At 36.7% G+C, this 72,089-nt stretch overlaps 2 pseudogenes; both read right to left on the reverse strand.

Annotated features, from left to right (window-relative positions):
* Nucleotides 1-242: 242 nt before the first annotated feature.
* Nucleotides 243-677, reverse strand: LOC101672460 (annotated as a pseudogene).
* A 21,964-nt stretch (nucleotides 678-22,641) lies between these two features.
* On the reverse strand, nucleotides 22,642-23,073 carry LOC123390910 (annotated as a pseudogene).
* Nucleotides 23,074-72,089: the final 49,016 nt, after the last annotated feature.

The raw sequence follows: 72,089 nt of genomic DNA on the forward strand, positions 1-72,089 counted from the left end.
TATCTATCTATCTTTCTATCTACCTACCTATCTATCATCTATATTTGGAAATTACCCTGCACAGCACTTAGGGCAGAGCAATTTTTTCCCCTTGGAATAAAAATTATCACTATAAATTACCCTCATGTGCAAAAAATCAGTTCAAGGTTGATTGTTAAGATAAATGTGAAAGGGAAAACAATAAAGTTTCTAGAAGATTAAAAGAAAGAAAAGATCATGATATTATGGAAGACAAGGATTTATTAGACAAGGAAGAAATAAATGACCTTCTTTGACCTTGAGGGCAGCTTCACTTGAGTCTGTTGGTCTCTGGGTGTGGGACATGACAGTGACATAGTTTCCCAAGCCTTGGGGCAATTTGCCCCAGTCAACAAGCTTCTCCTCCAGACAGCACACGATAGTGCCCCAGGGCATAATGCCCACCAGGAGCACATTGCCTATGTTGAGCTGGGCCTTCTTGTTGCAGTACATGAAGTGGTCAGTGTGGATTCCCTCCATGATGATGAACACCACCATCTGCTTCTTAAACTGGTACGGATCCTGGAAGACAACCTTGGCGAGGGGTGCACCTGGGCTGGGTCACAGAGGACGTCCTTCACGGTGCCCTTGATTAGTCCTGCCACTTGGCAAAGTGTTGGGGCAGACATGAGCCATCCACAACACCGAGCAAACGTCATTTCTCTTCCTACGGATGACATGACCCATGGCGGTCTACTGCGGAGTGCGGCTAGAGAAGGATTTTTTTTTTAATTATTTTTTTTAATAGGAAAACAAATATACAATTTAATTGGCTAAAAAGAAAATAACAATAAAAGAAAATGTTTCTGGTACAGGACGGCAGTACAAAAAAATAGTGTACGAGTACCCGAATAATACAATATTAACAATAGTGCAATAGTGCAACAACAGTTGCAACAGTTGCCATAGTGCAACTTTGAAGTATGTATTGTTGACCGTCCACAGTCCACATGGAGGACTTGATGAGGGAGGTGTTTCCAAATAAATTTTACAGTGTGTTGTGGAGGAAATCTTCAATCCAGATATGGGTACGTTCACATATGATGAATCTACAAAATTGTTTTGGTTTTAATCCATCCTCTTTTGAAACTGAAGGTCAGTTCACTCTGATTGGCATACTGCTGGGTCTGGCTATTTATAATAACCATACTAGATATACATTTTCCCTTGGTTGTGTGTAGGAAGCTAATGGGGAAAAAAGGAATTTTTCTCACCCTGTCCTATATCAGAGTTTAAACGATTTATTGGAATATGAAGGGAAAGTGGAAGATGACACGATGATCATTTTCCAGACATCTCAAAGAGAGACTTTGGCAATCCCATGATGTAGGATCTAAAGGAAAATGGTGATAAAATTCCAATTATGAATAAAAACAGGAAGGAATTTGTCAATCTCTATTCTGACTACATTCTCAATGAATCAGTAGAAAAACAGTTCAAAGCCAAAGGTTTTCATATGGTGACCAATGAGTCTCCCTTAAAGTATTTATTCAGAGCAGAGGAAGTTTAATTGCCTATATGTGTATTTATTTAGGGCCTAGGATGTATGGAATTCAGCTGTGTGTTAGATATTGAAAATTCATAAAATAGAGACAAAACTTTTATTTTTAATTGGTTAAGATTTTATTTTATTTTATTTTTAAGGATTTTATTTTTGTGCACAAGTAAGAGAGAGAGCAAGCATGGGGGGGGTGTCAGGGAAAGAGGGAGAAGCAGACTCCCTGCTGAGCACGATCCCAGGATTCTGGAATCATGACCTGAGTCAAAGGCAGATGCATAACCAACTGAGCCACCCAGGCGCCCTACAGTTTTATTTTTAAGTAATATCAACACCTAACATGGGGCTCAAACTTCCTCATATCAAGAGTTGCATGACCAAACAGAAAAAAGAAAAAAGAGAGAGAAAGAGAGATTTGCATGCTCTACTGACTGAGCCAGCCAGGCATTCCACAGAAAGACAAAATTTTTAGAAGTAAGCTTAATATTTGCCTCGTATTTATAGCAATTGACGTGGAAGGGATTATAAAGGCCAAAACTATCTATGACACTAATGAGAAAAGCAGTGTGCCATCATGAAAACAGTAGGAATGAAAACCAATTTTACTTTGTTCCAATTCTTGTCCTCTCCACTGTCCTCTCCACTCTTCTTTTATATTTCAGTTTAAAATAACAATATTTTTAAAAAGGATTTATAAAAAGGAAAACATCTTAACTGATTTAAATCCCCAGGTAAAACATGAAAAAAAAAAATGTTTCTTGACTAGGCATTGAAGTATATGTATGTAAAATAGTGTTAACTGAAAAGAACAGGGAAAGACAACCCAGGAGAATGAACAGCAGCATCAGCTTATTCCTTTCTTGGTTGCCTCTTAAGTTCCAGCTTGCAAACTTCAGTAACATAAACTCACCTTGAAAAGCACTTGAAATCTAGTGTATTTTATGGAAATTTTTAATCAGAAGAATTAAAAAGGACTGTCATATAAATAAGAGATAACAATCGTTGATATTCATGACTAATTATATAAAGATACTGAGATAGGTAAAAAGAGTGATGAAATAAAAAGAAAACCTACATGTGTCAAAAATTATAGTTTGAAAATTAATAATCATAATTTTGAGAATTAAGCCTTATATTTTTGATAAATGCCATACCGTGGGTTAAACATCCATCCTATTTAATGTAAATAGGAGTCAATTCCAGTTGCTAATGTTATCTTCACTGAAATAACAATGTACTTAGTACCATGTTAGGATAATTTGGGACTGTTATTTAGAAATAAATGTAATTAGATGTTGCCCAGTGCCTTTTGACATGAAACGTGCATTAAAAACAATATATGCTTGAAGATTATGCTGCACGCTGCCACGAGCTTTGAAATTTTTTTATGGAAAATTTATAAAAGGCACTAAGTGAAGATGTTAGAAACATAAGCTCCATATTTTATTTAGTTCGGCAAATGGTTTAAATTTATAACTAAGTGGTTTATTAGCACTTTTAAATTGTAGAAACAAATCTCATGTTTGCTCTAGTTTATGCTTGCCTTCAACAAGTTTGTATTGTGTACGTACTATGCTCCAGGCCCTGTTCTAGGTGTCATGGTTACAGTCAAATCTTCTTTTTAAAAGATAAAAAAATAATGATAGATAGTCATTTGTATGGCTATGCTCCAAAGTTGTAAAGGTCGGTGTTGTGATTTACCCCTAAAGTCTATAAAAGATTCCTTGCGGGGTCAGGTCTGCCCATAGATGCTTCAAACACACCAGGTTACAAAGCAGCATGAACAGCCGTCAGGACGTTTACAGAGTCTTTTTTCCCGAGCCACATGCAAACCTACAGCCTTCTGGATTAAATTGATTGGAATAATATTCTCAAATGAGATACAAGTTGATTCTAAAATCCAAAGAGGCCCACTAAGGCTTGCAACTTTTTTTAATGAGAAGAGGGAGCAGATGCACCAACCAGACCCTATTCTTGCAAAATATATCTTGATATATCTTGGAACACTGTGCTTTAACATTTTGCAGAGATAGAATGTCCTTGAATTTTAGTGGGATTTTTCTCCTAGCCACTAGACATATATCTCACCAAAATGTATAAGATAGTTGTTATTTTTATCACCATGATAGCACCTGTGTAACAGGATAGATGTCAGTGGAACAGAGTGGAAATCATAGTTCCAGAAGACTAGATGATGACAGAGGGCTGGAAAGGCAGTGATACCTGAGACAGCAGGTGATACCAAGACAACAATGATGTGCTACTTTCTCTGCTGCATGGGCCAAACTTGGTGCAGTGTTCAGTACTAAGAGATATGGGGCAAATTCATCAGTTCAATAGGGCATGCAGGTGCCATTGCCTATGTTGGTTTGCTTGAGCTGCAAAACCATGTCTTGAAATAGCAGTTATATGTATAAACCACTTGTTTAAGTTTATTTGAATCCATTTTCACTATCTGAGACCAATTATGTAAGTTGAATAGTGATGTGACATAAATCACCACACTTGTATCTTTCTGGGTATTAGTGGATAACACTTCTTTGAAATTGAATTGAATTATCCGTATTACTTCTGGTTTACGTTTTAGTCTGAAACCGTTCAGGGACTTGCGCTTAGCACAAGTGTAGCTTTTGCTCCACTTCTCAGGGAACCAGGGTGAGGTTATGCTAATTACTAAATGTGACTATTTCATCTTTGCATTTCAGAATTAGGGACAACACTATTGTTTGGCTCCAAAGATATATATCTATTCTAAGATTGAACAGCTACAAAATTTCATTAATCATCTGTCCTCTAAAAGTCACTAACTATTGGATGACAACATTGCTTTGGATCTCAAGGAATTTGTGACAGTTCAATGTCAGTAATTATTGAAAGTGACAGGAATTAGTGACAGTTCAATGTCCTGTAATAATTGAAAGTGCAGTTATTTCCTTTTCCTCAGTGCAGAGTCACCATGGTAAATAACTTCAGGTCCTTTGGATGAAGGTGAGTAGCATGCTTTACAGAAAGATTGGCAAACAATGGCTCACAAGCCAAATCTGGCCCAGTGAGGTTTTTTGGCAAATAAAGTTTTGTTTCAACACAGCCATGTTCCTTCACATACATAGTCTATAGCTGCTTACATGCTCCACAATTGCTGTCTTGAGTATTTGCTATAAACCTCAAATACTCACCACCTTGGCCTGAAGAGAACAAGATCCCTGACATATGATTTACAGTATACAATTTTGGCAATGTGCAGGGTTCTTGCTCCAAGTTCTGACCTCTCTTTCTTGAGGAAGTCTCAGTTTGTGAAGAGGCTTGAGCCTGAGAATTGCTTGAGTGATCACGAATCACTTACGATGATTCAAATGAGACTTCCACTCTCCAGACCACAGTTCTGCTTCTCAAATCAACCTAGGCTTTCATAGACTGCCCATTTATTTCAGTTCTGGAAACGCCATGATAAATTAACAAATGCCAAAGAATTTCGTGGTGTAGTCTGTTTTATCACCACTTCAAAAAAGTGGGCACATCTCTTTTGTCTCTGATAGTTAACAGCTGACACATGACAATTGCCATCTTATCTAATGAATTCAAAGGGCCCTACAAAATAGCAAAATGTCCCACTCTCATTCCTGACCTGTGGCCATCACAGATCTCTTTAAAAATTCAGGTAGGGGAGTCAAGATGGCGAGAGAAGTAGCAGGCTGAGACTATGTCAGCTGGCCGGAGATCAGCTAGATAGCTTATCTAAAGATTGCAAACACCTGAAAATCCATCGGCAGATCGAAGAGAAGAAGAACAGCAATTCTGGAAACAGAAAAACAACCACTTTCAGAAAGGTAGGACCAGCAGAGAAGTGAATCCAAAGCGACGGGAAGATAGACCCGGGGGAGGGGCTAGCTCCCGGCAAGTGGCGGAGCAACGGCGCACAAAATCAGGACTTTTAAAAGTCTGTTCCGCTGAGGGACATCGCTCCAGAGGCTAAACAGGGGCGAAGCCCACGCGGGGTCAGCGTGGCCTCAGGTCCCACAGGGTCACAGAAGGATCGGGGGTGTCTGAGTGTCGCAGAGCTTGCAGGTATTGAAACGGGAAAGCCGGCTACAGAGACAGAGCTGACAGTAAGCTCACAGCTCGGTGTTACCTTGAACCGGTCACAGGCTCGGTGAGCTCAGAGCGGGGCCGGAGGTCAGGCAGACTGGAGTAACTGGGCGCTGTTCTCTGAGGGCGCACTGAGGAGTGGGGCCCTGGGCTCTCAGCTCCTCCGGGCCGGAGACCAGGAGGCCGCCATTTGTATTCCCGTCCTCCAGAACTCTACAGAAAGCGCTCAGAGAACAAAAGCTCCTGAAAGCAAACCGGATTGGATTACTCACCGGGCCCCTGCTAAGGGCGGTACAATTCCGCCTGGGGCAAAGACACTTGAGAATCACTACAACAGGCCCCTCCCCCAGAAGATCAACAAGAAATCCAGCCAAGACCAAGTTCACCTACCAAGGAGTGCGGTTTCAATACCAAGGAGAGCAGCAGAATTCCAGAGGAGGAGAAAGCAAAGCATGGAACTCATGGCTTTTTCCCTGTGATTTTTTTTAGTCTTGCACCTAATTTGATTTTTTTCTTTTTCATTTTTTTTCATTTTTTGTTTTTTTCCTCGCATTCTGGTAAATATTTTCATTTAACTTTTACCTTTTACTTTTTTTAACATTTTTTAACTAGTTTATCCAATATATATATTTTTCCTTTTTTATATTTTTCTTATTTGTTTTCTTTTTTTAATTCTTTTATTTTTTTTCTTTTATCTTTTTTTTTCTTTCTTCCTTTTTGAACCTATTTTTATCCCCTTTATACCCCCTCATGATTTGGGATCCCTTATAATTTGGTTAAAGCATATTATCCTGGGCCTGTTGCCACCCTTTTAGTATTTTCCTTGCTCCTTCATATAGGCTTATCTGGACAAAATGACAAGATGGAAAAATTCAACACAAAAAAAAGAACAAGAGGCAGTACTGAAGGCTAGGGACCTAATCAATACAGACATTGGTAATATGTCAGATCTAGAGTTCAGAATGACAATTCTGAAGGTTCTAGCCGGGCTCGAAAAAGGCATGGAAGATATGAGAGAAACCCTCTCGAGAGATATAAAAGCCCTTTCTGGAGAAATAAAAGAACTAAAATCCAACCAAGTAGAAATAAAAAAAGCTATTAATGAGGTACAATAAAAAATGGAGGCTCTCACTGTTAGGATAAATGAGGCAGAAGAAAGAATTAGTGATATAGAAGACCAAATGACAGAGAATAAAGAAGCTGATCAAAAGAGGGACAAACAGCTACTGGACCACGAGGGGAGAATTCGAGAGATAAGTGACAGCATAAGACGAAACAACATTAGAATAATTGGGATTCCAGAAGAAGAAGAAAGAGAGAGGGAGGGGAGCAGAAGGTATACTGGAGAGAATTATTGGGGAGAATTTCCCAAATATGGCAAAGGGAACGAGCATCAAAATTCAGGAGGTTCAGAGAACACCCTCAAAATCAATAAGAATAGGCCCACGCCTCGTCACCTAATAGTAAAATTTACAAGTCTCAGTGACAAAGAGAAAATCCTGAAAGCAGCCCGGGAAAAAGAAGTCTGTAACATACAATGGTAAAACTATTAGATTGGCAGCTGACTTATCCACAGAGATCTGGCAGGCCAGAAAGAGCTGGCATGATATTTTCAGAGCACTAAATGAGAAAAAATGCAGCCAAGAATACTATATACTGCTAGGCTATCATTGAAAATAGAAGGAGACATTAAAAGCTTCTAGGACAAACAAAAACTGAAAGAATTTGCAAACACCAAACCAGCTCTACAGGAAATATTGAAAGGGGTCCTCTAAGCAAAGAGAGAGCCTACAAGTGGTAGATCAGAAAGGAAAAGAGACCATATACAGTAACAGTCACCTTACAGGCAATACAATGGCACTAAATTCATATCTCTCAATAGTTACCCTGAATGTGAATGGGGTAAATGCCCCTGTCAAAAGACACAGGGTATCAGAATGGATAAAAAAAACAAAACCCATCTATATGTTGCCTCCAAAACCTCATTTTAAGCCCGAAGACACCTCCAAATTTAAAGTGAGGGGGTGGAAAAGAATTTACCATGCCTTGGACATCAGAAGAAAGCAGGAGTGGCAATCCTTATATCAGATCAATTGGATTTTAAGCCAAAGACTATAATAAGAGATGAGGAAGGACACTATATCATACTCAAAGGGTCTGTCCAACAAGAAGATTTAACAATTTTAAATATCTATGCCCCCAACGTGGGAGCAGCCAACTATATAAACCAATTAATAATAACAAAATCAAAGAAACACATCAACAATAATACAATAATAGTAGGGGACTTTAACACTCCCCTCACTGAAATGGACAGATCATCCAAGCAAAAGATCAGCAAGGAAATAAAGGCCTTAAATGACACACTGGACCAGATGGACATCACAGATATATTCAGAACATTTCATCCCACAGCAACAGAATACACATTCTTCTCTAGTGCACATGGAACATTCTCCATAATAGATCACATCCTCGGTCCTAAATCAGGACTCAATTGATATCAAAAGATATGGATCATTCCCTGCATATTTTCAGACCACAATGCTCTAAAGCTAGAACTCAACTACAAAAGGAATTTTGGAAAGAACCCAAATACATGGAGACTAAAGAGCATCCTTCTAAAGAACGAATGGGTCAACCTTGAAATTAAAGAAGAATTGAAAAAAATCATGGAAACAAATGAAAATGAAAATACAACGGTTCAAAATCTGTGGGACACAAAAAGGCAGTCCTGAGAGGAAAATATATAGTGGTACAAGCCTTTCTCAAGAAACAAGAAAGGTCTCAGGTACACAACCTAGCCCTACACCTAAAGGAGCTGGAGAAAGAACAAGAAAGAAACCCTAAGCCAAGCAGGAGAAGAGAAATCATAAAGATCAGAGCAGAAATCAATGAAATAGAAACCAAAAAGACAATAGAGCAAATCAACAAAACTAGGAGCTGGTTCTTTGAAAGAATTAATAAAATTGATAAACCCCTGGCCAGACTTATCAAAAAGAAAAGAGAAAGGACCCAAATAAATAAAATCATGAATGAAAGAGGAGAGATCACAACTAAAACCAAGAAATACAAACTATTATAAGAACATACTATGAGCAACTATACGCCAACAAATTTGTCATGCTGGAAGAAATGGATGCATTCCTAGAGACATATAAACTACCACAACTGAACCAGGAAGAAGTAGAAAGCCTGAACAGACCCATAACCAGTAAGGAGATTGAAACAGTCATTAAAAATCTCCAAACAAACAAAAGCCCAGGGCCAGATGGCTTCCCGGGGGGGGAATTCTACCAAACATTTAAAGAAGAACTAATTCCTATTCTCCTGAAACTGTTCCAAAAAATAGAAATGGAAGGAAAACTTCCAAACTCATTTTATGAGGCCAGCATCACCTTGATCCCAAAACCAGACAAGGATCCCATCAAAAAAGAGAGCTATAGACCAATATCCTTGATGAACACAGATGCGAAAAGACTCAACAAAATACTAGCCAATAGGATTCAACAGTACATTAAAAGGATTATTCACCACGACCAAGTGGGATTTATTCCAGGGCTGCAAGGTTGGTTCAACATCCGCATATTAGTCAATGTGATACAACACATCAATGAAAGAAAGAACAAGAACCATATGATACTCTCAATAGATGCTGAAAAAGCATTTGACAAAGTACAGCATCCCTTCCTGATCAAAACTCTTCAAAGTGTAGGGATAGAGGGCACATACCTCAATATCATCAAAGCCATCTATGAAAAACCCACCGCAAATATCATTCTCAATGGAGAAAAACTGAAAGCTTTTCCGCTCAGGTCAGGAACACGGCAGGGATGTCCATTATCACCACTGCTATTGAACATAGTACTAGAGTTCCTAGCCTCAGCAATCAGACAACAAAAGGAAATTAAAGGCATCCAAATCAGCAAAGAAGAAGTCAATTATCACTCTTCGCAGATGATATGATACTATATGTGGAAAACCCAAAAGACTCCACTCCCAAACTGCTAGAACTTATACAGCAATTCAGTAATGTGTCAGGATATAAAATCAATGCACAGAAATCAGTTGCATTTCTCTACACCAACAGCAAGACAGAAGAAAGAGAAATTAAGGAGTCAATCCCATTTACAATTACACCCAAAACCATAAGATACCTAGGAATAAACCTAACCAAAGAGGCACAGAATCTATACTCAGAAAACTATAAAGTACTCATGAAAAAAATTGAGGAAGACACACAAAGAAATGGAAAAATGTTCCATGCTCCTGGATTGGAAGAATAAATATTGTGAAAATGTCCATGCTACCTAAAGCAAGCTACACATTTAATGCAATTCCTATCAAAGTACCATCCATCTTTTTCAAAAATGGAAAAAACAATTCTAAAATGTATATGGAACCAGAAAAGACATCGAATAGCCAAAGGGATATTGAAAAAGAAAGCCAACGTTGGTGGCATCACAATTCCGGACTTCAAGCTCTATTACAAAGCTGTCATCATCAAGACAGCGTGGTACTGGCACAAAAACAGACACATAGATCAATGGAACAGAATAGAGACCCCAGATATAGACCCTCAACTCTATGGTCAACTAATCTTTGACAAAGCAGGAAAGAATGTCCAATGGAAAAAAAAAGACAGCCTCTTCAATAAATGGTGCTGGGAAAATTGGACAGCCACATGCAGAAAAATGAAATTGGACCATTTCCTTACACCACACACAAAAATAGACTCAAAATGGATTAAGGACCTCTATGTGCGAAAGGAATCCATCAAAATCCTTGAGGAGAACACAGGCAGCAACCTCTTCGACCTCAGCCACAGCAACATCTTCCTAGGAACAACGCCAAAGGCAAGGGAAGCAAGGACAAAAATGAACTATTGGGATTTCATCAAGATCAAAAGCTTTTGCACAGCAAAGGAAACAGTTAACAAAATCAAAAGACAACTGACAGAATGGGAGAAGATATTTGCAAACGACATATCAGATAAAGGTCTACTGTCCAGAATCTATAAAGATCTTAGCAAACTCGATACCCAAAGAACCAATAATCCAATCAAGAAATGGGCAGAGGACATGAACAGACCTTTCTGCAAAGAAGACATCCAGATGGCCAACAGACACATGAAAAATTGCTCCGTATCACTTGGCATCAGGGAAATACAAATCAAAACCACAATGAGATCTCACCTCACACCAGTCAGAATGGCTAAAATCAACAAGGCAGGAAATGAGCTGCTGGTGAGCATGCGGAGAAAGGGGAACCCTCCTACACTTTTGGTGGGAATGCAAGCTGTTGCAGCCACTCTGGAAAACAGCATGAAGGTTCCTCAAAATGTTGAAAATAGAACTGCCCTATGACCCAGCAATTGCACTATTGGGTATTTACCCTAAAGATACAAACGTAGTGATCCAAAGGGGCACGTGCACCCGAATGTTTATAGCAGCAATGTCCACAATAGCCAAACTATCAAAGAACCTAGATGTCCATCAACAGATGAATGGATCAAGAAGATGTGTGGTATATATACACAGTGGAATACTATGCAGCCATCAAAAGAAATGAAATCTTGCCATTTGCGACAGCATGGATGGAACTAGAGCATATCATGCTTAGTGAAATAAGTCAAGGAGAGAAAGACAACTATCATGTGATCTCCCTGATATGAGGAAGTGGTGATGCAACATGGGGGCTTAAGTGGGTAGGAGAAGAATAAATGAAACAAGATGTGATTGGGAGGGAGACAAACCATAAGTGACTCTTGATCTCACAAAACAAACTGAGGGTTGCTGTGGGGAGGGGGTTTGGGAGAAGGGGGTGGGATTATGGACATTGGGGAGGGTATGTGCTTTGGTGAGTGCTGTGAAGTGTGTAAACCTGGTGATTCATAGACCTGTACCCCTGGGGATAAAAATATATGTTTATAAAAAAAAAATCCAGGTAAAGCTCTACCAGTTTCATCAAGATGGATTTGCTGTATTCAAGACCTCCCACTTAAAATTAAAATGCTTTAGATATAATACCAAAAAAAAAAGAAAAACTGAAAACTGGAATAAAGAAAGCTGGCTGACTTATGACCTTGGGACTTAAGGACACAGAAATCAGTTCCTTAGATTTCCTTATTGCATCCCATAAATCTTAGAAAAAGAGCTCCAGAAACCTTCAACCCCCAACTCTAAAAGAAACAAAAAAGCTGCAAGTAAATCCCAATACCCTGGCTAAAGATAACTGGATGTATTTTTTTATAATATTCATACTACTTCAATTAAACACACACACACACACACACACACACACACACACACACACAGAGAAAAACTGCACCCCCGCAAGAGTTTCAGCATAGTAGAATGGGAAGTTGATTTTCTACCAGCACCTCAGTGCACTATAGAAGAAGGGAAGGCACCCAACTATACTGCAGGGCCAGGCAGGAGCTATCCTGAGAGAAGCAAAGCCTTCTAATTTCTGCACAAGTTTGTGCTGGGGAGCCAAGTAGGGAGCTGACTCTACAAGCCCTTGCCCAGAGAAGCAGGTAGGGGTTTATTTCAAGGGAGACTCCATCCCCACAAAACAGTGATTAGATGTAAAGGGCTATACCAGACAGGCCCTAGGATACTACCCTTAGCCCCACCTACTGCTTCCCACCTTCCTTGCTCACATCAGCAGGGCCCCTTGGAGAAGTGAGCCTCTGACCTCACCCAACATCAATGAGATGGAATAAAGCAGTGGTTCCATTTACCCCAACTCTGCCCTCTTTTAAATTAATTGGGAATCTTTTATGATTTATGTGTTAACTGTATCATTTTCTTAATATCTTCAGATCATTAAGGTTTATGGTACACATTGTTAACTTATCACAATCTACCTACAGGTAAAGGAGCACTTCACTTTATATACCATTTCCCATTGTAATAGTTTACTTCCATTTCTCCTTTCTTGGCTTTGATGCCAGGGGTGTCATATATTTCACATATGTGATAAAATTCCACATAAGCAATAAACCCCTAGATATAGGGTTACTATTTTTGCTATGGATAGACAACTACCTTTTAAGGGAATTTACTAATAATAAAAGAAAAAAACTTTATTTTCCCCTCTAGTGACCATTTCTGACGTTCTTCATTCCTTTGTCTAGATCATTTCCATCTGGAGTTGTTTTCATTCTACCTGAAGGATGTCCTTTCTTATTTCTTATAATGCAATTCTGCTGCTGATAAATTCTGTTAGCTTTTATGTGTCAGAATGTCTTTCTTCTTTGTCTTGGAAAGATAGTTATCTCTGGGAATAGAATTCCAGGTTGTCAGTTTTAGTCTTTCAGTACATTAAAGATGTTGCTAAACTGTTTTCTGGATTCTACTGTTTCAGAGAAGAAATGGTCTCTTATATCATTGTTCTTTGTACATAATGTTTATTTTTCAGTCTGGATGCTTTTAAGATAATATTTTTGCTGCAGAATCAAAGCACATTGACTATGATGTGACTTTCTATAATTTTCTGAATGTATCTGTTGTATGTGAGCTTCTTGGATCTACATTTATATTTTCATCAAATTTGGAAATTTTTCAACCATTATTATTTCAAATTATCCTTCCACCCTTTATTTCCTCTTCTTTGAATACTCCAATTACACATACATGAGGCTGCTTGAAGTTGTCTCACTTCTCAACAATATCCTGTTCAGATTTTAAAAATTATTTTCTGCCTTTAGGCTTCACTTTAGATAGTTCTGTTGTGATGTCTTTAAGCTAAGTAATCTTTTCTTACAAAATATTTAATTTTCCATTAATTTTGTCCAGTGTAATTTCTAGATAAGAAATTATAGCTTTCATTAATATGTTTAATTTTTAAAAAAATATTTTAGTTTTTTAAATATTTAACTTTACATGTTCAATTATTTCTCTTAGCATGTAGACTACATTAATAATAATTATTTTAATATTCTTATATATTAATCATGACACTCTTCTCATTTCTAGTACAGTTTTTTTAGACTGATTTTTTTCTTTCATTTATATTTTTCTCCTCGTTTCTTTCCTGGAAAATTTTTTTTCTTTTACTAAAATTGTGATTCAGGTTTTTTGGATGCTAAATGGTTTTGTATTTCTGTAAATATTCTTGAGCTTTGTTTATGTCACTTGGAGTAATTCCGATCATTTTGGGGCTTGCTTTGCACTTTTGTTAGACTACTCCAAAGCATCATGTGGTTTAGGGTTACTTTGGCCTTGCTGGTGGTGGATTTTACCCTTCTGAGTATTCTATTTGATGCTCTATGTATTCTAAGATTTTCTTCTCTGGCATGTGGGAACAGGATTTTTTTTTTTAATTCAGTTAATTAACATGTAGTGTATTATTAGTTTCAGAGTTAGAGGTCAGTGATTCATCAATCTTATAACCAGTGCTCATTATATCACATGCTCTCCTTAATGTCCATCATACAGTTACCCCATCCCCACCACCATCCCCTCTAGCAACTCCCAGTTTGTTTCCTATGTTTAAGAGTCACTTATAGTTTGTCTCCTTCTCTGGTTTCATCTTGTTTTTATTTTTCCCTCCTTTCCCCTATGTTTCCTCTGTTTCTTAATTCCATATGATAATTGTCTTTCTCTGATTAACTTATTTTGCTTAGCATAATACCCTCTAGTTCCATCCACATTGTGGCAAAAAAGCAAGATTTCATTTTTTTGATGGCTGAGTTGTATTGCTTTGTGTGTGTGTGTGTGTGTGTAGCACATCTTCTTTATCCATTTATCTGTCAATAGACATCTGGCCTATTTCCATAGTTTGACAGTTGTGGACATTGGACATTGCTGCTATAAACACTGGGATGCCAGTACCCTTTCGAATCACTACATTTGTATCTCTGGGGTGAGTACCCACCCTACTAGTGCAATTGCTAAGTCATTGGGTAACTATTTTTAGCATTTTGAAGAAACTCCATCTCTTTTCCAGAGTGGCTGCACCCTGTATTCCCACAAACAGTGTAAGAGGGTTCCCCTTTCTCCCATTGTTTCCTGATTTGTTAATTTTAGCCATCTGACTGGTATGAGGTGGTATCTCATTATGGATTTTATTTGTATTTTCCTGATGTTGAGGAGTTTTTTTTTTTTTTTCCATAAGTCTGTTGGCCATTTCGATGTCTTCTTTGGGAAGTGTCTGTTCATTTCTTCTACCTGTATTTTCTGGATTCATACAAATTTTAGGATTATTTGTTCCAGCTCTGTGAATAAGTTGACAGAATGTTGATCAAGATTGCATTGAATGTATAGATTGCTCTAAGTAGCCTAGACATTTTAACAATATTCATTCTTCCAATCCATGAACATAGACTTTTTTCATTTCTTTGTGTCTTCCTCAATTTCTTTCATGAGTGTTCTCTAGTTTTCTGAGTATAGAGACTTTGCCTCTTTGATTAGGTTTATTCCTAGGTAACTTATTGTTTTTGAAGCAGTTGTAAATGGGATTGACTCCTTAATTTCTCTTCCTTTTGTCTTATTGTTAGTATATACAAATGCAATGGACTTCTGTGCATTGATTTTATTTATTTTTTTATTTTTTCAAAAGATTTTACTTATTTATTTGTCAGAAAGAGAGAGAGAGAGAGAGAGAGAACGAACCAGGCTCTCCACTGAGCAGGAACCCCGACACAGGACTCAAACCCAGGTCCTGGGATTATGACTTGAGCTAAAGGCAGATGCCCAACAGAATGAGCCATGCAAGTGTCCAGTGTGCATTGATTTTATATCCTGCCACTTTGCTGAATTCCTATATGAGTTCTATCAATTTGAGGGTGGAGTCTTTGGGTTTTCTATCATGTCATCTGTGAAGAGTGAGTTTGACTTCTTTTTTGCTGATCTGAATGTCTTCTATTTCTTTTTTTTGTCTGATATTACCGTGTTGAACAATAATGGTGAGAGTGGACTATCCTGTTGTGTTCCTGACCTTAGGAGAAAAGCTCTCAGTAGAATTAAAGCTCTCATAGAATTAAATTCTATGTGGGCTTTTCATACATGGCTTTTATGATATGTTCCCTCTATCCCTACACAGTGAAGAGTATTAATCAAGAGAGGATGTTGTACTTTGTCAAATGCTTTTTTCTGTATTTATTGAGAAGGTCATATAGTTCTTGTCATTTTTAAAAAAATTAATGCAGAGTATCACATTGATCAATTGTGTATGTTGAACTACCCTTTCAAGCCCAGGAATAAATCCCACTTGGTTGTACTGAATAATCCTTTCAGTGTACTGTTGGATCCATAGGCTAATATCTTTATTTTTTAAATATTTTATTTATTTGAGAGAGACACAGAAAGAGCACAGCTGGGGTGAGGGAGAGGCAGTGGGAAAAGCAGACTCCCCACTGGGCAGGGAGTTCCAAATGGGGCTCCATTCCAGGACCCTGGGATCATGACTTGAGCTGAAGTCAGACATTTACCTGACAAAACCACCAGCAGTCCCTACATGTTAATATCTTGGTGAGAATTTTTGTATCCATGTTCATCAGAGATATTGCTCTATAATTCTCCTTTTTGGTGGAGTCTTTTTTTGATTTTGGGATCAAGGTAATGCTGACCTCACAGAATGAGTTTGGAAGTTTTCCTTCCATTTCTATTTTTTGAAACAGCTTCAGAAAAACAGGTATTACTTTTTCTTTAAATTTTTAGTAGAATTCCCCTGGGAAGCCATCAAGCCCTGGCCTCTTATTTGTTGGGAGATGTTTGATTACTGCTTCAATTTCCTTGCTAGTTATGGGTCTGTTCAGGTTTTCTATTTCCTCCTGTTTCAATTTGGTAGTTTGCACATCTCTAGGAATGCATCCATTTCCTCCAGAATGTCTAATTTGTTGGCCTATAGTTGATCCTAATAAGTTTTTATAATTTTATTTTTTCGGTGTTGGTTGTGGTCTCTCCTTTTCCATTCATGATTTTTATTTGGGTCCCCTCTTTTCTTGTTGATAAGTCTGGCCAGGTGGTTATCAATTTTATTAATTCTTTCAAAGAACCAGCTCCTAGTTTCATTGATTTGTTCTACTGTTCTTCTGGATTGCATTTCATTGATTTCTGCTCTAGTCTTTATTAATTCTCTTGTCCAGCTAGGTTTAGGCTGTCCTGCTATTCTTTCTCCAGCTCTGTTAAGTGGAATGTTAGGTTGTGTATTTGAGATCTTTCTAGTTTCTTGAGAAAGGCTTTTATTGCTATAAACATCCCTCTTAGGACCACCTTTGTTGTATCCCAAAGATTTTACAACAATTTTACAATCATGGAAACAAATTCTTTAATTTCCTGGTTGATCCATTCATTCTTGAATAGGATGGTCTTTAACCTCCCTGTATTTGAGTTCCTTCCCACTTTTGTGTTGTGACTAAGTTCAAGTTTCAAAGCAATGTGGTCTGATAATATTCAGGGAATGATCCTAATCTTTTTGTACTGGTTGAAACCTGATTTGTGATACAGTATGTGATCTATTCTGGAGAATGTTCCATGTTAAGTCAAGAAGAATGTGTATTCTGTTGCTTTAGGATGGAATGGTCTGAATATATCTGTGAAGTCTATTGGTTCCAATGTGTCATTCAAAGCCCTTGTTTCCTTGTTGATCTTCTGCTTAGATGATCTGCCCCTTACAGTGAATGGAGTGTTAAAGTTCCTGTTGTATTATTATCAATGTATTTCTTTAATTTTGCTATTAATTGGCTTATATAATTGCTCCCATGTTAGGTACATAAATATTTGTAATTGTTAGATCTCCTTGTTGGTTGAACAGATGGAACTGGAATTATTCAAGTTTAATCTTGTCTCTGGATTTTTGAGGCTTATTTGGGGGGATTCATTTAGTAGCCTTATGTAGTTTTGTCATGTGTACTCAGCTGTACATGAACTGTACTCAGCTAAATACTCAAAGGTGTACTGAGTGGCAACTGTAAAACTCTGGTGCTCTGCCTTTGGAGCTCTCTTGTCTCCATTAATTTTCCTAGCATATTTGAACTGTGTTGACCTGTCCAGCTCTCTCTATTAAATTCTGGCACCCTGAGGCTCCACCTGGATCTTCTTTTTATATCACAACCTACAAGATCCCTCCAGGTAGTAGACCAAAATAACCAAAGGACTGTCTTTGTCTGATATTGATGTTTTGCACACCATTCTTTCATATATTTTGTCTAGTTCTTAGTTCAAGTGAGAAGGTAAATTCAGTCACTGTTACTCTCAACACTGAAGTAAGCAGAAATATTCTGACATACTACATTTTTTGCTTATATATTTCACTATTTCTACCTTTTGTTCACTTTTAATTATTACTCTCTAAAACTGTTCATAACAATAAATATTTGTTGAATAAGAAATGAATGACCCAACAGCAAGACAGAAGAAAGAGATATTAAGGAGTCAATCCCATTTACAATTGCATCCAAAACCATAAGATACCTAGGAATAAACCTAACCAAAGAGACACAGAATCTATACTCAGAAAACTATAAAGTACTCATGAAAGAAATTGAGGAAGACACAAAGAAATGGAAAAATGTTCCATGCTCCTGGATTGGAAGAATAAATATTGTGAAAATGTCTATGCTACCTAAAGCAATCTACACATTTAATGCAATTCCTATCAAAGTACCATCCATCTTTTTCAAAGAAATGGAACAAATAATTCTAAAATGTATATGGAACCAGAAAAGACCTCGAATAGCCAAAGGGATATTGAAAAAGAAAGCCAACGTTGGTGGCATCACAGTTCCGGACTTCAAGCTCTATTACAAAGCTGTCATCATCAAGACAGCATGGTACTGGCACAAAAACAGACACATAGATCAATGGAACAGAATAGAGAGCCCAGAAATAGACCCTCAACTCTATGGTCAACTAATCTTTGACAAAGCAGGAAAGAATGTCCAATGGAAAAAAGACAGCCTTTTCAATAAATGGTGCTGGGAAAATTGGACAGCCACATGCAGAAAAATGAAATTGGACCATTTCCTTACACCACACACACAAAAATAGACTCAAAATGGATGAAGGACCTCAATGTACGAAAGGAATCCATCAAAATCCTTGAGGAGAACACGGGCAGCAACCTCTTCGACCTCTGCCGCAGCAACATCTTCCTAGGAACAACGCAAAAGGCAAGGGAAGCAAGGGAAAAAATGAACTACTGGGATTTCATCAAGATCAAAAGCTTTTGCACAGCAAAGGAAACAGTTAACAAAATCAAAAGACAACTGACAGAATTGGAGAAGATATTTGCAAACGACATATCAGATAAAGGACTAGTGTCCAGAATCTATAAAGAACTTAGCAAACTCAACACCCAAAGAACAAATAATCTAATCAAGAAATGGGCAGAAGACATGAACAGACATTTCTGCAAAGAAGACATCCAGATGGCGAACAGACACATGAAAAAGTGCTCCATGTCACTCGGCATCAGGGAAATACAAATCAAAACCACAATGAGATATCACCTCACACCAGTCAGAATGGCTAAAATCAACAAGTCAGGAAATGACAGATGCTGGCGAGGATGCGGAGAAAGGGGAACCCTCCTACACTGTTGGTGGGAATGCAAGCTGGTGCAGCCACTCTGGAAAACAGCATGGAGGTTCCTCAAAATGTTGAAAATAGAACTGCCCTATGACCCAGCAATTGCACTATTGGGTATTTACCCTAAAGATACAAATGTAGTGATCCAAAGGGACACATGCACCCGAATGTTTATAGCAGCAATGTCCACAATAGCCAAACTATGGAAAGAACCTAGATGTCCATCAACAGATGAATGGATCAAGAAGATGTGGTATATATACACAATGGAATACTATGCAGCCATCAAAAGAAATGAAATCTTGCCATTTGCAACAACATGGATGGAACTAGAGCGTATCATGCTTAGCGAAATAAGTCAAGCAGAGAAAGAGAACTATCATATGATCTCCCTGATATGAGGAAGAGGTGATGCAACATGGAGGCTTAAGTGGGTAGAAGAAGAATAAATGAAACAAGATGGGATTGGGAGGGAGACAAACCATAAGTGACTCTTAATCTCACAAAACAAACTGAGGGTTGCTGGGGGGGGGAGGGGGTTTGGGAGAAGGGGGTGGGATTATGGACATTGGGGAGGGTATGTGATTTGGTGAGTGCTGTGAAGTGTGTAAACCTGGTGATTCACAGACCTGTACCCCTGGGGATAAAAATATATGTTTATAAAAAATAAAAAATTTAAAAAAAAAAAAAAAACAGGTAGCTGGGGGAAGGTGAGAATTGCTGATGCCCCGCCTATCTTAGGAGGTTTGTCCTCTGACTGGGAGCAGGGAGGAGAGAGAGCCCTGTGTTCTTGGCTATACCAACTGGAGTTTCTGTTTTGTTGAGCTGGGAGGCTGGAGAGTGTAGGATTTGTTCGAAACAATGCAGACTTTTGTAGTTCTCATAAAGGCTTAGAAAGAAGATTTTCTTAAATAAATATTTTTCATTTGTTATATTCCACTAGGGCTTACTTTAAAATATTTTAAAAAACACATTGGAAATGCATCTTAAGAAAATATAGAAATATTATGTAGTTTAATATATCAGAACCAAATTAGCAATAAAAAACTATGTTAAGATTACTAAAAAAAAAAAAAAAAAAAAAAAGAAATGAATGAATTATAGTCTTACAGCAGCATTCTTTTGAAAACAAAGATAATTTCTAACAAAATTTTCATTCTTTTGAAGTCTTCTTTCACCTATCCCTGCTGATTTTATTACTTAAAAAATAATTACCATTTTACTAAAATTTCTTATTTGTATATTTTATTGAGCATTTCAAGTCTATATAGTAATACTTATCATCAGTTTGGAAAAGTTTTTCCATTATTTCTTCAAAGTATCCCTAGTGTCAATCTCTTCCCATTTTCTCCTGGAACTTCAACTAAATATTCACCAGACATTTTCATGCTTTCTTCCAAGTCTCTTATCCTCTATCATACTGTCTCAGTTTTTCTATTTATAAGATGATTTATGAACTATTCTCTATGATTCTTTCTAGAAAATCTTCTAATTTTTTAAAATTTAGTTGTTATTCATAGCTAATCTTGCAATAAATGGTTCATTAAATTCACAGCAGAGTAGAGACTTGGACCCCGAACCAGATTACAGTCAGTTTTTAAAGGCAGAGTTGGGGTGGACTTGTCAGTAGATGATTGGGCCACGATTACTGGGTCAGCAGTAGGTGAGGACAAAGGGGATGTTCAGAAGGGCTATCAGGGTAAAAAAGACTGTCAGGATACTGGAGGCCTGGTTATTATCAAGTCAAGGCTGTTTCTCCCTCTGCTGAGGGACTAACATGATGACAATTGGGAGTTTCCTGGTGGAATGTTACATTTCTTCTATCAAGCTTTCTTATTAGTGAGATTTAGGTTTAACTTTGTTTCCATTTTCTTCCGCCTCAGCCTCAGCCTCCTTCAGTTTTATGGAGGGGAGGGCATGAGTACAGCCTTGCTTTTCTTGGCCTCCACATTGACTGTTACCTTTGTCTATAATCCTGTTCACATGGATCATATCATCAGTTTTCTCACTTCTCTGTGACCTTATCACAACCATAATTACCCTTCTGCTTTGTAATTAGCAATGCTCCACTTACCCAGTGGACACTCTATTTGCTTAACCTATTTATTTTTCTCCAAATGCATATCACCCTATGCTGACATCTTAATTTGTGTACTCTTTTTTAGAGGAACTAAAATATAAATTTCTTAAGGATGAGGCTTTTTTTCCCCCTCTTTTAATCATGACTACAAGTAAAACTTTTGGAAGACTATCTGGAATGAAGAACTCATTATAATAAACATTTGTTTAACTCATATATGAATAAACAGTTGTATAAAGAACATTCTTTGTACAGGGATCCTAATATCAAAGATACTAAGTCAGAAATAAGCTTGACAAAGACTTTAAGTCAGAAATAAGTTCCTTAAAAGTTGAATTACTCTTCTTTAAAATAATTTAAATTTTATTTATATGAGAGAGAGAGAGAGAGAGAGAGAGAGAGCATGCAAGTGGGGGCAAGGGCAGAAGGAGTGGGGCAGAGGGGGAAGGGGAGGGACAAGCAGATTCCACACTGAGTGCTGCCAGATATGGGACTCAACCCCATGACCCTAAGATCATGATCTGAGCCAAAACCAAGAGTCAGACACTCAACTGACTGAGCCACCCAGGTGAATCATATTACTCAACAGTGTATTAGCAAAGGGTAGAGAAGCATGAAATATACTCATAAGTAGATAATTAAGGAACTTGGAGACCAGGATAAGAAGCCTGGATTACAGAAAATGTTGTAGACAGGAGATGAATATATATGTCACTGGTTTAGTGACTTAAACCCTGTCTCCAATATGTTCATATGGATATGAATTTTGGGAGGACATAATTCAGTTCATACAGGTGTACAAAATCTCTACATATCAAATTGCAAAATGTTACTGACATAAAGAAATCTATGTAAATAAAGTGATTTTCCATGTTCATGGATTGGAAGTTTCAGTATTCCAAACTTTTAATATTCCACAAATTTGTTCTAAGATAACTTCAATCCCCATCAAATCATAGGACATTCTTTTGGAGAAAATATGATTTTAAAATTTATAAAGAAAAAAAATAGTTCAGACAGTTTTGAAGAAAAAACATAAAATTGAAGAACTCTACTGCATACAAAAATCTTATTATGTAGTTATACTTTAAGTATCCTATAGCAAGAATAGTTTTGACTAAGGAAAACATAGTAATAAGATAGATATATCATATCCAATATCATATGAATATCACATCCAGTATCTATCTATCTTTCTATCTACCTACCTATCTATCATCTATATTTGGAAATTACCCTGCACAGCACTTAGGGCAGAGCAATTTTTTCCCCTTGGAATAAAAATTATCACTATAAATTACCCTCATGTGCAAAAATCAGTTCAAGGTTGATTGTTAAGATAAATGTGAAAGGGAAAACAATAAAGTTTCTAGAAGATTAAAAGAAGAAAAGATCATGATATTATGGAAGACAAGGATTTATTAGACAAGGAAGAAATAAATGACCTTCTTTGACCTTGAGGGCAGCTTCACTTGAGTCTGTTGGTCTCTGGGTGTGGGACATGACAGTGACATAGTTTCCCAAGCCTTGGGGCAATTTGCCCCAGTCAACAAGCTTCTCCTCCAGACAGCACACGATAGTGCCCCAGGGCATAATGCCCACCAGGAGCACATTGCCTATGTTGAGCTGGGCCTTCTTGTTGCAGTACATGAAGTGGTCAGTGTGGATTCCCTCCATGATGATGAACACCACCATCTGCTTCTTAAACTGGTACGGATCCTGGAAGACAACCTTGGCGAGGGGTGCACCTGGGCTGGGTCACAGAGGACGTCCTTCACGGTGCCCTTGATTAGTCCTGCCACTTGGCAAAGTGTTGCAGACATGAGCCATCCACAACACCGAGCAAACGTCATTTCTCTTCCTACGGATGACATGACCCATGGCGGTCTACTGCGGAGTGCGGCTAGAGAAGGATTTTTTTTTTAATTATTTTTTTTAATAGGAAAACAAATATACAATTTAATTGGCTAAAAAGAAAATAACAATAAAAGAAAATGTTTCTGGTACAGGACGGCAGTACAAAAAAATAGTGTACGAGTACCCGAATAATACAATATTAACAATAGTGCAATAGTGCAACAACAGTTGCAACAGTTGCCATAGTGCAACTTTGAAGTATGTATTGTTGACCGTCCACAGTCCACATGGAGGACTTGATGAGGGAGGTGTTTCCAAATAAATTTTACAGTGTGTTGTGGAGGAAATCTTCAATCCAGATATGGGTACGTTCACATATGATGAATCTACAAAATTGTTTTGGTTTTAATCCATCCTCTTTTGAAACTGAAGGTCAGTTCACTCTGATTGGCATACTGCTGGGTCTGGCTATTTATAATAACCATACTAGATATACATTTTCCCTTGGTTGTGTGTAGGAAGCTAATGGGGAAAAAAGGAATTTTTCTCACCCTGTCCTATATCAGAGTTTAAACGATTTATTGGAATATGAAGGGAAAGTGGAAGATGACACGATGATCATTTTCCAGACATCTCAAAGAGAGACTTTGGCAATCCCATGATGTAGGATCTAAAGGAAAATGGTGATAAAATTCCAATTATGAATAAAAACAGGAAGGAATTTGTCAATCTCTATTCTGACTACATTCTCAATGAATCAGTAGAAAAACAGTTCAAAGCCAAAGGTTTTCATATGGTGACCAATGAGTCTCCCTTAAAGTATTTATTCAGAGCAGAGGAAGTTTAATTGCCTATATGTGTATTTATTTAGGGCCTAGGATGTATGGAATTCAGCTGTGTGTTAGATATTGAAAATTCATAAAATAGAGACAAAACTTTTATTTTTAATTGGTTAAGATTTTATTTTATTTTATTTTTAAGGATTTTATTTTGTGCACAAGTAAGAGAGAGAGCAAGCATGGGGGGGGTGTCAGGGAAAGAGGGAGAAGCAGACTCCCTGCTGAGCACGATCCCAGGATTCTGGAATCATGACCTGAGTCAAAGGCAGATGCATAACCAACTGAGCCACCCAGGCGCCCTACAGTTTTATTTTTAAGTAATATCAACACCTAACATGGGGCTCAAACTTCCTCATATCAAGAGTTGCATGACCAAACAGAAAAAAGAAAAAAAAGAGAGAGAAAGAGAGATTTGCATGCTCTACTGACTGAGCCAGCCAGGCATTCCACAGAAAGACAAAATTTTTAGAAGTAAGCTTAATATTTGCCTCGTATTTATAGCAATTGACGTGGAAGGGATTATAAAGGCCAAAACTATCTATGACACTAATGAGAAAAGCAGTGTGCCATCATGAAAACAGTAGGAATGAAAACCAATTTTACTTTGTTCCAATTCTTGTCCTCTCCACTGTCCTCTCCACTCTTCTTTTATATTTCAGTTTAAAATAACAATATTTTTAAAAAGGATTTATAAAAAGGAAAACATCTTAACTGATTTAAATCCCCAGGTAAAACATGAAAAAAAAAAATGTTTCTTGACTAGGCATTGAAGTATATGTATGTAAAATAGTGTTAACTGAAAAGAACAGGGAAAGACAACCCAGGAGAATGAACAGCAGCATCAGCTTATTCCTTTTTCTTGGTTGCCTCTTAAGTTCCAGCTTGCAAACTTCAGTAACATAAACTCACCTTGAAAAGCACTTGAAATCTAGTGTATTTTATGGAAATTTTTAATCAGAAGAATTAAAAAGGACTGTCATATAAATAAGAGATAACAATCGTTGATATTCATGACTAATTATATAAAGATACTGAGATAGGTAAAAAGAGTGATGAAATAAAAAGAAAACCTACATGTGTCAAAAATTATAGTTTGAAAATTAATAATCATAATTTTGAGAATTAAGCCTTATATTTTTGATAAATGCCATACCGTGGGTTAAACATCCATCCTATTTAATGTAAATAGGAGTCAATTCCAGTTGCTAATGTTATCTTCACTGAAATAACAATGTACTTAGTACCATGTTAGGATAATTTGGGACTGTTATTTAGAAATAAATGTAATTAGATGTTGCCCAGTGCCTTTTGACATGAAACGTGCATTAAAAACAATATATGCTTGAAGATTATGCTGCACGCTGCCACGAGCTTTGAAATTTTTTTATGGAAAATTTATAAAAGGCACTAAGTGAAGATGTTAGAAACATAAGCTCCATATTTTATTTAGTTCGGCAAATGGTTTAAATTTATAACTAAGTGGTTTATTAGCACTTTTAAATTGTAGAAACAAATCTCATGTTTGCTCTAGTTTATGCTTGCCTTCAACAAGTTTGTATTGTGTACGTACTATGCTCCAGGCCCTGTTCTAGGTGTCATGGTTACAGTCAAATCTTCTTTTTAAAAGATAAAAAAATAATGATAGATAGTCATTTGTATGGCTATGCTCCAAAGTTGTAAAGGTCGGTGTTGTGATTTACCCCTAAAGTCTATAAAAGATTCCTTGCGGGGTCAGGTCTGCCCATAGATGCTTCAAACACACCAGGTTACAAAGCAGCATGAACAGCCGTCAGGACGTTTACAGAGTCTTTTCCCGAGCCACATGCAAACCTACAGCCTTCTGGATTAAATTGATTGGAATAATATTCTCAAATGAGATACAAGTTGATTCTAAAATCCAAAGAGGCCCACTAAGGCTTGCAACTTTTTTTAATGAGAAGAGGGAGCAGATGCACCAACCAGACCCTATTCTTGCAAAATATATCTTGATATATCTTGGAACACTGTGCTTTAACATTTTGCAGAGATAGAATGTCCTTGAATTTTAGTGGGATTTTTCTCCTAGCCACTAGACATATATCTCACCAAAATGTATAAGATAGTTGTTATTTTTATCACCATGATAGCACCTGTGTAACAGGATAGATGTCAGTGGAACAGAGTGGAAATCATAGTTCCAGAAGACTAGATGATGACAGAGGGCTGGAAAGGCAGTGATACCTGAGACAGCAGGTGATACCAAGACAACAATGATGTGCTACTTTCTCTGCTGCATGGGCCAAACTTGGTGCAGTGTTCAGTACTAAGAGATATGGGGCAAATTCATCAGTTCAATAGGGCATGCAGGTGCCATTGCCTATGTTGGTTTGCTTGAGCTGCAAAACCATGTCTTGAAATAGCAGTTATATGTATAAACCACTTGTTTAAGTTTATTTGAATCCATTTTCACTATCTGAGACCAATTATGTAAGTTGAATAGTGATGTGACATAAATCACCACACTTGTATCTTTCTGGGTATTAGTGGATAACACTTCTTTGAAATTGAATTGAATTATCCGTATTACTTCTGGTTTACGTTTTAGTCTGAAACCGTTCAGGGACTTGCGCTTAGCACAAGTGTAGCTTTTGCTCCACTTCTCAGGGAACCAGGGTGAGGTTATGCTAATTACTAAATGTGACTATTTCATCTTTGCATTTCAGAATTAGGGACAACACTATTGTTTGGCTCCAAAGATATATATCTATTCTAAGATTGAACAGCTACAAAATTTCATTAATCATCTGTCCTCTAAAAGTCACTAACTATTGGATGACAACATTGCTTTGGATCTCAAGGAATTTGTGACAGTTCAATGTCAGTAATTATTGAAAGTGACAGGAATTAGTGACAGTTCAATGTCCTGTAATAATTGAAAGTGCAGTTATTTCCTTTTCCTCAGTGCAGAGTCACCATGGTAAATAACTTCAGGTCCTTTGGATGAAGGTGAGTAGCATGCTTTACAGAAAGATTGGCAAACAATGGCTCACAAGCCAAATCTGGCCCAGTGAGGTTTTTTTTGGCAAATAAAGTTTTGTTTTCAACACAGCCATGTTCCTTCACATACATAGTCTATAGCTGCTTACATGCTCCACAATTGCTGTCTTGAGTATTTGCTATAAACCTCAAATACTCACCACCTTGGCCTGAAGAGAACAAGATCCCTGACATATGATTTACAGTATACAATTTTGGCAATGTGCAGGGTTCTTGCTCCAAGTTCTGACCTCTCTTTCTTGAGGAAGTCTCAGTTTGTGAAGAGGCTTGAGCCTGAGAATTGCTTGAGTGATCACGAATCACTTACGATGATTCAAATGAGACTTCCACTCTCCAGACCACAGTTCTGCTTCTCAAATCAACCTAGGCTTTCATAGACTGCCCATTTATTTCAGTTCTGGAAACGCCATGATAAATTAACAAATGCCAAAGAATTTCGTGGTGTAGTCTGTTTTATCACCACTTCAAAAAAGTGGGCACATCTCTTTTGTCTCTGATAGTTAACAGCTGACACATGACAATTGCCATCTTATCTAATGAATTCAAAGGGCCCTACAAAATAGCAAAATGTCCCACTCTCATTCCTGACCTGTGGCCATCACAGATCTCTTTAAAAATTCAGGTAGGGGAGTCAAGATGGCGGAGAAGTAGCAGGCTGAGACTATGTCAGCTGGCCGGAGATCAGCTAGATAGCTTATCTAAAGATTGCAAACACCTGAAAATCCATCGGCAGATCGAAGAGAAGAAGAACAGCAATTCTGGAAACAGAAAAACAACCACTTTCAGAAAGGTAGGACCAGCAGAGAAGTGAATCCAAAGCGACGGGAAGATAGACCCCGGGGGAGGGGCTAGCTCCCGGCAAGTGGCGGAGCAACGGCGCACAAAATCAGGACTTTTAAAAGTCTGTTCCGCTGAGGGACATCGCTCCAGAGGCTAAACAGGGGCGAAGCCCACGCGGGGTCAGCGTGGCCTCAGGTCCCACAGGGTCACAGAAGGATCGGGGGTGTCTGAGTGTCGCAGAGCTTGCAGGTATTGAAACGGGAAAGCCGGCTACAGAGACAGAGCTGACAGTAAGCTCACAGCTCGGTGTTACCTTGAACCGGTCACAGGCTCGGTGAGCTCAGAGCGGGGCCGGAGGTCAGGCAGACTGGAGTAACTGGGCGCTGTTCTCTGAGGGCGCACTGAGGAGTGGGGCCCTGGGCTCTCAGCTCCTCCGGGCCGGAGACCAGGAGGCCGCCATTTGTATTCCCGTCCTCCAGAACTCTACAGAAAGCGCTCAGAGAACAAAAGCTCCTGAAAGCAAACCGGATTGGATTACTCACCGGGCCCCTGCTAAGGGCGGTACAATTCCGCCTGGGGCAAAGACACTTGAGAATCACTACAACAGGCCCCTCCCCCAGAAGATCAACAAGAAATCCAGCCAAGACCAAGTTCACCTACCAAGGAGTGCGGTTTCAATACCAAGGAGAGCAGCAGAATTCCAGAGGAGGAGAAAGCAAAGCATGGAACTCATGGCTTTTTCCCTGTGATTTTTTTTAGTCTTGCACCTAATTTGATTTTTTTCTTTTTCATTTTTTGTTTTTTTCCTCGCATTCTGGTAAATATTTTCATTTAACTTTTACCTTTTACTTTTTTAACATTTTTTAACTAGTTTATCCAATATATATATTTTTCCTTTTTTATATTTTTCTTATTTGTTTTCTTTTTTTAATTCTTTTATTTTTTTTCTTTTATCTTTTTTTTTCTTTCTTCCTTTTTGAACCTATTTTTATCCCCTTTATACCCCCTCATGATTTGGGATCCCTTATAATTTGGTTAAAGCATATTATCCTGGGCCTGTTGCCACCCTTTTAGTATTTTCCTTGCTCCTTCATATAGGCTTATCTGGACAAAATGACAAGATGGAAAAATTCAACACAAAAAAAAGAACAAGAGGCAGTACTGAAGGCTAGGGACCTAATCAATACAGACATTGGTAATATGTCAGATCTAGAGTTCAGAATGACAATTCTGAAGGTTCTAGCCGGGCTCGAAAAAGGCATGGAAGATATGAGAGAAACCCTCTCGAGAGATATAAAAGCCCTTTCTGGAGAAATAAAAGAACTAAAATCCAACCAAGTAGAAATAAAAAAAGCTATTAATGAGGTACAATAAAAAATGGAGGCTCTCACTGTTAGGATAAATGAGGCAGAAGAAAGAATTAGTGATATAGAAGACCAAATGACAGAGAATAAAGAAGCTGATCAAAAGAGGGACAAACAGCTACTGGACCACGAGGGGAGAATTCGAGAGATAAGTGACAGCATAAGACGAAACAACATTAGAATAATTGGGATTCCAGAAGAAGAAGAAAGAGAGGGGAGCAGAAGGTATACTGGAGAGAATTATTGGGGAGAATTTCCCAAATATGGCAAAGGGAACGAGCATCAAAATTCAGGAGGTTCAGAGAACACCCTCAAAATCAATAAGAATAGGCCCACGCCTCGTCACCTAATAGTAAAATTTACAAGTCTCAGTGACAAAGAGAAAATCCTGAAAGCAGCCCGGGAAAAAGAAGTCTGTAACATACAATGGTAAAACTATTAGATTGGCAGCTGACTTATCCACAGAGATCTGGCAGGCCAGAAAGAGCTGGCATGATATTTTCAGAGCACTAAATGAGAAAAAATGCAGCCAAGAATACTATATACTGCTAGGCTATCATTGAAAATAGAAGGAGACATTAAAAGCTTCTAGGACAAACAAAAACTGAAAGAATTTGCAAACACCAAACCAGCTCTACAGGAAATATTGAAAGGGGTCCTCTAAGCAAAGAGAGAGCCTACAAGTGGTAGATCAGAAAGGAAAAGAGACCATATACAGTAACAGTCACCTTACAGGCAATACAATGGCACTAAATTCATATCTCTCAATAGTTACCCTGAATGTGAATGGGGTAAATGCCCCTGTCAAAAGACACAGGGTATCAGAATGGATAAAAAAACAAAACCCATCTATATGTTGCCTCCAAAACCTCATTTTAAGCCCGAAGACACCTCCAAATTTAAAGTGAGGGGGTGGAAAAGAATTTACCATGCCTTGGACATCAGAAGAAAGCAGGAGTGGCAATCCTTATATCAGATCAATTGGATTTTAAGCCAAAGACTATAATAAGAGATGAGGAAGGACACTATATCATACTCAAAGGGTCTGTCCAACAAGAAGATTTAACAATTTTAAATATCTATGCCCCCAACGTGGGAGCAGCCAACTATATAAACCAATTAATAACAAAATCAAAGAAACACATCAACAATAATACAATAATAGTAGGGGACTTTAACACTCCCCTCACTGAAATGGACAGATCATCCAAGCAAAAGATCAGCAAGGAAATAAAGGCCTTAAATGACACACTGGACCAGATGGACATCACAGATATATTCAGAACATTTCATCCCACAGCAACAGAATACACATTCTTCTCTAGTGCACATGGAACATTCTCCATAATAGATCACATCCTCGGTCCTAAATCAGGACTCAATTGATATCAAAAGATATGGATCATTCCCTGCATATTTTCAGACCACAATGCTCTAAAGCTAGAACTCAACTACAAAAGGAATTTTGGAAAGAACCCAAATACATGGAGACTAAAGAGCATCCTTCTAAAGAACGAATGGGTCAACCTTGAAATTAAAGAAGAATTGAAAAAAATCATGGAAACAAATGAAAATGAAAATACAACGGTTCAAAATCTGTGGGACACAAAAAGGCAGTCCTGAGAGGAAAATATATAGTGGTACAAGCCTTTCTCAAGAAAAGAAACAAGAAAGGTCTCAGGTACACAACCTAGCCCTACACCTAAAGGAGCTGGAGAAAGAACAAGAAAGAAACCCTAAGCCAAGCAGGAGAAGAGAAATCATAAAGATCAGAGCAGAAATCAATGAAATAGAAACCAAAAAGACAATAGAGCAAATCAACAAAACTAGGAGCTGGTTCTTTGAAAGAATTAATAAAATTGATAAACCCCTGGCCAGACTTATCAAAAAGAAAAGAGAAAGGACCCAAATAAATAAAATCATGAATGAAAGAGGAGAGATCACAACTAAAACCAAGAAATACAAACTATTATAAGAACATACTATGAGCAACTATACGCCAACAAATTTGTCATGCTGGAAGAAATGGATGCATTCCTAGAGACATATAAACTACCACAACTGAACCAGGAAGAAGTAGAAAGCCTGAACAGACCCATAACCAGTAAGGAGATTGAAACAGTCATTAAAAATCTCCAAACAAACAAAAGCCCAGGGCCAGATGGCTTCCCGGGGGAATTCTACCAAACATTTAAAGAAGAACTAATTCCTATTCTCCTGAAACTGTTCCAAAAAATAGAAATGGAAGGAAAACTTCCAAACTCATTTTATGAGGCCAGCATCACCTTGATCCCAAAACCAGACAAGGATCCCATCAAAAAAGAGAGCTATAGACCAATATCCTTGATGAACACAGATGCGAAAAGACTCAACAAAATACTAGCCAATAGGATTCAACAGTACATTAAAAGGATTATTCACCACGACCAAGTGGGATTTATTCCAGGGCTGCAAGGTTGGTTCAACATCCGCATATTAGTCAATGTGATACAACACATCAATGAAAGAAAGAACAAGAACCATATGATACTCTCAATAGATGCTGAAAAAGCATTTGACAAAGTACAGCATCCCTTCCTGATCAAAACTCTTCAAAGTGTAGGGATAGAGGGCACATACCTCAATATCATCAATGCCATCTATGAAAAATATCATTCTCAATGGAGAAAAACTGAAAGCTTTTCCGCTCAGGTCAGGAACACGGCAGGGATGTCCATTATCACCACTGCTATTGAACATAGTACTAGAGTTCCTAGCCTCAGCAATCAGACAACAAAAGGAAATTAAAGGCATCCAAATCAGCAAAGAAGAAGTCAATTATCACTCTTCGCAGATGATATGATACTATATGTGGAAAACCCAAAAGACTCCACTCCCAAACTGCTAGAACTTATACAGCAATTCAGTAATGTGTCAGGATATAAAATCAATGCACAGAAATCAGTTGCATTTCTCTACACCAACAGCAAGACAGAAGAAAGAGAAATTAAGGAGTCAATCCCATTTACAATTACACCCAAAACCATAAGATACCTAGGAATAAACCTAACCAAAGAGGCACAGAATCTATACTCAGAAAACTATAAAGTACTCATGAAAAAAATTGAGGAAGACACAAAGAAATGGAAAAATGTTCCATGCTCCTGGATTGGAAGAATAAATATTGTGAAAATGTCCATGCTACCTAAAGCAAGCTACACATTTAATGCAATTCCTATCAAAGTACCATCCATCTTTTTCAAAAATGGAAAAAACAATTCTAAAATGTATATGGAACCAGAAAAGACATCGAATAGCCAAAGGGATATTGAAAAAGAAAGCCAACGTTGGTGGCATCACAATTCCGGACTTCAAGCTCTATTACAAAGCTGTCATCATCAAGACAGCGTGGTACTGGCACAAAAACAGACACATAGATCAATGGAACAGAATAGAGACCCCAGATATAGACCCTCAACTCTATGGTCAACTAATCTTTGACAAAGCAGGAAAGAATGTCCAATGGAAAAAAGACAGCCTCTTCAATAAATGGTGCTGGGAAAATTGGACAGCCACATGCAGAAAAATGAAATTGGACCATTTCCTTACACCACACACAAAAATAGACTCAAAATGGATTAAGGACCTCTATGTGCGAAAGGAATCCATCAAAATCCTTGAGGAGAACACAGGCAGCAACCTCTTCGACCTCAGCCACAGCAACATCTTCCTAGGAACAACGCCAAAGGCAAGGGAAGCAAGGACAAAAATGAACTATTGGGATTTCATCAAGATCAAAAGCTTTTGCACAGCAAAGGAAACAGTTAACAAAATCAAAAGACAACTGACAGAATGGGAGAAGATATTTGCAAACGACATATCAGATAAAGGTCTACTGTCCAGAATCTATAAAGATCTTAGCAAACTCGATACCCAAAGAACCAATAATCCAATCAAGAAATGGGCAGAGGACATGAACAGACCTTTCTGCAAAGAAGACATCCAGATGGCCAACAGACACATGAAAAATTGCTCCGTATCACTTGGCATCAGGGAAATACAAATCAAAACCACAATGAGATCTCACCTCACACCAGTCAGAATGGCTAAAATCAACAAGGCAGGAAATGACAGCTGCTGGTGAGCATGCGGAGAAAGGGGAACCCTCCTACACTTTTGGTGGGAATGCAAGCTGTTGCAGCCACTCTGGAAAACAGCATGAAGGTTCCTCAAAATGTTGAAAATAGAACTGCCCTATGACCCAGCAATTGCACTATTGGGTATTTACCCTAAAGATACAAACGTAGTGATCCAAAGGGGCACGTGCACCCGAATGTTTATAGCAGCAATGTCCACAATAGCCAAACTATCAAAGAACCTAGATGTCCATCAACAGATGAATGGATCAAGAAGATGTGGTATATATACACAGTGGAATACTATGCAGCCATCAAAAGAAATGAAATCTTGCCATTTGCGACAGCATGGATGGAACTAGAGCATATCATGCTTAGTGAAATAAGTCAAGGAGAGAAAGACAACTATCATGTGATCTCCCTGATATGAGGAAGTGGTGATGCAACATGGGGGCTTAAGTGGGTAGGAGAAGAATAAATGAAACAAGATGTGATTGGGAGGGAGACAAACCATAAGTGACTCTTGATCTCACAAAACAAACTGAGGGTTGCTGTGGGGAGGGGGTTTGGGAGAAGGGGGTGGGATTATGGACATTGGGGAGGGTATGTGCTTTGGTGAGTGCTGTGAAGTGTGTAAACCTGGTGATTCATAGACCTGTACCCCTGGGGATAAAAATATATGTTTATAAAAAAAAATCCAGGTAAAGCTCTACCAGTTTCATCAAGATGGATTTGCTGTATTCAAGACCTCCCACTTAAAATTAAAATGCTTTAGATATAATACCAAAAAAAATAGAAAAACTGAAAACTGGAATAAAGAAAGCTGGCTGACTTATGACCTTGGGACTTAAGGACACAGAAATCAGTTCCTTAGATTTCCTTATTGCATCCCATAAATCTTAGAAAAAGAGCTCCAGAAACCTTCAACCCCCAACTCTAAAAGAAACAAAAAAGCTGCAAGTAAATCCCAATACCCTGGCTAAAGATAACTGGATGTATTTTTTTATAATATTCATACTACTTCAATTAAACACACACACACACACACACACACACACACACACACACACACAGAAAAACTGCACCCCCGCAAGAGTTTCAGCATAGTAGAATGGGAAGTTGATTTTCTACCAGCACCTCAGTGCACTATAGAAGAAGGGAAGGCACCCAACTATACTGCAGGGCCAGGCAGGAGCTATCCTGAGAGAAGCAAAGCCTTCTAATTTCTGCACAAGTTTGTGCTGGGGAGCCAAGTAGGGAGCTGACTCTACAAGCCCTTGCCCAGAGAAGCAGGTAGGGGTTTATTTCAAGGGAGACTCCATCCCCACAAAACAGTGATTAGATGTAAAGGGCTATACCAGACAGGCCCTAGGATACTACCCTTAGCCCCACCTACTGCTTCCCACCTTCCTTGCTCACATCAGCAGGGCCCCTTGGAGAAGTGAGCCTCTGACCTCACCCAACATCAATGAGATGGAATAAAGCAGTGGTTCCATTTACCCCAACTCTGCCCTCTTTTAAATTAATTGGGAATCTTTTTTATGATTTATGTGTTAACTGTATCATTTTCTTAATATCTTCAGATCATTAAGGTTTATGGTACACATTGTTAACTTATCACAATCTACCTACAGGTAAAGGAGCACTTCACTTTATATACCATTTCCCATTGTAATAGTTTACTTCCATTTCTCCTTTCTTGGCTTTGATGCCAGGGGTGTCATATATTTCACATATGTGATAAAATTCCACATAAGCAATAAACCCCTAGATATAGGGTTACTATTTTTGCTATGGATAGACAACTACCTTTTAAGGGAATTTACTAATAATAAAAGAAAAAAACTTTATTTTCCCCTCTAGTGACCATTTCTGACGTTCTTCATTCCTTTGTCTAGATCATTTCCATCTGGAGTTGTTTTCATTCTACCTGAAGGATGTCCTTTCTTATTTCTTATAATGCAATTCTGCTGCTGATAAATTCTGTTAGCTTTTATGTGTCAGAATGTCTTTCTTCTTTGTCTTGGAAAGATAGTTATCTCTGGGAATAGAATTCCAGGTTGTCAGTTTTAGTCTTTCAGTACATTAAAGATGTTGCTAAACTGTTTTCTGGATTCTACTGTTTCAGAGAAGAAATGGTCTCTTATATCATTGTTCTTTGTACATAATGTTTATTTTTCAGTCTGGATGCTTTTAAGATAATATTTTTGCTGCAGAATCAAAGCACATTGACTATGATGTGACTTTCTATAATTTTCTGAATGTATCTGTTGTATGTGAGCTTCTTGGATCTACATTTATATTTTCATCAAATTTGGAAATTTTTCAACCATTATTATTTCAAATTATCCTTCCACCCTTTATTTCCTCTTCTTTGAATACTCCAATTACACATACATGAGGCTGCTTGAAGTTGTCTCACTTCTCAACAATATCCTGTTCAGATTTTAAAAATTATTTTCTGCCTTTAGGCTTCACTTTAGATAGTTCTGTTGTGATGTCTTTAAGCTAAGTAATCTTTTCTTACAAAATATTTAATTTTCCATTAATTTTGTCCAGTGTAATTTCTAGATAAGAAATTATAGCTTTCATTAATATGTTTAATTTTTAAAAAAATATTTTAGTTTTTTAAATATTTAACTTTACATGTTCAATTATTTCTCTTAGCATGTAGACTACATTAATAATAATTATTTTAATATTCTTATATATTAATCATGACACTCTTCTCATTTCTAGTACAGTTTTTTTAGACTGATTTTTTTCTTTCATTTATATTTTTCTCCTCGTTTCTTTCCTGGAAAATTTTTTTTCTTTTACTAAAATTGTGATTCAGGTTTTTTGGATGCTAAATGGTTTTGTATTTCTGTAAATATTCTTGAGCTTTGTTTATGTCACTTGGAGTAATTCCGATCATTTTGGGGCTTGCTTTGCACTTTTGTTAGACTACTCCAAAGCATCATGTGGTTTAGGGTTACTTTGGCCTTGCTGGTGGATTTTACCCTTCTGAGTATTCTATTTGATGCTCTATGTATTCTAAGATTTTCTTCTCTGGCATGTGGGAACAGGATTTTTTTTTTTAATTCAGTTAATTAACATGTAGTGTATTATTAGTTTCAGAGTTAGAGGTCAGTGATTCATCAATCTTATAACCAGTGCTCATTATATCACATGCTCTCCTTAATGTCCATCATACAGTTACCCCATCCCCACCACCATCCCCTCTAGCAACTCCCAGTTTGTTTCCTATGTTTAAGAGTCACTTATAGTTTGTCTCCTTCTCTGGTTTCATCTTGTTTTATTTTTCCCTCCTTTCCCCTATGTTCCTCTGTTTCTTAATTCCATATGATAATTGTCTTTCTCTGATTAACTTATTTTGCTTAGCATAATACCCTCTAGTTCCATCCACATTGTGGCAAAAAAGCAAGATTTCATTTTTTTGATGGCTGAGTTGTATTGCTTTGTGTGTGTGTGTGTGTGTGTAGCACATCTTCTTTATCCATTTATCTGTCAATAGACATCTGGCCTATTTCCATAGTTTGACAGTTGTGGACATTGGACATTGCTGCTATAAACACTGGGATGCCAGTACCCTTTCGAATCACTACATTTGTATCTCTGGGGTGAGTACCCACCCTACTAGTGCAATTGCTAAGTCATTGGGTAACTATTTTTAGCATTTTGAAGAAACTCCATCTCTTTTCCAGAGTGGCTGCACCCTGTATTCCCACAAACAGTGTAAGAGGGTTCCCCTTTCTCCCATTGTTTCCTGATTTGTTAATTTTAGCCATCTGACTGGTATGAGGTGGTATCTCATTATGGATTTTATTTGTATTTTCCTGATGTTGAGGAGTTTTTTTTTTTTTTTTCCATAAATCTGTTGGCCATTTGGATGTCTTCTTTGGGAAGTGTCTGTTCATTTCTTCTACCTGTATTTTCTGGATTCATACAAATTTTAGGATTATTTGTTCCAGCTCTGTGAATAAGTTGACAGAATGTTGATCAAGATTGCATTGAATGTATAGATTGCTCTAAGTAGCCTAGACATTTTAACAATATTCATTCTTCCAATCCATGAACATAGACTTTTTTCATTTCTTTGTGTCTTCCTCAATTTCTTTCATGAGTGTTCTCTAGTTTTCTGAGTATAGAGACTTTGCCTCTTTGATTAGGTTTATTCCTAGGTAACTTATTGTTTTTGAAGCAGTTGTAAATGGGATTGACTCCTTAATTTCTCTTCCTTTTGTCTTATTGTTAGTATATACAAATGCAATGGACTTCTGTGCATTGATTTTATTTATTTTTTTATTTTTTCAAAAGATTTTACTTATTTATTTGTCAGAAAGAGAGAGAGAGAGAGAGAGAACGAACCAGGCTCTCCACTGAGCAGGAACCCCGACACAGGACTCAAACCCAGGTCCTGGGATTATGACTTGAGCTAAAGGCAGATGCCCAACAGAATGAGCCATGCAAGTGTCCAGTGTGCATTGATTTTATATCCTGCCACTTTGCTGAATTCCTATATGAGTTCTATCAATTTGAGGGTGGAGTCTTTGGGTTTTCTATCATGTCATCTGTGAAGAGTGAGTTTGACTTCTTTTTTGCTGATCTGAATGTCTTCTATTTCTTTTTTTTGTCTGATATTACCGTGTTGAACAATAATGGTGAGAGTGGACTATCCTGTTGTGTTCCTGACCTTAGGAGAAAAGCTCTCAGTAGAATTAAAGCTCTCATAGAATTAAATTCTATGTGGGCTTTTCATACATGGCTTTTATGATATGTTCCCTCTATCCCTACACAGTGAAGAGTATTAATCAAGAGAGGATGTTGTACTTTGTCAAATGCTTTTCTGTATTTATTGAGAAGGTCATATAGTTCTTGTCATTTTTAAAAAAATTAATGCAGAGTATCACATTGATCAATTGTGTATGTTGAACTACCCTTTCAAGCCCAGGAATAAATCCCACTTGGTTGTACTGAATAATCCTTTCAGTGTACTGTTGGATCCATAGGCTAATATCTTTATTTTTTAAATATTTTATTTATTTGAGAGAGACACAGAAAGAGCACAGCTGGGGTGAGGGAGAGGCAGTGGGAAAAGCAGACTCCCCACTGGGCAGGGAGTTCCAAATGGGGCTCCATTCCAGGACCCTGGGATCATGACTTGAGCTGAAGTCAGACATTTACCTGACAAAACCACCAGCAGTCCCTACATGTTAATATCTTGGTGAGAATTTTTGTATCCATGTTCATCAGAGATATTGCTCTATAATTCTCCTTTTTGGTGGAGTCTTTTTTTGATTTTGGGATCAAGGTAATGCTGACCTCACAGAATGAGTTTGGAAGTTTTCCTTCCATTTCTATTTTTTTGAAACAGCTTCAGAAAAACAGGTATTACTTTTTCTTTAAATTTTTAGTAGAATTCCCCTGGGAAGCCATCAAGCCCTGGCCTCTTATTTGTTGGGAGATGTTTGATTACTGCTTCAATTTCCTTGCTAGTTATGGGTCTGTTCAGGTTTTCTATTTCCTCCTGTTTCAATTTGGTAGTTTGCACATCTCTAGGAATGCATCCATTTCCTCCAGAATGTCTAATTTGTTGGCCTATAGTTGATCCTAATAAGTTTTTATTATTTTATTTTATTTTTTCGGTGTTGGTTGTGGTCTCTCCTTTTCCATTCATGATTTTTATTTGGGTCCCCTCTTTTCTTGTTGATAAGTCTGGCCAGGTGGTTATCAATTTTATTAATTCTTTCAAAGAACCAGCTCCTAGTTTCATTGATTTGTTCTACTGTTCTTCTGGATTGCATTTCATTGATTTCTGCTCTAGTCTTTATTAATTCTCTTGTCCAGCTAGGTTTAGGCTGTCCTGCTATTCTTTCTCCAGCTCTGTTAAGTGGAATGTTAGGTTGTGTATTTGAGATCTTTCTAGTTTCTTGAGAAAGGCTTTTATTGCTATAAACATCCCTCTTAGGACCACCTTTGTTGTATCCCAAAGATTTTACAACAATTTTACAATCATGGAAACAAATTCTTTAATTTCCTGGTTGATCCATTCATTCTTGAATAGGATGGTCTTTAACCTCCCTGTATTTGAGTTCCTTCCCACTTTTGTGTTGTGACTAAGTTCAAGTTTCAAAGCAATGTGGTCTGATAATATTCAGGGAATGATCCTAATCTTTTTGTACTGGTTGAAACCTGATTTGTGATACAGTATGTGATCTATTCTGGAGAATGTTCCATGTTAAGTCAAGAAGAATGTGTATTCTGTTGCTTTAGGATGGAATGGTCTGAATATATCTGTGAAGTCTATTGGTTCCAATGTGTCATTCAAAGCCCTTGTTTCCTTGTTGATCTTCTGCTTAGATGATCTGCCCCTTACAGTGAATGGAGTGTTAAAGTTCCTGTTGTATTATTATCAATGTATTTCTTTAATTTTGCTATTAATTGGCTTATATAATTGCTCCCATGTTAGGTACATAAATATTTGTAATTGTTAGATCTCCTTGTTGGTTGAACAGATGGAACTGGAATTATTCAAGTTTAATCTTGTCTCTGGATTTTGAGGCTTATTTGGGGGGATTCATTTAGTAGCCTTATGTAGTTTTGTCATGTGTACTCAGCTGTACATGAACTGTACTCAGCTAAATACTCAAAGGTGTACTGAGTGGCAACTGTAAAACTCTGGTGCTCTGCCTTTGGAGCTCTCTTGTCTCCATTAATTTTCCTAGCATATTTGAACTGTGTTGACCTGTCCAGCTCTCTCTATTAAATTCTGGCACCCTGAGGCTCCACCTGGATCTTCTTTTTATATCACAACCTACAAGATCCCTCCAGGTAGTAGACCAAAATAACCAAAGGACTGTCTTTGTCTGATATTGATGTTTTGCACACCATTCTTTCATATATTTTGTCTAGTTCTTAGTTCAAGTGAGAAGGTAAATTCAGTCACTGTTACTCTCAACACTGAAGTAAGCAGAAATATTCTGACATACTACATTTTTTGCTTATATATTTCACTATTTCTACCTTTTGTTCACTTTTAATTATTACTCTCTAAAACTGTTCATAACAATAAATATTTGTTGAATAAGAAATGAATGACCCAACAGCAAGACAGAAGAAAGAGATATTAAGGAGTCAATCCCATTTACAATTGCATCCAAAACCATAAGATACCTAGGAATAAACCTAACCAAAGAGACACAGAATCTATACTCAGAAAACTATAAAGTACTCATGAAAGAAATTGAGGAAGACACAAAGAAATGGAAAAATGTTCCATGCTCCTGGATTGGAAGAATAAATATTGTGAAAATGTCTATGCTACCTAAAGCAATCTACACATTTAATGCAATTCCTATCAAAGTACCATCCATCTTTTTCAAAGAAATGGAACAAATAATTCTAAAATGTATATGGAACCAGAAAAGACCTCGAATAGCCAAAGGGATATTGAAAAAGAAAGCCAACGTTGGTGGCATCACAGTTCCGGACTTCAAGCTCTATTACAAAGCTGTCATCATCAAGACAGCATGGTACTGGCACAAAAACAGACACATAGATCAATGGAACAGAATAGAGAGCCCAGAAATAGACCCTCAACTCTATGGTCAACTAATCTTTGACAAAGCAGGAAAGAATGTCCAATGGAAAAAAGACAGCCTTTTCAATAAATGGTGCTGGGAAAATTGGACAGCCACATGCAGAAAAATGAAATTGGACCATTTCCTTACACCACACACAAAAATAGACTCAAAATGGATGAAGGACCTCAATGTACGAAAGGAATCCATCAAAATCCTTGAGGAGAACACGGGCAGCAACCTCTTCGACCTCTGCCGCAGCAACATCTTCCTAGGAACAACGCAAAAGGCAAGGGAAGCAAGGGAAAAAATGAACTACTGGGATTTCATCAAGATCAAAAGCTTTTGCACAGCAAAGGAAACAGTTAACAAAATCAAAAGACAACTGACAGAATTGGAGAAGATATTTGCAAACGACATATCAGATAAAGGACTAGTGTCCAGAATCTATAAAGAACTTAGCAAACTCAACACCCAAAGAACAAATAATCCAATCAAGAAATGGGCAGAGGACATGAACAGACATTTCTGCAAAGAAGACATCCAGATGGCCAACAGACACATGAAAAAGTGCTCCATATCACTCGGCATCAGGGAAATACAAATCAAAACCACAATGAGATATCACCTCACACCAGTCAGAATGGCTAAAATCAACAAGTCAGGAAATGACAGATGCTGGCGAGGATGCGGAGAAAGGGGAACCCTCCTACACTGTTGGTGGGAATGCAAGCTGGTGCAGCCACTCTGGAAAACAGCATGGAGGTTCCTCAAAATGTTGAAAATAGAACTGCCCTATGACCCAGCAATTGCACTATTGGGTATTTACCCTAAAGATACAAATGTAGTGATCCAAAGGGACACATGCACCCGAATGTTTATAGCAGCAATGTCCACAATAGCCAAACTATGGAAAGAACCTAGATGTCCATCAACAGATGAATGGATCAAGAAGATGTGGTATATATACACAATGGAATACTATGCAGCCATCAAAAGAAATGAAATCTTGCCATTTGCAACAACATGGATGGAACTAGAGCGTATCATGCTTAGCGAAATAAGTCAAGCAGAGAAAGAGAACTATCATATGATCTCCCTGATATGAGGAAGAGGTGATGCAACATGGAGGCTTAAGTGGGTAGAAGAAGAATAAATGAAACAAGATGGGATTGGGAGGGAGACAAACCATAAGTGACTCTTAATCTCACAAAACAAACTGAGGGTTGCTGGGGGGAGGGGGTTTGGGAGAAGGGGGTGGGATTATGGACATTGGGGAGGGTATGTGATTTGGTGAGTGCTGTGAAGTGTGTAAACCTGGTGATTCACAGACCTGTACCCCTGGGGATAAAAATATATGTTTATAAAAAATAAAAAATTAAAAAAAAAAAAAAAAAAACAGGTAGCTGGGGGAAGGTGAGAATTGCTGATGCCCCGCCTATCTTAGGAGGTTTGTCCTCTGACTGGGAGCAGGGAGGAGAGAGAGCCCTGTGTTCTTGGCTATACCAACTGGAGTTTCTGTTTTGTTGAGCTGGGAGGCTGGAGAGTGTAGGATTTGTTCGAAACAATGCAGACTTTTGTAGTTCTCATAAAGGCTTAGAAAGAAGATTTTCTTAAATAAATATTTTTCATTTGTTATATTCCACTAGGGCTTACTTTAAAATATTTTAAAAAACACATTGGAAATGCATCTTAAGAAAATATAGAAATATTATGTAGTTTAATATATCAGAACCAAATTAGCAATAAAAAACTATGTTAAGATTACTAAAAAAAAAAAAAAAAAAAGAAATGAATGAATTATAGTCTTACAGCATTCTTTTGAAAACAAAGATAATTTCTAACAAAATTTTCATTCTTTTGAAGTCTTCTTTCACCTATCCCTGCTGATTTTATTACTTAAAAAATAATTACCATTTTACTAAAATTTCTTATTTGTATATTTTATTGAGCATTTCAAGTCTATATAGTAATACTTATCATCAGTTTGGAAAAGTTTTTCCATTATTTCTTCAAAGTATCCCTAGTGTCAATCTCTTCCCATTTTCTCCTGGAACTTCAACTAAATATTCACCAGACATTTTCATGCTTTCTTCCAAGTCTCTTATCCTCTATCATACTGTCTCAGTTTTTCTATTTATAAGATGATTTATGAACTATTCTCTATGATTCTTTCTAGAAAATCTTCTAATTTTTTAAAATTTAGTTGTTATTCATAGCTAATCTTGCAATAAATGGTTCATTAAATTCATTTTTAATTTAATTTAATTTAATTTTTATTCAGTGTTCCAAAATGCATTGTTTATGCACCACATATAGTACTCAATGCAATACATGCTTTCCTTAATATCCATCACTAGGCTCACCCAACTCTTCCACCTCCCTCCCCTCCAAAAACTTCAGTTTGTTTCTCAGAGTCCCCAGTCTCTTATGGTTTGTCTCCCCTTCTGATTTCCCCCAACTCACTTCTCCCCTTCTTCCAATGTCCTCCATGTTATTCCTTATGTTCCACAAGTAAGTGAAACCATATGATAATTGACTCTCTCTGCTTGACTTATTTCACTCAGCATAATCTCCTCCAGACCTGTTCACGTTGATTAAAAAAAAGGGGGGGGCATTCATCCTATCTGATGGAGGCATAATACTCCATTGTATAGGTGGGCCATATCTTCTTTATCCATTCATCTGTTGAAGGGCATCTTGGTACTTTCCACAGTTTGGGCACTGTGGCCATGGTTGCTATGAACATTGCGGTACAGATGGCCCTTCTTTCACTACATCTGTATCTTTGGGGTAAATTCCCAGCAGTGTAATTGCAGGATCATAAGGTAGCTCTATTTTTAATATCTTAAGGAATCTCCACACTGTTTTCCAACATGGCTGCACCAACTTGCATTCCCACCAACAGTGTAAGAGGGTTCTCCTTTCCCCACCTCCTCTCCAGCACTTGTTTATGGTCTTGTTGATTTGGGCCATTTTAACTGGTGTAAGGTGATATCTCAATATGGTTTTGATTTGAATCTCCCTGATAGCTAATGATGATGAACATTTTTTCATGTGTCTGTTAGCCATTTGTATGTCTTCTTTGGAGAAGTCTTTGTTCATGTCTTATGTCTATTTTTTTGACATGATTATCTGTTTTGTGCATATTGAATTTGAGTTCTTCATAGATCTTGGATATTAGTCCTTTGTCTGTAGTGTAATTAGCAAATATCTTCTTCCATTCTATGGGGTGCCTCTTTGTTGTGTTGATTGTTTCTCTGCTGTGCAGAAGATCTTGATGAAGTCCCAAAACTTCATTTTCACTTTTGTTTCCTTTGCCTTTGGGGACATATCTTGAAAGAAGTAGCTGTAACTGATATCGAAGAGGTTACTGCCTATGTTCTCCTCTAGGTTTTCGATAGATTCCTGCTTCACATTGAGGTCTTATCCATTTTGAGTTTATCTTTTTGTATGATATAAGAGAATGGTCAAGTTTCATTCTTCTGTGCAGTCGAATTTTCCCAGCACCATTTATTGAAGAGGCTCTCTTTTATCCTTTGGATAATTTTTCCCTGCTTTATTAAAGATTATTTGAAGATAGTGTTGAGGGTCCATATATGGGCTCTCTACTCCATTCCACTGGTCTATGTGTCTGTTTTGTGACATTACTGTGCGGTCTTGGTGATCACAGCTTTGTAGTAAAGCTTGAAATCAGGCAATATGATGCCCCCAGTTTGTTTTTCTTTTTTGACATTTCCTTAGCAATTTGGGGTCTCTTCTGGTTCCATACAAATTTTAGCATTGTTTGTTCCATGACTTTGGAAAAATGCCAGTGGAATTTTGATCAGGATGGCATCTAAAGTATAGATTGCTCGAGGCAGTATAGATGTTTTAATAATGTTTATTCTTCTGAGCCATGAGCATGGAATGCTTTTCCATCTTTTTATATCTTCTGAAATGTCTTTCATGAGTGTTCTGTCATTCCTCTTGTACAGATCCTTTACCTCTTTAGTTAGGTTTATTCCCAGGTATCTTATGGTTCTTGGTGCTATAGTAAATGGAATTGATTCTCTAATTTCCCTTTCTATATTTTCATTGTTAGTGTATAAGAAAGCAACTCATTTCTATGCATTGATTTTGCATACTGCCACATTACTGAATTGCTGTATGAGTTCTAGTAGTTTGAGGGTGGAGTCTTTTGGGTTTTCATATAAAATATTATGTCATCTGTGAAGAGAGAGAGTTTTACTTCCTATTTGCCAATTTGAATACCTTTTATTTCTTTCTGTTGGCTGATTGTTGTTGCTAGGACTTCTAGTACTATGTTGAACAACAGTGATGAGAGTGGACATGCTTGTCATGTTCCTGATCTCAAAGGGAAGACTGTCAGCTTTTCCCCATTGAGGATGATATTTGTTGTGGGTTTTTCACAGATAGATTTTATGAAATTGAGGTATGTTCCCTCTGTCCCTATACTTTGAATTTTTTAATAAGGGAAGGATGCTGTATCTTGTCAATTGTTTTTTCTGCATCAATTGAGAGGACCATGTGGTTCTTCTCTATTCTCTTATTGATTCGTTCTGTCACATTGGTTGATTTGCAAATGTCAAACCACCATTGCTTCCAATGGATGAATCCCACGTGATATGGTGGGTTATCTTTTTAATGTACTGTTGGATCCTATTAGCTAGGATCTTGTTGAGATCTTGGCATCTGTATTCATCAGCAATATTTGTCTGAAATTCTCCTTTTTAGTGGTGTCTTTGCCTGGTTTGGAGATCAGGGTAATGCTGGTTTCATTAAAAAAAAAAAAAAAGTCTGAAAGTTTTCTTTTTGTTTCTTTTTTTTTTTTTTAAACAGCTTCAGGAGAATAGGTGTTATTTCTTCTTTGAGTATTTGGTAGAATACTTTGAGTATTTGGTAGAATTTTACAGGAAATCTGTCAGGTACTGGGATCCTGTTTTTGGGGAGATTTTTCATCACTGCTTTATTTTGTTACTAGATATTTGTCTATTCAGGTAGTCAATTTCTTCTTGATCCCATTTTGGAAGTTTATATGTTTCCAGGAATGCATCCATTTCATCTAGGTTGCTTAACTTATTGGCATGTAACTGTTGATAGTAATTTCTGATGATCGTTTTATTTCCTTGGTGTTAGTCATGATCTCTCCCTTTTCGTTCATAATTTTATTAACTTGGGTCCTCTCTCTTTTCTTTGGGGTTAGTTTGGCCAGTGGTTTTTCAATCTAATTGATTGAAAAAACCAGCTTCTCGTATCATTTATGTGTTCTACTGTATCTCTAGTTTCTATCTCATTGATCTCTGCTCTAATCTTGATTATTTCCCTTCTTGTGTGTGGGGTTGGCTTAATTTGTTGTTGATTTTCCAGTTCTTTAAGGTGTAAAGAGAGCTGGTGTATTCTGGATTTTTCAGTTTTTTTGAGGAAGGCTTGGATGGCTATGTATTTTGCCCTTAGGACCACCTTAACCATTTCCCATGAGTTGGACCAAGTGTCTTCATTCTCATTGGGTTCCATGAATTGTTTAAGTTATTCTTTGATTTTCTAGTTGATGCAGATGTTCTTAAACAGGGAGGTCTTTAGCTCCCAAGTGTCTGAATTCCTTCAAAAGTTTTTCTCATGTTTGAGTTCCAGTTTCAAAACATTATGGTCTGAGAATATGCAGGGAATAATCTCAGTCTTCTGGTATCTGTTGAGCCCTGATTTGTGACCCAGAATGTGGTCTATTCTGGAAAAAGTTCCATGTGCACTTGAGAAGAATGAGTATTCTGTTGTTTTAGGGTGGAATTTTCTGTATATACCTATAAGGCCTATCTGGTCCAAAGTGTCATTCAAAGCCTTTTTTTTTTTTTTAATTTTCATCATGGATGATCCATCTGTTACTGAGAGTGGTGTGTTAAGATCTCCTACTATTAATGTATTCATATCAAGATAAAGATATCTTTATCTTGATTAACAGTTATCCTATGGAGTTGGCTTCTCCCATATTGGGGGCATAAATATTTATGATTATTAGATATTCTTGGTGGATAGACTCTTTAAGAATGATGTAATGCCTTTCTTTATCTCTGATTATAGTCTTTAGTTTGAAGTCTAATCTGATATGAGAATCTCTACTCCAGGTTTCTTTTGAGGCCCATTGGCATGAAAGATGCTTCTCCATCTCTTCACTTTGTCTGGATGTATCCCTAGGTTCCAAATGGGGCTCTTGTAGACAACATATTGGTGGGTCCTGTCGTTTTATCCAATCTGCAACCCTGTGCCATTTTATAGGAGCACTTAGGCCATCCATATTGAGAGTGATTATTGAAAGATACGTTTTTATTGACATCATGTTGCCTGTGAATATTTATTGACATCATGTTGCCTGTGAACTGTGTGTGCAGGTTTTGTACACTTTTATGCATGCAATACTCAGAACCATGAGGGACTGGCTGATTCAGACATGTAGGGAAGAGTGTGAGGGCAAAAGAACTGAGGCTGCAGAATGAAAGATGGGTAAGCAAGAACAAGCCTGCAGGCATGAAGACTGTTCAAAATGTATGTAAGCCTGACCTAGGAAGCAGCATGAGTATAGAAGAAAGAGAATGAATGGAAAAGATAGTTGAAATTTAAAATAACATTGTCTTCGATCTGAGTAGACATATGGTTTTATTGGATTATGGCTATATTGACATAATCTAGATTATCACTACCATCTTCACACCATCATTTGAGGAGAGATTTCTGCATTTCAGCATTGGCATTTTGCACGTATTGTGTTGTTAATCTTCATAAGCATCTTAAGTGTTAAATATTATTGTCCACAGTATTTGACAGATGAAAACTGAGGCTTAAGTAACACACTTAGTGGTTAAACCAGGATACAAAGGCAAGTCTGATGAACACTCCAGTCAACTATTTACCTGTTCCCTATCATTGGACTGAAGTAGCAGAGTAGCTTGTGTCATGTGCTGAAGATTGCATTACTGGGTACCACGTTTCACTCAATTTTCAAAGTGAAGCAAGCAACTTCTTCCTCTGAGGTCTTCTATCCTTCAGTCACTATCCTTCTACCTATTTCTAGTGGATAAATGACTCTTAAAAGTCAGCCTCTGAGCTTTCCCATAAGTCATGGGCCCAAAAACACAGTGTGAGGGCCAAATCGTGTTGAACTCTCTGATTCGGTGATATTGTTCTAGGAGTCTCACTAGGAAGGGAATGGAGTGAGGAACTAGTACCTCTATGAAATGAGAACAAAATCTTTCCTATAGAAAATCTATATAGGATGAGTGGATCAAGAAACATTTTCACTTCCCCACCAAAAGCCTTAAGAGATAAATTCTAGTAAAAGACAAAAAAATCAAAAGCAGGTATGTAAGAAGGAGAAGGGGAATTGCTGGAAGAAAAGGTGAAGGATTATGAACACAAATTCATAACTTATCCTTTGCAGTTTCTCAGAGCCTACTTTAAGAGTAGGCTGGCATTCTTGGTAAAGTTTTCTTGGTCTTTATTCTTGACCATATATTACCAAAAAATAATGTCAGACTAGCTTTCTGTTTATTGTTAGTAAGAAAGTGTTTTTACCCATATGCAGAAGCTCCTTTTTCTTCAAACTACCCTGTATAGAGATTGTCTCTGTATATTTCTCTGTCTTTGTTCTATGTCACTCCTGGGTTCTTTCTTCTTTTATAGAACCCCCCCCCCCCCTTAGTATTTCTTATAGTGTCAGCTTGGTGGTCACATACTCTTAAACCTTGCTGGTCTTTGAACTCTTTATATCTCCATCCATTTTGAATATCAACCTTGCTGGATAAAGTCTTCTTGGCTGCATGTTCTTGTCATTTAGTGCCCTAAATATGTCTTGCCAGCCCTTTCTGGCTTTCTAGGTTTCTGTGGACAGGTGAGACTATTCTGATGGACCTTCCTCTGTACCTAAGGAATCTGTTTCTCTAGCTGCCCTCAGAAGCTCTTGTCTAAAATTATGATTCATCAGTCTCACAATTAAGTGTCTGGAGGCTTTTCTAGATTCATTGATCTTGGTGGGTGTTCTCTCTACTTCTAGGACATAAACACTGGTTCCATTCCATAGATTGGGAAAATTTTCATCCAGAATTTGTTTAACTATATCTTCTAGTGTTCTCTCTTTCTCCACCCCCTCTAGGATCCCAATAATTCTGATGTTGGAATGTTTCATGGCATCATTTATTTCCCTAATTCTGTTTTCATGGCTTCTAAGCTGTTTGTTCCAGGCCTCCTCCTGACCCTTTTTCTCTATCAGTTTGTCCTCTAGATCACTAATTCTATCTTCTTCCTTGGTTACCCTAGCTGTAGGAGTACTATGTTAGATTAAATCTTATTGATATCATTTTTAACTACGTCCCAGGTGGTTTTCACATCTGCCCTTAGAGATTCTATGTGTCACTAATGTTTTTCTCCAACCTAATCATTGCTTGGGAGACTGTTAAACTGAATTCCCTTTCTGACATACTGTTTATGTCCATATCCAATAGTTCTGATGGAGAAGGCAGTCTCTGAATATTTCTTCTGTTGGGTGTTCCTACTCATCATTTTGGTGAAAGGAGGTTGAGGGGATGTGTAACTGAATATATCAACTGTAATCCAGGCAAGGTGCACCCTGGATCACTTCTGAGGAATTGGAAGTCACCACCATAAAAAAAAAAAAAAAAAGAAAAAAGGGAAAAAAAAGAAAAATAAAGAAAGAAAGAAAAAGAAAAGGAGAGAGATAGAAAGGGAGAAGACCCAGCCAGAATGGGCCCCAGAGGTTAGATTTATAAGGTATTCAAACAAAAATGGACAAACAAAAGATGAACAAAAGTAAATGACAAGAAAAAAAAAAAAGAACCCAGCCAAAATGCACCAGAAGTATAGATTTATATAATACCAGAACAATAACAAATATGCTGAAACACTGACAAAAGTAAAAGATGGGAGGGTGGTTATAAATCCTTGATGTAGGTGAGGAAGGTTATTTTGGTTCTTCCTGGGTGTATCTTGATACCTTTGTTAAAGGACTCAACTTTCCAGAGATAAAGGGAGATTAAAACTGGTTTACATCCATGTTTTCACAAATGGCAAGATTTCATTTCTTTTGATGGCTGCATAGTATTCCATTGTGTATATATACCACATCTTCTTGATCCATTCATCTGTTGATGGACATCTAGGTTCTTTCCATAGTTTGGCTATTGTGGACATTGCTGCTATAAACATTCAGGTGCACGTGCCCCTTTGGATCACTACGTTTGTATCTTTAGGGTAAATACCCAATAGTGCAATTGCTGGGTCATAGGGCAGTTCTATTTTCAACATTTTGAGGAACCTCCATGCTGTTTTCCAGAGTGGCTGCAACAGCTTGCATTCCCACCAAAAGTGTAGGAGGGTTCCCCTTTCTCCGCATCCTCGCCAGCATCTGTCATTTCCTGACTTGTTGATTTTAGCCATTCTAACTGGTGTGAGGTGATACCTCATTGTGGTTTTAATTTGTATTTCCCTGATGCCGAGTGATATGGAGCACTTTTTCATGTGTCTGTTGGCCATCTGGATGTCTTCTTTGCAGAAATGTCTGTTCATGTCCTCTGACCATTTCTGGATTGGATTATTTGTTCTTTGGGTGTTGAGTTTGCTAAGTTCTTTATAGATTCTGGACAGTAGACCTTTATCTGATATGTCGTTTGCAAATATCTTCTCCCATTCTGTCAGTTGTCTTTTGATTTTGTTAACTGTTTCCTTTGCTGTGCAAAAGCTTTTGATCTTGATGAAATCCCAATAGTTCATTTTTTCCCTTGCTTCCCTTGCCTTTGGCGTTGTTCCTAGGAAGATGTTGCTGCAGCAGAGGTCGAAGAGGTTGCTGCCTGTGTTCTCCTCAAGGATTTTGATGGATTCCTTTCGCACATTGAGGTCCTTCATCCATTTTGAGTCTATTTTTGTGTGTGGTGTAAGGAAATGGTCCAATTTCATTTTTCTGCATGTGGCTGTCCAATTTTCCCAGCACTATTTATTGCCATTTGCGACAACATGGATGGAACTAGAGCGTATCATGCTTAGCGAAATAAGTTAAGCAGAGAAAGACAACTATCATATGATCTCCCTGATATGAGGAAGTGGTGATGCAACATGGAGGCTTAAGTGGGTAGGAGAAGAATAAATGAAACAAGATGGGATTGGGAGGGAGACAAACCATAAGTGACTCTTAATCTCACAAAACAAACTGAGGGTTGCTGGGGGGAGGGGGTTTGGGAGAAGGGGTGGGATTATGGACATTGGGGAGGGTATGTGCTTTGGTGAGTGCTGTGAAGTATGTAAACCTGGTGATTCACAGACCTTTACCCCTGGGGATAAAAATATATGTTTATAAAAAGTAAAAAATTAATTTTAAAAAAAACTGGTTTACATATAGGAGTGGTATTGATTAGGGAAAGAGGATTATCTCTCAGCTTATATCTATATGTATAGTAAAAAAATAATAAAGAAAAAGAAAAACACAAGTATATATATGAAAAAAGTTCAGGTTAAAGGGTTATTATGGAATATGTTGCAGTAAACCTTTAGTTGTAATGGTAAGTGGGTTAAAAAGTTAAAAAGAACAAGATAGAATAAATTAAAAATAAAAGTTGTATCTATGAAATATAGCAGTTTTAGGATAATACAGGAGCTTAATATATTGTTTTCCCCTGATGTTCTGTTTTACAGTTTTATGGGGACCCTGAATGTTTGTCCTTCCCTTCTTTTGGCTGGCTCTCTGGGGGAGGGGCTTGCCATGTGGTTTTTCAGGCAGTCTTGCTTGGGTTGAGTCCTCCTGCCCCCAATCAAGGGGCTGGGCTCTATGGAAACTGGTTTTTCAGACTTTTGTTCTTTGGAGGGATTTTTCCTTTGGCTGCTTTTTGCGACCTTTTGGAGGTTTAGTGGAAGACAAACTGCACCCAGATCTCCATCTCAGAGAGAAGCCTCAGTCTTCTCCCCTCTGGGTGGTCCAGAACACAGAAACTACCCCTCTGCAAACTCTACTCAGCCATGCAAACTCCCACAGGCAGTGGAAGCCACGGCCCAGCCACTTTCTCAGGGGTTGCCCAAAGCAGCTGCTTCTCTCTGCACTCCCATACCACTAAAACCGTGAATGATATTGGTCTAGGGAGATGCTTCCAGGGGCTACCTTTGCCGATGCTGCTATATGGGGTCCAGACCTCAGGGTTGTACAGTTTGCCACTGTGGGATCCCAACCAGAGATTGCTCTAAGTTCCTTCAGGTCTGGGTTGGGAGATTCCAGACACTTGGCTTGTCCTAGAGACCACTGGTGCTCCACATGGAGCTTTCTTGGTCATGAGTGGGGAGTGGACCAGACTCCAGTTGCACAGTGCTCACAGAGCATAAAAGTTCTAGAGAGCATGGGCTGGCGCCCTCACTAGACTCCCTCATGCAGTGGCGAGAGTGCACCCAGCCAACTGGTGGTGCAAGCCTTGCAACCCCAGGGGCTCCAGGACCACACTCTTTCCTCCATGGGTTGTGTCCAGAAGTGGGCATCCTGGTTTCATGGGCTTAGGCCAGTGCCCATGGCCGCCCGATGCCACCAGTTGCCCCTTAAGATCTTTTGCTCCTTTTGAGTGCTGTTAACCAGACTCCAAGTTAATGCTGGTCCCCAATCACAGGGCACTTTGGTATTGGGGTATTACTTTACAATGTGTTGCTTCCGGTGGCTCCCTCCCCCTTCTGTTTATCCTCCAATATTAGTCCCAACATTCCCACTCCACTTTACCTCTCCACTGATGTCTTCTGTTCCCACAGAGATCTAGAAGTATATAATCCTACATTTCAGGCTGATTTCATGGGTGTTCAGAGTGTTCTGATAGATAATTTGTTCACTTTAGGGCACCAGTTGAAACAAGGTCTTCTACTTTTCTGCCATCTTGCCCCCTCCTCCCTATAAGGACCTCATTAAATTCTTACTATCAATTTGTATTCTTTTTTCTTTTTAAAAAGATTTTGGGCGCCTGGGTGGCTCAGTGGGTTAAGCCGCTGCCTTCGGCTCAGGTCATGATCTCAGGGTCCTGGGATCGAGTCCCGCATCGGGCTCTCTGCTCAGCAAGGAGACTGCTTCCTTCTCTCTCTCTCTCTACCTGCCTCTCCATCTACTTGTGATTCCTCTCTGTCAAATAAATAAATAAAACCTTTAAAAAAATTTATAAAAATTTATAAAAGATTTTATTTATTTGACAGAGAGAGAGGAAGAGGGAGTGAGCAAGAGCCAAGAGGAGAGACAGAGGGAGAAGCAGAATCCCTTCTGGACAGTAAGCCTGAGGGGAACTTGATCCAGGAACCCTATGACCATGACCTGAGCAAAAGACAGATGCTTAACTGACAAAGCTAACCATGTTCCCTCAATTTGTATATTTTTCATTTCCAGAAGCTTAATTTATTTCTTCTTGAATCCACTTTTCCTTCTTTATATTCTGTTAGTAATTAGGCAAGGAGGCCATTAGGCTGAGTTCCTTTGGTAGCCTACCAAGCCAGAGTCAGTTGCACTCACATCTGAAGAAATGAAATGTAAGGAGAAGCACTCACAAAGAGCACACAAGGCTTTTTCTAATAAGGCAACCACTTATGCCTAGCCACTTGGCCAATCATATAATTTTTTTGCTTTACTTATGCATCTTCTCTTTAGAAACCTCTCAGTTTCTGTCTGTGGAGCAGCTCCTAATCACTTTCAGTTTGGTGCTGCCTGATTCAAATTGATGCTTGCTCAAACAAATTTGGAATTTTTAACATGCCTTAGTTTATCTCTTAACAGTTCTCTTGCTCTATTTTGTTCCTTTATTTCACATCTTTTAAGTTGTCGAATATTTATACTTTATAATCTGTCTTAACTTACATGTAAAATATTTGTAGAACATTTTTTATTACTGTTTTTACTACTGGCTTCTGGTAGTGTTGTTGTGTCCTTGTATGTTTAATGCTTTTTGTCCATGAACTCACATTTCTTGAAATAATATGGAACTATTTTTTTAACCTGATATAAAATTGGGTTTGTTCAGACAAAGGAGGTTCATAATTACTTGTTTTATCTACTTGAAGGACCTTCCTTTTTGATTCTACTGTAAAGTAAAAATTATATTTAAAATATATGGAGCAAAAAACCATGAATTTGGATTTAAATCTATGTGAGTCATCATACTTATGAATTCATGGTTGGAGTTTCTGTGGGTAGAATTCAAAATGTGAAGTTATTTGTTCTCCGCATTTTTACATTTTTTCATTCTTTTTAGATTTGCATTGTGATTACAAGAACTCTGGTCTTACAGTTTGTTTGGGTTTTTTTTGCAGGTAATCTGTTCTTTTTCTTTGCATGGCACAAAAGCTTTTATCATTATCATTGATATTTTGTTATTTTTCTCTAAGATATCTTGAAGTATAGAGGTTTTATTTTTTATTTATTCCTTTCAGAACTTTTGCTTGCGTTTTAAAGCATGAGCTATCATACCTTTAATTCTGAAAATTTTTCTAGCTTTATCCCTTTATAGACTTTCATCTGGCATTTCTTATATCTCTAGCAAACTTCTTTTAGTGATAACATGAAGGCTGTTAATTTATCTTTCTTTATCCTGTAACTAACATCTCATGTATTTCTGTCTTTGTGTATTTCTGGACCTATATTCTTGGTGAATTCCACAATAGTTTCCATTTCAACTCTTTCATGTGTAGAGTTGATGCCAGCTATTGAGAGTTTCTGTTTTAATTTAGTGACTGTTTAGTGATCATTCCTTTCTCTAAATGTCTTGAGTTTACTTATTCTTCAGTATAATTTGAAGATCATCCTTCCATTTTTATTTTGTATGTTATAAATATGCTTTCTATTTGGTGATTTTCTTTTCGGATTTTGGGGTGTCATTTGTTTGTTTTGGTGAGAATATTTGAGTTCCATACCCTCAGTAGATCCCAATTATTCAATAACAGTGTTATTAACTACAGTTACAATGTGTTAATTAGATCCTTAAACTCTATAGGTCTTTTCTACTCTATTTCTATGATTTTGACTTTTTTTTTTTCCCAGATTCCACATATAAGTAATAACTATGCAACATTTCACTTTCTCTGTCTGGCTTATCTCACTTAGTATAATGCCTTCAGATTCCATTCATATTGTCACAAACAGCAAGACTTCCTTCTTTATCACAGGTTAATGATATTCCTGTGTGTGTGTGTGTGTGTGTGTGTAATCTCCACTCATCCATTAACAGACACTTAGGTTGTTTCTGTATCTTAACTATTGTGAATAATACTGCATATCAGCTATTTTTATTAAATGTAGCTTTCAGTATGTGTTTTAGAAATTTAGTATTCCAGTTTTATCTCGAATTAGCATTATTTTGTTGCTATCTCTCTCTTCTCCCTGGCCTCTCTCTGTTCAGCAATTTTGGGATAAGATTCACCTGACTTCTTAGAATAACCAATATAGAACCAGGTGGTACTTTTGCAATTTCAAGCTCCTATATGGTTGAGTAAGTAGAAATGGCATTCATAACATCTAAATATGTTGCATTTTATAACCTACTGCTCTGCAACATTTTCAGGTTTTTCACCTTGTTCCCATTCTTCACCTTAAATTGGGGAACTTCTCATATTTTCTTCCTACAGATGCTGGAAATGCCTGCTGTTCCTGCTCCCTTGCAGATTTGAAAGCTATCAGGTGGTGAATTAGTCTTACTTTCAATGTTTTATTCCTGTACTATATCTGGTTATGTTTTGTTTTTAAGCTACTTAAAAATATTAATTATTGCAATGGGATTTTAAAAGCATATGAGATCATTTAAAATAAAAACTTGAATTCTTAAAACCAATCCTTTATCTCTATATTGTTAAAGTCAAACTTTGAAGGTGGATCAGTGACTTCCCAATTTTTATCATTAAATACTTGTTTGTCGTTTTACTTAATTGACTTATGGCTTTTGATAAATTCCCAGTCCTCTTTAAAATTCTGACTTCTCCAGGCATGTTTTCCACCCTGATTCCAAATCTCCTGTTTGCAAAAGTAGGGATTCATTAAAGTTGAGTTTTCAGGATACCCCTTCTATGCTCTCTTACCAGGAGATTGTGTCCCATCGCTGGACCTTATTCATTGGCTCTGAGCATATGGTACTCTATTGTTTTCACAACCCCAAAATTCTTTGCTTTTTTCTATTTTTCTCTTGGGCATTTTCACCTCTGGTAATCTAATCTTGGTATCTAAAATTGAAGTTATTATGTCCTTAAGGAAGAAAGAATTCCTTATCCCCATGAAAGCCCCATTTCTCTTGAGATTACTGCCATTTTGTCTTCTACATTACTGGAAAATTGGCAATGTTTTAAAAAATTCTCTGTGCTGCTTTCTAAATTTTTGTTATGCCGATTATTTTATGCTAATATTTTTCTCTATCATGTTACCTACACCCACTTATTCTCCCTCCCACCATTTGTTTTAAATCTAAAGCTTAATTAAAGAATATTATAAGGATTTACAGATTCCTATATTTATTTCTCAATTTTAAATCCTTATTATTCACATTATCGAATCAATCTTCTAAATGCCACTTATACATTGCCATTCATGGATTTAATGTTTTTAAAACATGTTTGTTGGGACATTATTCCCAAACTTTAAAAAATGTATATTTTTTGTAATGTTGAATAAACATTAAATATACAAAATTAAAATATTATTTATTTTACCCAGTTTCAAAAAGGAGAAATAAGACTTGAAAAGGTTGTGTAACTTATCCACGTTTACTTACAATGTCAAATGATGGATCTGGAAATCATACCTAGATGACTTCTATCTAAAGAATATGATCTTTATCAATACCCACATTTGTGTTCCAGAACCACTTACTTTACTTAAATGGCACTTTATATATTTTAGAGCCATAAACTAATACTTTTTTACTTGATAGGCAAAGCAAATTTATAATCACCATTTATAGGACATAGAAATAATGTACAGAAATGGAATTATTTGCTAAAGGCATAGAGATAATGAGTATACCAGATATTAGAAATAAGACATGTTTATGAACTTAATGTTGAAACATCTTTTGAGGAACTTCTATTACATGGCTTTTTAAAGTAGCACACCACAGTACATGATTACATGCATCTCATAAACAGTACAAAGTCAAGAGTTAGAAAACAATTTATGCCACTGAACTAAACATTTGATACTGTTCTTTCATGTTAAGTGGAAATAGAACCCTTAGTATTTTTAAGTATTTTAGATAAAATTCTAATAGAATATAATGTATTTGTTCACTGTATTGGGTTAATAGTAATGAGTTATAAATTATTTGATGTTTCCTCTCATATTTACTTTCTCAACATTTTATCACATTGTTTTTTTTTTTTTGCTTTTTTTGTTTTTACGTATTATTCTTATAGTCTGCTATCTGTGAATACTTATTCTTTGACAACTATGAAGAATTAACTATTTATACATAAATTCAACGTTAAAATTTTATTTGGGGGACGTTTCGGTGGCTCAGTTAGTTAAGCATCTGAATCTTGGTTGGGGCTCAGGTAGTGATCTCATAGGTCCTGAGATTGAGCCCTGCATGTGGCTCCACATTCAGCAAGGAGTCTGCCCCTCCCCCCACTTGCACTCATGCTATCTCTCTCTCTCTCAAATAAATAAATAAATTTTCAAAACATGTTTTTATCTGATAGAGATTAAAGTGGAAATCCTCTCTTTGGACTAAAATAGAAAAAAATAATAATAACATATTACTAGCAATAAAATCATATCTAAATTTAATGAAATGCATTTACAAATATTTCATTAAAATGGTTAAGTTAAAAAAAAAATCATTTTTACCACACCCTCTCAGGGCCTACAGCCCAGATAAATTTCTGGTATCTTGATTGCATTTATAAGTGAATGTGACAACAGGAGAAGCAGTCATAAGGCCAGAAGGTATATCAGCAAATATTCTTTAAAACCTAGTTTCTAGTGTGTGAAAATGAAAGCAATTGAACAAATAAAACACAATTCATTTCAAGTTACATTATCTTTTAAGAGACTAAGTAGTCATTGGGCTTAGATCATTGAACCTTGCTTTTATAAAATGGAATTAGTTGATAAACTTACTGCTTTCAGCAAAAATATTGATTATGTCAAACTAAAAATACTTTGTTTTAATGAGTGCAGATTAAAAGCAGTCCATTGTACATGTATAATGCCTGGAAAAGAAAAGCATACATAAAAACATTTTATATGTCTTTCACCATTATTTGCACTTATAAATATTACTTAATGTTCATTCTCTTGGCATACAGGAAATACCCATGTACATAAATACAAAAAAAAAAGCTGTACTTGCAGTTATTCTCATTAGAGCAAATTGTTTACATCTAGATGGTTTGCAATATAGTTCTTCTAAATTATAGTACTGGTAACTTTTTTAAAATGTGACTCTCCTAACTAAAAACTAAATTATAATCGTATTACCACCACATTTACTATATCAAGAAGATTAAACTCATATTTAGTACTTATAAAAAAATTCTACCTGAACTACACTTTAATTTTTTAAAGGTTTCTTCAAATTGCTGTAGTTTAGGACTTTGCAAAATCAGCTAATTTGGGGGGTATTTTTCTGATTTTTGACCAAGAGTCTGTTACACATTTTTTTTCATATAAAATGCATAATTTCTGAGCTTCAAACATATATTCATTCATTGGATTTTGGCAACATAATATTATGGACATTAATAAGCATAATAGACAAATATCTTATTCAGGAACTCTAATTTAACCAAAGTTTTTGGGGATTTACATTATGAATATAATTATTTTCCTAGAAGCAGCCTGTATGGAGATACATCTACATCTTTCTGTTTTTTTTGTTTGTTTGTTTTTTGTTTTTCTTTTGCTATTTTCTTTCTTGTTTACCTATCATCTCTAGCACCTATCTGAACATGTTACAGTTTATCTTTATTAGTTTCATTGATTTCATTTTTCCTGATTTTAGAGTTATATTTATGAGATGTCAGCAGTGGCAATCTTATCAATGACAGAATGCAGGTTTAACGTCTCATTGAAAAGTACAGGGGTACTGTCCAGTATATTGCATTGTCTGAACATCACTGTCTCTTTCATCCATGATATCCCTTTTACCAAATCCAAAGAATACTTTTACTTTGCCTTTATCTCCTTTGGCTTACTGGTTAGTTAGAAAGGACTGAAAGGAAAGTATGGATTAACTGGTTATTCTGTGTCATCATTTCTTAGCATAAGTGTATGGTTAATACCTGTAATAATAAGAATAAGAAAGCATATGATAGGGTTCCATAGAACATTCCTTGTTTTTGTGTTTTAAATGGAACAGAAAGCACAAGCTCTTGGGTCATCCTAGTCATAGATGAGATATGCTTTTTCTCTGCTCACTTTGTCACTGAACTCCATACAACATAAGCCAACCAGAGTTCTATGCACATTGGGCATCAAAACACCATATGTGAATGACACAGCAAGAACAGCAGACACGCATATTGTGAGTATCTCCTCTACTCACATGCTTGATATATTATTCCATTGGATTTCAATTACATAAATCAAAGTCAAAGACAAAAGAATAAAGATTTTTGAGATGACACTAGCATAGGATTAACAGTGGGGCTTTGTGGGTGTGGGGCCAATGTAATTGCACAGGTCACAGACCAGGAAACTTTTGTTGTTCCCATGTCCAACAGCTTTGGGTGCTGGATATTGATCTCTGCCTCCCCTCCTGGCTGCAGCCTGACATTATAGCCAGTCAAAGAACAAGGGATTGTATGATGTTCTTTGTAAACTTCCCTTCCTTTGCAGAACCCAACTCTCCAGTGGCTATTTACCTAATACCTGAAATAGGTCATGTCATTTTTTTTTTTTTGCAGTTTTATAGTTTTTAAAGAAATACTGTGAGTCTGATATCAGGTAGTCTTATTGATGAAAGCAGAAGTTCAACTAAATTTTAATGTAATTTTGTCTGTAAATTCTTCTTAGCCGTGTTTTCTCTAGAATAGATAGTAATGATTATTACAAAATCAAAGTCAGTTGAGAATTCTAATTAAATCATAGTGAGTTATTATATTTAACGAAGAATGGCATCCTTATCCTAATCACATTTTACACATATCTTTCCAAGTACAGATTTTACTGAAATGTATTTTCTTAAATTACATGTAAGAATCTGTACTTGTAACCTCATGTAAGAGCAAGTGAATTGTGTATCACATATACTATTTACACATTCATGCTGATCATAAATATTCTATATAAGATAAACAAAAGGTGATAGAAACATAGTCTACTATGGATAATAAACCATTAGACTTGAAAGCTTTATTCAGTGTAGGATATTTTAACTTATTGAACAACTGCTTTATCATCTACATAGCTTACATTTCTGGACTATGAACTAAGGATATTTTGTGAAGTGGTTTTAATGTTTCTATTCAATTCTTATATTCCCTATGTGTGAAATATAAAAAGACTATTTTTAAAAAATATGTTCTAACATATTCTCACATTTTAGTCTTTATCCCTCAATATTTAACTTATTCTTAATAAATTTAAATGATTCCTACCATAGTTATGCTTGTTCAAGACTGTAATAAGTTAAGAAGGTGAGTGATATCTAAGTACTTGAATTATATGTAACTCCAATTAGGGTAATTTAAGTAGTCAATTGGATTAAAATAATTAAGTTATATACTGTTGCCACAATAATTAGTAACAATGTAAATTACTAGTAATTGAAAATTTTTGAATGAGAAAAGGTAAGACTAATGAGATGTAATTAAAACAACTCTATTCCCTATAGTCTCATAACTCACATTTTATATTAAAATAAATTTAATCTGTTTTAACATTTCTTCAAAAGATCATTATATGACACATAATTTCCTCTGCCCTATATCTGTCATTACTAGAGGATTACACAGGGAAAAAAGAAGTATTTTCTCCTCTAAATACCATTCTCTATTTTATTGTTGCTAGGCTACAACAGATTTCTCTCTCTTCAAAGTTGTTTTATGTAAAATGTATTTGTCTCAGTAGAAGACATAGGTGACAGCCTCTCAAATGGTTGCCATACCCTCGTCTTAGGAGTAGACACTTTTTACTTTAATATGCATAATGATTAATATAATTCTGTTCCTGGAAGAGAGGAAGATTGAGAATTTTGACTATAAGTGTTTCTTTTATGACTTTTAAATTTTAACATTTTCATAAAATTACAAAAGCACATTTGTTTAATATGCTTCTTCAGAGGAAAAATATCTAAATGATTCTTTTCTATTTAGGTTCAAAGATTTACTGCCTGACTATGCTTAATAATTTAATACATTGCATAACTAAAATTATTTTATCTACTATAATATTTTTCTCAATTGAATATTCAAAATCATTTATTGTCATTCTTAGTTATAAATTTCTATAAACTAATAGACTACCTTCTCATAATATTCAAATAAGTTACTAATTATTGTTCATAAATCCTTTAATTTCCGAGTGTTTTTCTTCAGGATATTTCTTTAGGATGTTTATTGAAAAGAAATATTTTCTTGGCATATAAAATTGGGTATGCTTTGTTGAAATTGTGTGTTCTCTTGGAAGATAATTCATTTGGTTAAAAATAGATGATAGATAAAGATATAGATATATTTTCTTTTTAATGCGAAAGTGTATACCATACATACCATACTCATGACTATAATACCTATAGCGAATATGTTACCATTATTTTTGTGTTCCATATAAGGATTATTAAACAGAAGATGTTTCTGTTGTGTGTGTGTATATGTTCTTTTATTTTTAAAACAACAACAGTACATAGCATAAAGTAAGTATAAAATTAAGGTATTGAAGAGATACAGAATTATAAAATAAGCAACAACAAACCTATTATGTCCAATAGCTTGTTGAAATTAGGAAAAAGTAAATTACTTTTTTAAAGTAATTGTTCCTGAGCTCCTGGGTGACTGTGGGTTAAGCCTCTGCCTTTGACTCAGGTCATGAACCCAGGGTCCTGGGATCAAGCCCTTCATTTGGCTTTCTGCTCAGTGGGGAGCTTGCTTCTCCCTCCCTCCCCACCGCTCCTGTATTCTCTCTCTCTTGCTTGCTTGCTTTCTTTCACCCTATCTCAGATAAATAAAATCTTTTAAAAAATTAAGAAAATAGGGGTGCCTGGGTGGCTCAGTGGGTTAAGCCTCTGCCTTTGGCTCAGGTCGTGATCTCGGAGTCCTGGAATTGAGCCCCACATCGAGCAATCTGCTCTCCCTGCTGAGCAGACAGCCTGCTTTCCTCTCCCTCTCTGCCTGCCTCTCTGCCTACTTGTGATCTTTGTCAAATAAATAAATAACATTCTTTTAAAAAAATTAAGAAAATAATACTTTCTAATCTTTCTTTCTCATTTTTACCATAGTAAATAAAGTTGTGGTTTTTTTTTTTTTTTTTTCATAAACAGCCAGTTGGGGGGAGCTTACTTTCAGTTTTAAAATATTGTGAGATGGGAAATGGGAGAGACATGATCTGTCTGTTTTAACTGCGGTGTCTGACAGTGATGAGCTCTGGGATTCCCATCTGTAAGCAGGTTTACTGGAAATATGCACTAATATTCCTTAATGTTTTTAGTGTGTTTATTTGTCTTGATAATATTTCCATGTGGATTCAGTTCACAACAGAATTTACTTATTATTTAATGACAATTTCAAGCAGTATGTTAGTTTCTCCAACAATTAAGCAAGAAAATACAGTATTTGGAAGCTCCTTAATAACAAATGTATGTTTACATCTCCTAATGTTAGTACTCAAAATAACAGAAAAGACACAAATGTTTAAATATGTCTGAGAGACAGATACCTATAATAACTAAGAGTTACATTATATATAAATATAATATACATAAATTATATTGCCAAAATGTTTGGCAGTCTTTCCATTGCTTCCTACTGTCAATTTCATTGCAGCCATTGTGCAGAATGATGTTGCTATGGTAATTATTTATTACTCCAGATACAGCTTCCTTTCTAACATCCCATGCAGATTTGTGGTAATCAAGTTAGAACCACTTATATACAATGAGTGTGTATAGATGAGAAACAGGTATTTAGAAGCCCTTAAAGATGTTTTTGGAATCCAAATGTATTCAAAGTACTGGGAAGTCCAGCTTGATTTCAGTCACTCTACTTGCAGACATAAAGCACCTTTTCACACAGGCTAAGATGAGCCAGACCATATGCTCCTTTTAAAATGAAATAGTTGTCAAGCATGCTGCTGCACAGCTGTCACCTGGAAATGACTTGTTATGAACACTGTTAGAAACAAGATATAGGATCCTGAGTAATTAGAATCTCAGTCAGTTTCAGTCTGTTAAATGGTCCTAGTATTACTTATTTTTTTTCCTTCCTTTCTTAATCAAGTAGAGGGGAGAAGAATATACAAATAAGTACAACACGAGGCAGAATATGATATGCACACCAGGAGAGGTGAGCTGTGCAGAGCCCTGAGAGACCTCGTATGTTTGGGAGGGTTTGGGAGGGTCTCCTGGAGATCATGGCCTTAGAATTAAGTCACAGTGTATGGATAGGTCTTTGCCAGAGGCAGAAGGGCAGAGAGAGATGGAAGGAAATTTTAAGGAGAGGAAATAGAGGGAACTAGAAGTGGAAAAGAACACTGTGAGGTAGTATTTGCAGCAAAATAAATTTTTGTTTGGTTAGAGTAAGAGACTGGGAGAAAGGTCTGAAAATGTAAGATAGTCCCTGATCTTAAAGGAACTTGACCAGATGGTTTAATAAATCTGGAAATTTTTGATGGAATAAAAAAATGGAAAGAGGAAAAGACAGGACCTCCCAGGAGCAGAACCAAGAGTGGGGATACAGTGAATCAGAAGTCACCATAAGTCACTATAAGTGCCTACACAGAGGAGTGGCAGGATCAACCTTGCTTCTAGAAGATTCATTTGGAAGTGTGTGTAGATCTCCTATTGATGTTGGGATAAAGTCTCATGTTCTTTACGTGACCTATAATCCCTGTGTGATCTAGCCCCTACTGCTGCTCCAGTCTCCTCTCTTCAGAGAGTTCCTTGCTCTCCAGGGCCTCTTGGATTCTGTGGCCGGGATGAGAGGCTGGGAGGGGGAACGTGGTGGTGGTGATGGTTGTGAAGTTGGTTTCCAAATCTCCCATCCCCTCCATAGCCAGTTAATACCTACTTCTTTTACAGTGTGGCTAAACCTTGATCAGCTCCCAATCTGCTAAATGGTCATTGATGTTGTCTTATTTTTCCTTGCTTGCTAAACATAAAATTTGAGAAAACATTTAAAACTGAACTTCAGAATATTAATTCTCAAAAACAAAAGTTATATTTCTTTTTCTTTTTTTAAAGATTTTACTTATTCATTTGACAGGTGGAGATCACAAGTAGGTAGAGAAGCAGGCTGAGAGAGAAAGGGAAGGAAGCAGACTCCCTGCTGAGCAGAAAGCCTGATGCAGGGCTGGATCCCAGGGTCCTGGGATCATGACCTGAGCCAAAGGCAGAGGCTTTAACCCACTGAGCCACCCAGGCATCCCCAAATTTTTATTTCTAAAATGTAAAAATTTCATCTCTTGATAGCAGATGCTCTGCATTAGGAAAAAGAGAGATTGATACTTTGCAAAATTTGCCATGGATTAGAAGAACACTCCCATGGTTTGCAAGAGATCAGCATAATATTTTATATCAAAACATGACAAAGGCATTGCAAAAAAGGCAAAGTACAACACAGTCTCACTCCTAAGCAGAGAAGCCACAATTTTAAATAAAGTATCAAGCTGAAAACTGCCAATATATAAACAGTATTGTATATCAGAATCAAAGTGTGATGATGCAAGAATGTACATTTATGTTAATATTTTAAATTTAGTCAATATAATTCTTATATTAAAAGGTTAAGGATACAATTTATATTTGATCTCAAGAGATACAATAAATTCCATGATAATATTCAATATATATTCATTATAAAATTAGACCCCTTAACAAATTAGTAATAAAATATATAATGTCTTTATTATGAAAAGGACACATAATAAAAGATCAGCAAAAAAATTGTATCTAATTTTCATTTACACATGTTTTATTATATATGTTTTTATTATATGTTTTATATATATGTATATTTATATATGTATTATATATGTTGTATTATATATGTTTAAAAATAAATCTATGAATAAATTATTTAAAATGAATTTAACAAGCTTACTGAATGAAGATCAATGCTCAAAAGTTATTTTTATGTGGAGGACACACATATCTCAATTTCAAAATTTACTATGATGCTAAAGTAATTAAACATGCACATACACACATATCCTGGACTAAGAGAGATGATGGTATTGTTTTTTGTATGTGAGTGTGTGTGTGTGTGCATGTGCACGTGTTTGTGTGTGTACGTGTGTGTGTATACATATATATGTATGTATGTGTGTGTGTGTGTATATATATATATATATATATATATATATATATATCAACTTTGATCCCAACTTTCTAAAGGTCCACAAGTTAGCTGAGAAAGTTTCTCACTGTAACATGTGATATTTTCTCCATTACCCTTTTTAGATGTAGACAAGAAGAAAATGGAAAAGACAGGACCTCCCAGGGACAGACACAAGATTGGGGATACAGTGAATCAGAAGTCACTATGCCCCACAAATAAAATCAATATTCGTATTTTGTATGTGTGCGGGAGTGTTTTAAAGTCAGTAATTGATCAAAATATATTCTCTACCTACAAAGTATCAGGACTTCATAACATTTTCCAAATGATATTACAAAATTGCTATATATAAGGGACAGCTTTGTGCCTTCTACTCAGTCCCATTTAGAACTGGAATGTTGATCATTTTTCTCCTCTCCCATTACACTGGCTTGTGGGAGACATAATATATTCTGGTTATTGTATCAGTAGAAGTCAGATTTGGACATAATGTAGGTCAAGAATTTTGGGGCTTTGTGTCTGCTGCCCAAAGTACCTTAAACTACTGTGGAGGATAGATTGAGTATATTTTGTGTCTCTGAAGGAACTATATACTCATGACAAAGTGGATGGAGATATTGTTTCTAATAATTCTAATGTATCTGTATGATAGAATTCTATATCTCTGCCTTTGCTGTGCCTCTAAGTAACCAGTGTATACATCTCTACCTGAAGGCTTTGAGACTTTTTTCATGGAGCTTAGTGTAGGTAGAAGTTCCTAAAAGTGTTCCTCTAAAATGCAGTAGGTGTTTCTACCCATTTCTCTTGCATTTGTTATAAGAAGATTATATCCCAGAAAGCTTTTAGTCTTTTATTTTGTGTCTTGGAATGAAAAAGAAGAGAAATAGTATGACACTGATATCCTGGGATTCCTTCTTGTTACAGCAAGCATGATTAAGACTCCAACATTTATTTTTGCAAATGACATGATTCAATCACTAATAACTATTTTGTGGTTTGACACATTAACTGTTTTGGATGAAAATTATGATTTTTTTCAGCAATAATTATAAATATCCTTTGTGTTATAGATCCACAGAATGCACAAGCAGATTTAGAATTGTATTTCAGGGCCTTAATGGAACTCCCTGATGAGCACTCAGGTCAAGAGCTACTTTAACTTTAAAAATATTCCTTGCCAGAATATGCAGATTCAGTATCAATGTGTTATGTGAATATACTTTTTACTGAAATGAAATTGAAATTCTGAGGTGTTTTCTCACCTTACATCTTTAAAATTCTGTAGATGTATTTATAGAATTTTCTGAGTTGTGATACATATATTCATGATTCTTCTTTGGCCTCTGATTATTCCAGAAATGACTAAATTTACATTATTCTAAAGTTCATGCTAAGTAATGTCCTTTATGAAAAACGGGGAGTGGCATGGTGATTCGTGTTACAATATATGCTTATATTTAAATCACTCTGTTTCAAACATAAGGAGAAAAGTCAGAAAAATAATGAGATTTTCTTCTGGAAAAACTGTCTTTGTCCTTGGTTAGTAACCTTAAATAATTTCTTCGATCAGTCTGCTTTGCATCTTTCTTCCAATCAAGAATATTTAATAATATCTGTTGTCTTGTGCATTATTTTGTGTTGAGGCCACAGTAAAGTTAGGTAGCATCTGGCTCACTCCTTTAAGAGACAAATATGCTTTCTGGACTGTTTTATGCAACTACCTTGTTTCTCTCCAAATCCACCCCCACTGTTTTGAAAACCACATCTTGGAGGAATTTATTCATTCACAGTAATCTGCTGCCAGTTCTCTAGGGCTGTGAAACCAAGTGAGAGAGGTCAGTTTTATTCTACAAAGGATGTGAATTTTGAGAAGAGAATGATTAGGACAAAGGCGATTGGCAACATCTTCTCTGACAGTTGAACACTAGATGTTGCTCACCATTATAGAGCTCTGTATGTGTTTGTCATTGCTAAAGGGTGGTTTCGAAACTGTTTATTTGATTCTATGAGATACTCAAATGTCCATCCATTCAACCGTTCTTGCATTAATCAGAGTCCATTTCATTACTTGCAGCTCAAACAAAATAAAACAAAACAAAAATCTTAACATAAAATGTTGTGACGGGGCACCTGGGTGGCTCAGTGGGTTAAAGCCTCTGCCTTCAGATCAGGTCATGATCCCAGGGTTCTGGGATTGAGCCCCACATTGATCCCAGGGTTCTGGGATTGAGCCCCCCCCCTCTGCTCAGCAGGGAGTCTGCTTCTTCCGCTCTTTTCTCTGCCTGTCTCTCTGCCTACTTGTGATCTCTGTCAATTAAATAAATAAAAATCTTTAAAAAAAATTTTAAAATATTAAAATGTTTGACAGCAGTGCCCAGCACTTTTGGCAGACTCTTCTATGGTAACAGTTGTGTGGTTATATGGGATAGCGGAAAGCACATTGAGACCAGAAATCAAAGTAGTTTCTTCATAATGACTTTAATTTCATTTCAACAACAACCTTATAAATTCAGGCCCTTATTACTAGTTATTGCAATAGTCTCCTGAAATATCCTTTTCAGCCTATCCAGCACATTATTTTCAGAGTAACATTTTAAAATCAAGACTGATAATGTAACTCTCTTTATCAAAAACTTCTAAGACCTCTCCATGATTTATTAAATAAAAATTTATTATATCTTTGTACTCAAATCAGCATTCAGTGCCCTACATAATGTCATTTGACTTTACTTTTTAATTGCAAATTCTAAGGTCATCTGCCTGTGTACACTGAAATTCTAGAAAACTGAATAGTGGTTAATTCACAATTGTGCTCCCATACATTATAATCTTCATGCTATTTTCTGTACCTAGAACTTATATCTTTTCTCATTCAACTATATCTGACAAAATTCTGCCCAGATGTTAAAACTATACACAAATTAGGGGTGCCTGGGTGGCTCAGTGGTTAAAGCCTCTGCCTTCGGCTCAGGTCATGATCCCAGGGTCCTGGGATGGAGCCCCACATCAGTCTCTTTGCTCGGTGGAGAGCCTGCTTCTCCCCTCGCTACCTCCCTGCCTGCCTCTCTGCCTACTTGTGATCTCTGTCAAATAAATAAATAAAATCTTTTTAAAAACTCATACACAAATTCTGCTTCATAAAAAACTCTTGACCCCTAAGACAGCTCTTTTAGCATATATTTTTTAATTTAGTAATTAGTTTATACTTTTATTTACACACTAAAGTAAAATCTTAATAGAAATAATGGTATCTTGTGATTCCCTCTGTCTCCTAGACAGTGCTTTATGCCATAGGTTCTCAGCAAATATTTTCAGATTGAAGAGACTCTTGAGTTATTCATATCCATTTTGTTCCTAGTTGTGCCAGTCAATTTATTAAATAGTTCATGTTAAGCTACATGTAATAGAAAATCAAAAATGACTTAAAACATAAAAAAGATATAATAGTTTATGAAACTGATAAAGTCTAAAGGTAAGACTGTGGAGAGGCAAGGATTTATAGTGCCCTTGATCCATTTCTCAAGCAATTGTCCATTCTCTGCCTGCTCCCAGTACACTTTAGTCTCAGACTCTGACAGGCCCAGGATTGATAAATATATCTGGATATATGTAGAGCAATAAGATTTTTTTATTTTGTTAAATTATTTCTCAAAGCATAGGGGATTCCTTCCTTAGAAGATTTACAGAAGTTCCTTGAAATGTATTGACTAAAACTGGGTAAAATTCCAATGCTGATTCTGACCCCTATTGCAAATGAGTTGCTGTGTGATATGTGGTTTTGCCTGAGTCACCAAAGCTGTTATAGACAAGGGGATAAATACCCTTAGATCACCAGCCACACCCTAAGGATTTATGAAAGTGGTCAACTTCCTGAGACACAGTGGATCTGCAGGAAAAACAGAAAAATGGTTTCTGAGAGAGACACACACCCTAGGTGTGTCCCAATCACGTCAGATTTCACCTTCTTCCTTGACTATACTCTAGGGGCTGGAAGGCCCTGGAAGTTACCACACTTTGTATTCATCCTCCCAAGCATAGTTCTTTGATGAGATATAAATGCCAATCTTTAGTGTCACCCTCCTGTTTTCCTCATTAATCCTACTTATAGAATATGTACAATAGCTTGCTCACAGCAGCCATCTTGTGACCAAGACAGAAGAGTCAAAAACATCACAGAGATATCCAGCTGTTAACACTGAGGCCTTGAAACAATTCCAATGGCTGACTACCTTTGGAATTTTTATAATGTAAGAAAAATAAAATGTTTTAAGTCTATGTAATTGAGTTTTCTATTACTCTCAGGTGAAAGTATAACTAAATGATAAAGTGGAAAAACAACAATTTTCACTTCAGTAAACATCAAAAGAAGTGTGAAATCCAAAAATTGAAGTGAGTATTAGACCTGGTTTTGCTTTTGACAAGCTACAAGATGTTCAAGTGAAAATTTCACTGAACTTTAATGTTAGAATTTATAAAATAAGTTGTGTTGAAACACAGGGTATCTGATTATCTTAAACCACTTCTTGCTTGAAAATTCTAAGAATTTATAATTCTTTAGGAACATCCTATAATATAGAAGTTGAATGACTTGATTTTCAAAATCTTTAAAGGCTTTTTAAAAAAATTTTTAAATATTGTTATTATCTTTAAGAAGGAAGAGTTACCATGCAATAACTGAGTAATATTTTATCCTCTCTTAAGATGTTGGTATGATTGTTACAGAGACAGCAGTGCCATTTGATCTGGGGACATGTGAAGTATCAGATCCCCACAAGAATGTACAGCTAAGACTGAGGTTCCCTTCCACACCACCCTATGCTGGCCCTTGAAAGCCTTGTTTATAAGTCTCTCCTCTATATGTGTTTGCAAGGAGACTACTTCCCTTCTCTTCTTGAGCTTATTGTCTTCTGTATTTCAAAATTCTCTTTGCACATGCCTCTAAAGCAGTGGCTATCTAGGGAGGGGTTCATAGTCCTGCAGGGTCCCTGACACCCTATCAGAAGGTCTTTAAGTGAAAAACCCATTTTCATAATAATAATAGACTATTATTTACCTTTTGCCCTGGATTAACATACACAATGATGTGGCTAAAACTGCTTGCTCCTTAGTATGAATTAAAGTATTGGCACCAAATTTTACTAGCAGGCATGGTACCCTTTACAACCACATGTGTATAGAAAAGAAGTAAACAAAGGCAGTTTCACTTTTGAAAAAAAAAATCCTTCCCAATTGAGAAAACCTTTAGTTTCAGTAAATCTCCCCCTTTGCATACATACGTTTAGTATACAGCATGATAGGGAAGTGCACATAAAGCCCTTGATATTTATCTTGAGGAAAAACAGTCTAGTTGTGCTAGTTATAAGATGAATCAATTGCTTTCTTCATGGAACACTGTATTTCACTGGAAAGAATGACAAACAAAGTAGCTTTTAGGCAGATTTAGATACATGGCAAACATTTTCACAAAAATGGAAAAGTCACTGACAAAGTGTGTGTGTCTGTTGGCCAATTTCAAACATTTAATTAAGTATTAACATTTTAGAAAACTTGTATCAACCAACACCTAGTCAGCTTTCTGATTTGCAAAGACATTTTGATAAGATTGGTAATAACATTATGAAAGTGATTTTTAATGTAAAAAAGTGAAGTGTGTCATTATTTGGAACATGCACATAACTCAGCAAACCAGCAGTTTCTAAATGATCAATGCATGATTGTTACATAATCATACATGATTCAATAATCTATTCAAATAGCATTAAAATGATGCATTTTTGTGTAGTAGAAAACAAAGCATTCATTAGTATGGCTTTAAAATCCTTATTGACACTAAAAAACTGCTACCTGTTGAATTTTAAGGTTGTATTAAAGAATATCGACAGCTGAAATGTCTGAAAATGCTATCAAAATACAGAATTCTCTTTCATTCTTATATCTATGTAAGTCTCATATACTTTAGCCAAAACATAGCATAAAAGTTTGAAAGCAGAATCCAACAGAATGCTCTTTATGCTATACAGTAAGAATTTATAAACTTGTGGGGCTTTAAATATTGGGCTACTAAATATTTAAACTTGGTGGCTCAGTCAGTTACGTGTCTGACTTGGGCCCAGGTCATCATCTCAGGGTCCTGGAACTGAGTTCCACATAAGGCTCCCTTTTCAGCAAGGGGTCTGCTTGTCTCTCTCCCTCTCTTTCTGCCCCTTTCTCTACCTTTGTTCTTTCTCTTTCTCTCTCTCTCAAATAAATAAATAATATCTTTTAAAAAGTTTGAAAAAGAATTTATAAAATTGTAAAAAAATACCACCTCTCATCTTGCTTTTTTTGAAAATAGTTACAGTTCTCTAGAGATATTGCACTTACATGTTTTGTTTGTATATTTATATTAAATTGGAAAATTATATTATTTTAAATATTTAAATTATTTACAGTATGTAGTAGGTTCAATATTGCTATTTTTTCTCTCAAGTTTTTGTTTACGTTCTAGTTAGTTAACATGTAGTGTTATATTGGTTTCAAGAGTAGAATTTAGTGATTGATCACTTACATATAACACCCAGTGCTCATCATAACAGGTACCCCCCTTAATACCCAATACCCATTCAACCCATCTCCCACACACCTCCCTCCAACAACCCTTAGCTTGTTCTCTACAATATTGCTATTTTAAATAAACATATAACTATTTTTCTTTTTCTTTTTAAATTTCTACAAAAAGTAGCAATATATATAGCAAACAAAAACACTTCATCCCTTGATAATTTTTAAGAGATAATAGATCTTGGGTACCTGGCTCAGATGGTTAAGCTTATGCC

The sequence above is a fragment of the Mustela putorius genome, unplaced genomic scaffold, assembly GCF_011764305.1.
Source record: "Mustela putorius furo isolate JIRA1106 unplaced genomic scaffold, ASM1176430v1.1 tig00000151_pilon_pilon_pilon, whole genome shotgun sequence".
NCBI lineage: Eukaryota > Metazoa > Chordata > Mammalia > Carnivora > Mustelidae > Mustela > Mustela putorius.